Source organism: Prosopis cineraria, unplaced genomic scaffold, assembly GCF_029017545.1.
Source record: "Prosopis cineraria cultivar Desert tree isolate PC_DT_omini unplaced genomic scaffold, ASM2901754v1 PC10, whole genome shotgun sequence".
Taxonomy (NCBI): domain Eukaryota; kingdom Viridiplantae; phylum Streptophyta; class Magnoliopsida; order Fabales; family Fabaceae; genus Prosopis; species Prosopis cineraria.
The window spans coordinates 2,954,963-3,026,542 of record NW_026555341.1 but is presented as its reverse complement, the minus strand read 5'-3'; the positions used below and the strand labels follow the sequence as shown (position 1 = coordinate 3,026,542).

Below are 71,580 nucleotides of genomic sequence, written 5' to 3'. Positions count from 1 at the left end.
CTTTCTTATCCATATAAACAAGCCATCCATACCTCTTAACCCCATATTCTTTTGCTATCATTTCCAATCCTTCATCATTGCTATCATCACTATTGAAGTCCTCTTCATCTTCCTCATCTTCATCTTCAGCATTATCATCATCATCTGAAATTTGGGATTCTTCTTTTCCATTCCCATCATAAGAAAATCCCACCTGCGAGTAAGAACCTTTGCTAGCAGCAGGCTGTGACAAGTGAGACCTACAATTGTGCAATAAATAAAAGGACCATCAGATGAATCTTCAAGAGATGACCCCATAAAACATCATAAGAAGTTGAAGAACATAGCTCTCAACATACACTAAAATCAACTATTTGCTACACCAGTAATATCTATATATTTATGACCTAAAGCAACAAAAATTATACAGCTTAATTCAAACAATACTTCAGAGGGGAAAACAGAATATAACTTAACATTGTAAATGGAAAAATCAACTGAAATCTCAAACAAACTGAAACATTGATGGCTTCGACCAACGTTGCTGCACTGCACCCTAAAGAATTAAGCATCACAATGGTATATGTCCACAGCTATATTTAAAAGAGATGACTCCAAATCCTTGTCCAGAATTACTGATTTCAATCAGTTTGAGGAGAATGGAACGCACACTATCTTAAAAATTATGAGAGTTAAAAAATTAATCTTCTCCAGAATAACAAGGCAGTGTTAAATAAATAGTCCGTGCAGACTAAATGCATTTTTCTGATAAAGAAACAAAATACTGCCAGCAGGCATTGCTCGATTTCAAATTTCCAAGAAGTAGACTTAAACCTAAGAAATGTTTGCCCATGCCTACCAATAGCACTACCGCCTCTCCACCAACAAATAATCGGATACATGCAGAACACATCTGCTAAATGTAGTCAGCATTGAAATAACTTAAAAGTCATACAAATTTTGAATTCTTGATATGCTAAATTTATTCACAATTAATTCCACCCAACAAGTAAAAAGTATTGGTCCCGTCAGGTATACCATTATTTATATGGCCTTATGAAAAGTAAGATAACAACAAAGAAATCTCATCTAACCTATCTGATGCAAATGGAGCTGCTGCTTTGGCCTCCATCTCTTGATTTACATGTAGCAAAGCCTCCTCATCAATAACTGTTAATGTAAAAGCTTTGTTTGTTAAATCAACTTCCAATTATATGGTGCAGCAGTCATATTGACTTCGAAACTAAAGAAACTTCTGTCTTGCATTGCTTTATCATTAATTCACAAAGTGTGAGTAATAAGAAAAAGGATGGAGGAATGAAAGAGGTAAATGAATAGTCAAAGCTTTTCAGACTCAAAACACTTTTTGTCAAGAAATAAAAAAGTACCGACATCCTCTATGCCGATGCTTTATTAAATCCCGATAACGCTCAAAATTAACAAACTCTTCTAATTCTTCTTCTTCTTCTGACTTTTCCTGCACACGCCTAGATCCAGTATCCCGAATGAAATCAAGGAGAGCACGGCCATCAAATCTGATCAAACAAAGGAATGCAGTCAGTTCTACAATATCAATTAAAAAGTTACAAAATACAAATCTTACTGCTCCAACAATCGAGGATAGTAGAGAAAACCTTGCACCTGTCAATCAAAATATCCTGTTTCCCATTCCATGGAATCCTGAGACAGAAATTATTCATTAGCTATTCATAAATAAATTACATGTTTCACAGACCATGACAGGGCAAGCACTAATCAGTACTCGTTATAGTATAACAATCAACCGCCCCCCCCCCCAAAAAAAACAAAAACAAAAAGAACCTAAAAAAGGCAGGAAAAAATTGGGCCTTGGAACATTCTGAAACCAATATTGTAGCCCCACGCGTTCAACCCTAAGCCATAAGTAATCATAAACATGCTATTATTCTTTCTCAGATAATTGCTGTTTCAACAACCAAAAATTAATTCCATGTTTGCAGGACCACTTCTAAATTTCAACACTTAAACTATATAACTTCAAGACAACGAAGCTTTCCCTTCCCAAACAATCTAAAATCATAATCCATAACTCTAATTTAGCTTCCGTGCAAGACTAATTAGAAGACCATATGTATTAACAGATGATACTCAAGCCATGATCCTGAACAAACATCCATTCTAGTTCCAAAGCGTCCGCATTTGATCCCACCAAGGAACATGTTAAAGAAAATGAACGTATTGATATGTAGAAACTGACAGGCCCTGCTGATCCTGGATGGCTTGGTAGAGGCCATCGTCTCGATAGGTCCGGCAACGAATGCCAATGGCTTGGATTGATTGCTGAGGATCACCACGCCTCTTGGCCAAATAAACAGCTCGCCTCTGAGCTCTCTTTCGAGCCGCGTCCATCATGTCGTGGACCTTCCTCTCCGACCTTCTCGCCTCATGCCACATCTTCTCTCTTCAGTCCGATCGATTCCGTCGATCTTGTTTATCACAGAAACCCTAATTCCGTTCGATTTTGCCTACCGATTCCAGCACGGTGGAGGACAGCTACATATCAGATGACAGTGATGACACGCAAGTGTTCTTTCGCAAACGCCGTTTCGTGACACCCTTCTACTTTCACCTCTAGGCTTCAGCGTTGGACCCGGATCTTGCTGAACACACTTAAGGCCCAATAAATAATTACTTATCTCTTTCTTAAATTTCTAAGAAAATCTGTACTACTAGTCTACTAGTATTAATTTAAAACATTTAAGTACAACTGAGCATAGCTAAGCAAGTAAAATTTCGACACACAATACATATGCATATAATTGTTTAGTTGGAATAGATCCTGTGAAAGATATAGTATTTTCATTATTAAAAGTCTAGCGAAGAACATGGAATTGTGTTGAAACCTATTTTGCCCCTGATTCTCTTCAAATAAAAACTAAGTTATAGTTAAAATTTTAAGGATAAATTAGCTTACTAGCCGAAAAAATTTTATACTCCAAAAATATGGACTAAATTTTTAAAAATTTAGGAGTATGGTCGGTTCCTATTGATATACAAGAGATTTATTATTAAAAATTATAAAAATTATAAAAAGTTTATCATTGTTATACAATGATGTATCATTGATAAATATAATAAACTGATTATAATGCAAATATATAATAAATGTTAGGCGATTGTTTGGTTTAGTCTTATAACATGAGTTATATATGCAAAAGTTTCAAAATTTAATTTAATATAGTTTATAAAAAATAATATGAAATATAAAAAATCTAATAAGATATGCTATAATTAAGCATTTGGACGGTTGGACAGTTAATTCTCCTAAAATTTCACACAACATTTGAAATTCACATAAACCATTATGCTCATACCCCCACCCAAAATGCAACCACATCTGCCTGACACAGTAAATAGCTTTTTTGGCCAGAAAAAAACATTGGTATTTAAGTAAGCAAAGGCTTAAGAGGCCCGTCCCAAACAAAAGTATCCTCAACTTGTAATGTGTTGGATGAGTTTGGCAAGATGCATAAAGCCCTAACATTGAGGTGTGTTTGGTTGGAGGGGGGCCCCTCCCCTCCCCTTGTTTGGTAAGATGGAGGAAAGGGGAGATTTTTTAAAATTTTCCTTCCCCTCCCTTCCCCTTAAACCAAACAAGGCCTGAAGAGTGAGCTTGGTAAAATGCGCTTTTACTATCCTAACCAAAAGAAAAATGGTTTGCTTTGTAGAAAATAATAATAATAATAAAGATAAATAGTTTGGTTTGATGATGTCTTTCACGTGTCGGCACCACAAACTTGGCTTCCACTATAATATTTTTGTTATCTTGAAACAATTTAAAAGTGTTGCTACATGCTTGAAAAATGTTGCCTAAAAGTATAGGCAACAATTTCAAGTGTTCCCAACTTCAATGTTGCCTATTATTTTAAGTAATGATTTTCTTATCTTTGACCACACCATTTGAAAAACTGTTGCCTAAAATTATCAAAATAGGCAACCATTTTTGGGAGATTTGTTGCAACAGTTTTGAAATGTTGCTTATTATGTAAAATAGGAAAAATTTAAAAATTGTTGCAAAATAGTTAAAAAGTCAAACATTTTCTTCCCTACCTAAGATTCGAACCTTAAACCTTAAAAAAAAAAGAGTGACTTTAACCACTTTTCTAAGTTGACTTTTTGATATTGTGATGCAAAATATATATATATATATATATATTATTAAATTAATTTTTTAATTTATCCAAATAATAAATTGAAAAATTAAGAGAATAAATAAATAAAAATTTATATAAAAATTATACAAATAAATCAAAAATAAATTTTTATGTATAGAAAAATAACATGTAACAATTTTTAAATGTTGTCAAAAAAAATCTATAGGCAACATTTACATTTTTATCGCCCATTAGAATGGGGAATAGTTTTGAAATGTTGCCATTAAAAAACTTTTATAGGCATTCAAAATTTATTTCAACACTTGAAAACTGTTGTCTATTTTACTTTAAGGAATATTTTTCAAATGTTGCCAAATACGTGTTGCTTAAAGTAAGGAATCAATAGCAACATACAAAAACTATTGCTTATGGTCATATTAGGCAACACTTTTAGAACTATTGCAGATAAAATTATTTCTTAAAGTAAAAAATGTTGCAGTGTCTCTAATATTGACAACTTGTAAGAAGGTCATGCCTCCATTTTTCCTTATTATCCTTCGCCATACATGGTTAATTCACCACTATTAGCATATTGAATTAAAGTAGCTATGATTAAAGGGTTGGTTATAGTTGTTATTATATGTTACATAGACACGGCCATGCATGCCACCCTCGTAATTATTGATCAATAGAGACCATTTGAACTCATTATTCATTTTGCTGCTGATCTCTTGATCCATGACAGACCAAAAATTTTTCAAAAGCTAGAGTTGGTTTGTCAAGTTGCTTCCTTGTATATATGCAAGCTTTAGCCATGCTTAATGCTTTACACAAATTAACATCGTACTTGCTACACTAAGTGACATCGTATTAGCGTTAAGAGCTTGCATTTGTAATCGATCAACTAGAGATCAAGCCAAAAAGCCATCCAATATGTTAGGTTTTGTGTTGATAGCTAGGTTTGAAATTCCTAATACAGGGGATACAGACAGCTTCTTCAAAATTTGCACATGTTTTTTTTAATTGTGTGTGAGAGTGAGAGAGAGAGTGCAAATATGTACATGGGATGTGTGTGTGTTTGGGGGGTATGTATATACTAACATGTATTGTGGACATATATAATAAAGGCTTATACGGCCTTTCATATGAACATTACAATTTTTTTAGGAAAAATTATGATTGCGGGAGGAGAAACCACATACGAGTCAATCATCAAGAATAAGACATTATTGAACACATCATGGGTCGATTTGGAAGCGTATGTTTTAGTTGGTATTTGAAAGGCGCATGCAACAAGAGCATTAATGATTTGTTTGGGGATTCATTCGGCCTTAACGAATCAGATTGATCGGGCATAGCTCATGACATTTTGGGATACACCTAACTCCTTCCTTTGTTATTCCAAAATCATATGGTTTGTGATCCTTTATATATATATATATATATATTCCCAGTTGCTCTGGCCACTCAAGCAATCCCCCTTTTTAAATTACTTAGTGAAGATACACATATAAGGGTAGCTAACCACCCAAATACAGGGGCTAGCATGGTGGACAATTGCAAGGATAAGGATTGGTTAAGACCATCACTTGCATTTTATTAATTGGCATGCTTCTAGAAACTATTCAGATGTACTTGACTAGAGGACATTTTCGATGTTAATCAATTGTAGGAGGTTAATAGATAATTGAACAAGGAAAACAAGGCATAGGCTGATAACATTTGTGAATGCTTGATTCATCTTCGAGAGCATCACTTTTGCATATTCCTTCCACATGTTCTTGTCTATAACTAATCATCACCCGTTCAATAAAAGGCACATAGTAGTTTTATGTGTGTATATATTTATATATTATAAACACGTATGCTGAATCTCCAATATTGTTCTAAGATTAAAGTCAACTTTGTTAACAACTTGTTAAATTAGTTACTTGTGATACATGTTAATTTTTCTAAAATAGCATTCATTTTTTAGTGCTCACAAGTTTCTTTCCATTAAAAACAGTTATATTTGAGGCATAGCTGGATATTAAGTGTAGTCATCTCTCTCAACATAGATTTAAATATTAGTTTATAATATTGCAAGTGTTAGATTTAAATATTAGTTTGTAATGTTGTAAGTGATTAATCTCTTTCGCTAAACTCAACCTTGTTAATAAAATACAATTCCCTTCAATTAAAGGCATTCATGAGATAGGACGAGACCCAGACACCTTGGTCTCGTGTCCTATCCTGAAAAAAGATTAAGACTAAATTTTTATCATTTATCTCATCTCATCCTGAAAGTCATCCTGTCCCGTCAAGAACCAGGACGAGACTGGGACAAGACCAAAATGTCCCGCTATCCTAATAAATCAGATGATGTCAGAGAAAAATTTAGATAATAACATTTATTAAAATTTTGAATCATATAATTTATTAAGTTTAAAATCAAAACAACATAACTACATAAATCACAACAATTTAAGGTCAATTGTTGAATTATATTAATCATAACTGTACATTATAATAGTAATTACAAGTGATCCCTAACTATAAGAGTAACAACAACAAGCAAGCAAAGCATAACATCAAATCATTGTTCTTCTAGTTTAGTAATAGTCCCGTGTCCCATCCTATTTCAAAATCCTTTCCTGTCTCATCTCGTCTCGCAAAGTCCTATCCCGATTGTTTTCTGACCAGGATATTATGATAATATTAGGCCAATTGGGATGAATACGAGCTGAACACCCTTACTTTCGATATATCATTTCCATTAAAAACTATCTTTATTTAATATATGCTGAGGTAATTTGGGAGAAAATAATAAATATAAGAACTTAAAGAAATTGAAATCTTACAATTAAAATCAAAACAAATTTCTCACAGTTAACTTCTATATTTAAAATCAAATAAGTTCAGCTTTAAAAAAAAAGATTAAAGAAGATTCAATTCAAGTTCTTTTTTTAAGTTAAATTAGGAAGAGAAGGTAAGGTCCAACCATTCTCTTGAAAATGGTATTTGAAACTTTTGAAGCTCTCACTGATTTCATTAAAAAGCAATACAAGGATGGATTTTTTTTTTGTTAGCGTAATCAAGGGGTTAGATAATTTGAATCTTCATTCAAATAAAACCACATTAAAAAAATAAAGAGATAAATAAAACGGACGGGTTAGGTTGTTCGCATTTGAAAGCAAGCATCGTCACTGATGTTATTGATTTAATTTACAATCAAACATTGAAGTTAGGCTTTTTAATTCAGAATGAACCATAAAGCACGACACAATGAGTCCATAGAAAAAAATAAACATTCTTGTGATTAAGCATATACTAAGTTTTCCTAATCACATTTTTCAATATTTCTTCTAAGTAAAATAATGAAATAGAGATATTTTGTTTCCATTTTTTTAAGGAGGCAAGGAATGAACATCATATGGGAATTAATTACATGGGCGTGGGTAGAGGTAGAGAAGTGAAAATATAGATAATAATGAGGTAGATGAATGAAAAAGAAGAAGAAGGTATGGGAAGGGCCCATAGAGTGAAGAGCTCTATATCCATATAAAAGGTAAGAGGCATCCATAAAAAAAGCACCATATCCCAACCTTAATAAGCCATAGAGTTCTTTAACCTACCATGTGAGGTCTCTTAACCTCTGCACACACCTTATCCTCAGGGGCTATGCTTGGGCTCTTCATCCTTCTCGGTGCCCATGCCTCTCTATAAGCAGAAATCCTAGTCCCCTAATGCCCTTATGTGATGAGGCTTGGCTTTAGCGCAAAGGCCACTGGAAGAACCCCTTCTCCAAGAGCATCATCAATGAGAACGCATAAACTCAAGGCTTGCATTGAATTTAACTTTAGATTCCATTCCTCACTCGAACTTGATGCCAATAAGTGTTTGTCTGATGCTTTCCCCGCTCTCAGCCTCTATTGTGCCATCAACAAGATCTATAACTCTTTTTTTCCTAAGTCCTCCGACTACTGCTCTACTCCTTTTCCCGTCGCTAGTCCCCTTCCACTAATCCCATCTTCTCCCATGGTGTTCTTACTTCATTTTGCCTTGCTTTTCTTCCTCTGTGTTATTATTATGGATGATGTTACTCTTCTTTTGTCTAATTATTAATTCTAGTGATGCTGATTCATGTATTGTTTTTCAGTGAATGAAGGTGATAATCCCCAGGCGATGAAGATGAGGTTAAGATAGTGGGCTTAAGTTATTGCTTGTGCAGTGAGTCAGAATCCACAGGGAGACTGATGCCGATCGATGCTCTTGAATCATGATCATGAATAGGTGATCATTGGGAACCTCCCCAGCTTGTTTGATAATAAATCCTTACCCACTAGGAAACTTTATATCTATATTATGTTATTCTGTATTTTTAAAAGAAAAGGTCAAATCACCTGCAATAAATAGAATTGTATTGAATATTTAGTCGGCAACACAGGGCTACCCGCCATTTCCACAAAACTTCTTTCATCTTTAGAAAGAAAGATCACGTTTCCACAATACTTCAGATGCGATCTAGCCTATTTATTAAATAAGCTATCTTTAATTAAAATTATTTAGTTAAATAGGTTAAGATTATTTTTTAAAATCTTAGCCTACAAGTCTAACAGACTAAATTTTTTACACATGTATATTATATAATATATCACACACGTGTTAATTTCACCATTTAATTTTTAATTAGTTTATTCTTTTGTATTTCTAATCATGTTTTCAATCATATTGTACTTGTTCATCGTGAACAATAAGTTACTAGGCGCAGTAGAGATGCTAAGTTTCAAATAATAACAAAAAGTCCCCAAGTTCTCTTATTACAGTTTACCCAAATATAAAAGATACACAAGAGTTGAAATAACAAGTGTTTGATTAATGCTAAAGGAAGATTACACAATGGTAAAGATTATAAGGCTAAAAGCTACAAGTAAAAGCCAAGAGCTATAAGCATAAAGGATTTCAATGTTTGGATATGTGTTGTTTTTTTCTCTTCTCTGTGATCTGCTCCTCCTTTTATAATGACTTAATCGAGGTAGTTACTCCCATGGAATATGGAACTCATTCCCAAATATCAGGAATTCACCATGCACGATCCACAAGATTTATGGCATGGTTTGCTCGCAAGAGTTCTGTTGTTTAATTGCTAGTCCATGTCTCTAGGATACTCATAGATAATAGTCATGCCTTTGTGAGATTCAAGGCCTATTGAGGTTATGGTTTTGTATATCGCAACGGTCTAAGCAGTGGTTTCGAGACTTAAGGGATTTCAAGGACTCGTGCTTATCTAACCAAGTTATTCCATAATGATTTGGACTAGCCCTATTGTTGGATCGCTTATTAGACCTGACTCTTCAGTTATTCAACCCATTTCACATTATGGCCCTTGCAAGCAACATTTCAATTTTAACCCAAACAATACTAATATATTGATTTTAATGTTATTACTTTATTATCATATTATAGTTGGCAAATTATTTTAATTATTATATATTATAATTGATAAATCATATTATATATTTATACTAATAACCCTGGAATATATTTGAGACGTTTAAAACTAAAATGTGAGCTTATTTAAAATGTTTACTTTTAAGTAGACTTTGAAATAAACTTTTAAGTCAGACTAGACTTTAAAGAGACTCGGCCTTGAGTCATGAAAAGGATCTTATATAAATTTTAGGTCAAATTTAGACATTTGACTTATTACATAGGCTTAAGCCTACTTGGCCAAAGCTTATTTTAACCTAATACATTTTTACCCTACTCACAGTAAATTATTATATAATATATAATGTGATACTTCCTCTGGCTCCATTTATAAAAAAATTTTAAAAGATATATGTGATCTCATTTATAAGTCATGGTTATAAAAGAAAAAAAATAACATAATATTATTTTTTAAATTTATTATATAGGAATACATTTAAATTTTTATATATTTTTATTTTTTATATTTTTTATATTAATATTGATAAAATGAATAAAAATGAGTTATAAAGAGGATGGGAGGGATATTCTAAGGGTGGCCTGCAATATTATCTTTATAATAGAAATTTTGGCGTCAAAAAAACATGTCAGAGGATGTTATATTGCAGCTTGATTTATCGACCGCCATGAAATACTGTGTTGTCATTGCGTGAATCATGAGTTGGCCGACCGAAAATGTCATTCCATGGATCTTGTCATCCAGATAAGATAAGGGATAGATTTAGGTGGGTCCCATCACCTTGTTACGAAAATTCTTCTAGAATTACTTTGTTTTCATTTGTAAATTATTGTAAAACCAATATTAGGCCCCACTATCATGTTCATTTGTATCTTGGCCCTTCCACAATCCATCCCCTGGCTGGCATAACAACCTAATAGGAGAAATGAATTAATTTCTGCAAATTCAACCTTGGAAAATGCATTCATTGAAAAATAAAATTTGGAAGCGGATAAAAAATAATAATAATAATACATGCCTAGGTGAAAACGAACTGAATTGCACAAAAAATGATTTATTTTGTTTTTACATAAAATATTATATTGATTGATGATTTTTACAGTGAGTAAAGCTATTCATCAAATTATCTCTTTTATTATATATATGTTTCATTTATGATGTATAACGAATTAATTAATAATTAATAAATCATGTATAACATTATACAAAATTAATCATTAATTAATTGACAAGAAAATTGGAAACATCCTGCTGAGTTGTAAGTTGGGAGTGACAATAATTGAGTGCATCAATTGGTGCATAATAATCCCTTTATACAGAAGATTCACAGGACTAGCTTAGCCTCCTTTCAATTAAAAAAAATTGAGTTTGTCAATTAAAATGCAACAAATAAAATTTATCCCATACAAATTGTGTTATTGCATTGGGCAAAAATAAGAACAATACTTTCAATTCACAAAGAGACAAGATATACGTAGTATATATACTATAAAAAATGATAAAGTCATTATTATTGATTTTTTTTGTTAACAAAATTGTTCATATGCAAATGGGGCATTGGACGTGGCCTCGAAGGAGAAAGCAGATAAAAAGGATAGTATTTAAATATTTTTTATTAAAAAAAATCCAAACTAAATTTGAAGGGTAGAAGAAAGTGAAACCTCTTGGATCCTCAATAAATCTTAGTTGAGACCTAAAGGTTGAGGCAATGGAAGATAGGAGAAACTCTCAAACATGAAATTTCAATTTCTATTCTCCCTTTGAAAAGAGGACTTTCAATGTTTTGTATAGTTGACAAGTGGTAAGTAATGTGTGAGATGAGTGAGCTGTGGACTATAGTTGAGCAATCAATTTGGTTAGTTTTGATTTGCTTTTACGATTATCCTCTCAACACCTTGCTAATAGGGCCAAGGCTTGTGTGGGCTTCACTAGACCTTCTTTTTTTTAGGGGGGGCCAAGGAACAAGAGCTCTATTTAATAAACAACTATCTAAGAAAAACAAAACAAGAAAAGCAAGGAAAGAAAGAACCTGAACAAAAAAAGTCCAAGCAAGACAGAATAAAAAACCAGAAATAAAATCCTAGCTATATCAAGGTCTTAATCCAAGAGAGAGACCAGAGGGGATGAAAGCTTGGTTGCCCAATGTAAAGAATACATCCCTATAGCTGTAGCTTGAAAAATTTATGATGCAGTTTGGTAGAAACTTCTTAGGATCCACTGAAAGCCACAGAAGCTTAGTGTTTGCCCAAGATGCAAAAAGGGATCCACAATGGTTGAGTAAAGGCAAGGAGTACTACTTAAAACAACATCAACTACAAGGAAGGAAATAGACATTATTAGTAAGAGAAACACAATAAACCAAAGCAAAAGAAGTCTAAACCTCTGGAGATTCAACACAGCAATAAATCTAACAAACCAAACACCTGGTAGAACCCATCTCTTATCCTCAATCATCATTGAAGGAATTCTTTTAATGAATATAGAGGAGCAATCAAACTAAGCAAACTCTTGAATGATAGAATCAATGACAGTCACAAACTGACTCCCAACTATAAGAGAAAAGTTATTTGAATCACCCCTGATTCCACCAATCCCAATTCAAAGTCACAGGATGAGACTAATCCAAATTCATAGAAATATATCAAAAGATTATACCACATTAGAACATTCAAAACAAGAATGCTAATAGGTATAGAGAATAGGTAATCTGTCCATTACCAAATCCTCATCATCTACCTCACCTTAAATTTGAATTTTCAACCATAACTTTCACTAAAATTTTTGGGAAATCTAAATGCATCAAGCACATCCATATCAATTTATCCTTCATGACCCTAAATTTCAACACAAATCTAAGCCCATTCACCTTTAAATCACTCAACAATGCCACAAAATTAAGAGGTATCCATCTCAAATCATCTACCCTACTTAAAAAATTTAAAACAAAGATCCAGAAGTAAATTAAGTTTTGCAAATACCTAAAACTTAGCCATAACAGGTGATTTTTCCACTCAACTTCAATGATTAGCTTTGTTAACAACATATCGTCCTTTTCCCTCGGAAGAACTGCCATAAATCTAGGGCTAAAAGTATAAAAAATACCTCCTATAATTACCATCTCTACTACTTGAACTAGTATCATAACCTTACCACTACTGCTCCTTTCTGCCGACCTCTACTCAATCATACCTCTGTACTACAGGCTTCCAACTCACACACAATCACTTAGTATACACACAAAAAGAAATTCTACCTAAAGGAATAAAGCAAAGAACCATGCAAAGAAGAGGGATGCACTCACCAAACAGTGAAAAGGGTCCAAAAAACCCTGCTTTCTCAAAAGAGAGAAAAGCTCTCAATGAAGGAGAGAGTATTTTCGGCAGGTTTCATGTCTTAATTATGAGAATTTACTAGGCCTTCTATAATGCTCCATATATCTTATACTGGAAAGAGTCACTTTCTCGTGTGTGGATTGTAAGCTTTATGATGAGATGTTGAAAACTTGTATAGTGATATGCTGTATCTGCAAATGCCAATGCTATCATTATTACTGTGTCTTGCAAACCAAAGTTCAACCACAACAACAAAACTTGAAACAAGTGATGTGGATTGTTAATCATAAGTTAAACAAGACAAAATAATTTAGTTATAAAGCAAACTTATAGAAATTACATATGCATGACCTTATATTCAAAAAAATTTGAATACTGTAAGGCTTGAATAAAGGTATCTTTTTATGGTGTATATTTCTTAATTGTCCACAAGTTCTTTTTTTTAAAAAAATGACCCTATGTATATAAGGTGAATTGAAGTTCTTTTGTTCTTGACTTACTTATTGCTAGACGTGTTGGCCTAATTGAGTCTTTTTTTTCCCTTAGGTTTTGACATAAGCCTTTCGAAAGTCTATCTTAACATGAAAATTTATTAATAAGTAAGTGTTTCAATATGCTACAAGACTTTATATCTTTAAGGTTTAAACAGGCCCACGTTTAATTAACATGCTGAAATCTATATCACCATACTTGCTTCACAACACTTGAAAGAAAAATAATAATTATAAATTACATTATTATGTTTGTAGATATACATCGATGGCAAGTGTAATAAGTTTACGTGCTAAGCTTAAAAGATTGGCTAGTCATAGATTGATCCTGACTTGTTTGGTAAATAAATCATGTTAAGTAGTTAAAGCCAAAATCAAGTTAGGTTACGTGAGCCACGTTCATTGATTATTGGCCTATTGTCACCCCCATTATGATATTAGAATAAATAGAAAGTTTTAAAATTATAAAGCATTTTTAATTAAATTTTACCCTCACGTGGTAGTTACTTGTTACTATTATTGTTATTGACTGTTTTTACCTTTTTTTCCCCTAGCAATTGTTACTACATTGTCAGGTGAGTAGAAGTAGGATGTATTAGTGCATGTTCAGTTTATATTTTCATTTTTTATTTTTAAAAACTATCTTGTAATATAATTTTAAAATTATTTTTTAAAACAAAAACAAAATAAAAATTTGTTTGGTTATATCAATTAAAGACAGTTTTAAAATTAAGAAATAGAGCTAAAATGATGATTGTAGGCAATTAATGGTGGCGACTAATGATAAAAATTAGTTAAAATAATTATAATTTTTAATAATTAAATGTAATGTACTTTAAAAATAAAAAAATGAAATGAAAATAACTTGAAGTTGTTTTTAAAAACAAAAAATAGAAACAATTTTAGATACATTTGAATGAAAAATACTTGTCCAAATAAGTTTTAAAATTTTTCTATTTAAAAAATTTTTTTAAAAAATAGAAAATAAATAAGCCCTTTATATCCCAAAATTCATATAAAAGAAAACGAGCTGTGTTGGCGAGATTTAGTGTGTGTTTGGATTAAAAATTTGCAACTAAAGTTAGAATCAATTGAGATTAAGAAAAAAACTCTATGATTATAACATGATTTATGTTTGGATGCTTTTTTTCACAAGTCAATTGGATAAATTAAAATTTATTTAGATGATTTGATTCAAAAGTGAGACAAAAAAAAGACATGAATTTTATGATATATATATATATATATATATTATAGATATTTGTGATTTATTTAATATTTTTAGAAAAAATATTTAACTCTAACTTGATAAATTAAAAATCTTAATTTTAAAGAGGTGGAATGAAATGATAAATTATGTTTATAACTATTGAAAAAACAATCAATAATTAAAGTATTTTTTTAGAAAGCGAAAAATATTTTTTTCATGGTCAAAAATCTATTTTTTATGAATAAAAAAATTAAGAAAGACATATTAAAAAAATCCTCCCTTATCTCACACTAGAAATATTAAAATCATGTCTACAATGTTCCTAAAAGAAATTATATATGCAAATAAAAAAATTAGCTTGGCACTCGATTGGTAAAACAAAACAACATGGAGCACATGTTTGACGAGCAATAACAAGAACAGTGGACGACGGCAAGGAAGAGTTTCTTATCGAAGACCTTGTTGCATAAATTAGTGATAGTGGTGCAACAACAAAAAAAAAGGAAAGGGAGTCAGAAAAACATATTAGAGTCGATGACGGAGGGAGGGAGGGTGGGAGACGAAGGGAGGGAGAAAGCAAAACCAAATAAGGAGAGAGAGAGCACTAGGATGAGGGAGAGCTCGTGTGTTAAGGAGAGAGGATAAAGGTAATTTGGATATTCACGACAAAATTTCATCTAATGCAACCAGCCTAATCAGACAACGCGTCAAAATGCTTCTCTGGGTAACTTCTGCCCCAACACTCGTTAATGTCCCGACACTCATTCAATGTTTTTTTAATCCAAACATGTTTTTTTTTAACTAGATTTTGACATCCCAACCAAGGTTTGAAACACTTAAACTTCAATTAGAATGTTTATCCAAACACACGCTTAGTGGGGATGTTAGAAATCTCAAACATCTCGCCCGTTGAAAAAACAACTGTGAATGATATTGATGTGGTCTTCAACTTGATATTTTTTAAAAAAATATTTACAATTATGATGATATCTGTAAGGTTTTTTTAAATTGGGTTGAATGTGTCAAAGCCCAGTTATAGTGTGAACAGTACTAACTTGACTTGCTAGTTTTCAGAGAGTGAAGCCTGCTGATCTTGAATTGATTTTTGCGTTGGTGTGGTTTGTTTGATATTGGAGGAAGAAAAATGGAATTAATTAAGGCAAAAGTAGTTGCCATTGATAGTGCCACATAATTTGTACAATTAATAGAACACATACTTCCATGTCACTCGCTTCGCCTACGCCGGCCCCTAACAAAAGCCGATAGTATTCTAATACGGGAAAATTTCACTGCAACTCCCTTGATCAAATTCATTGGCATTCAAACTCTCTAAAATTTTGAAATATGAAATCAATCCCTACAGGTCCCACTTGTGCTAAATTAAAATTAATTTTTTTTAAAATGACAAAAATAAATCTAGTCCCCCATATCAATTGTTTATTTTTAATACAGTACTCATACATTTTTTTATACAACTTATTCATGCACCTAACTTTACTTGTTTATATTTATAATGATAATATATTGTTAATGAGAATTGTAAATTTTTTTAAGTTGGTTATTTATTTTTTATATATTAATTGTTTATTTTTCTTACGTTAATTGTTTTTATTTAAAGGAATTAGGGTTATTTGTGCCATTTTTTTTAAAAAAATAATTTTAATTTAGACCAAGTGGAACATAAGTACTAACTTGATGTTTTAAAATTTTTGAGGAGTTTCAGTTCGTAAGTTTCGTAAGAGGAAATGCAATGAAATTTTCCCGTTTATTAGAACGTGCTATTTTCATCCTCAAATTTATATCAGCATGCCACAGCTAGCCCACAGAGTCGCGGATAGACCGGCTCAACCCCGCGACTTTAAAAAAAAAAAAAAATCTGGGAAACTGCAGTGTTAACTGTGACTTATCTTTACACACACACACAGAAAATCCTAGAGAAAGTCGTCCTGTATATTTAACTCATGAACAGTGTTTTAATATTTATGGTCATTGATTTGCTCTAGTCTCCATAGATCGTGTTGCTTTCCAACTCCAGCTGATAACCATCTCATTTTATAAGATATTTTTTGGAGTGAGTTGTTGTCCCATGATATAAAACATTTTAGAAAAAAAATTAATGATTCAGCAATGAAGTGTATTCTAAAATTATCTGCATTATTTGATTTCTTAAATATGCTTCATTTTTTCTTTTTTATTGAACAAAGAGTATTTTTTAAAAAATATTTTAAAGATTTTTTAAACTGTATTCAATTGATTTCAATAACAGCCAAAAAGTTCTATTAAAAATATTTTATAAAATAAGACAAAGGAGTGTTCGAATATCTAATGTTTTTGAACATAGGATAAATTGTCACTTGCTATTTTATTTTTTATAAATAAAATTATGCATTTCAATAAACATTTATCATAATTTTTTTAAATCACTTCTCATAAAATCTTACTATTTGTTTGTGAGATGAAACATTAATATAGACTTACTTTCTCCGTCCTTGTGTATAGAGTCTTTTCTAACAGTTTATCTTATCTTTAAATATAAGAGGTGTCATTAAATTTTTAAATAATTAAATAGTTTTGCCTTCATTTTAAAAAGAAGAGAAAAAAAAAGAGATATTAATTATGTGTTTTGCCTTTGCTCACTACCAAGCCACCATCATTATGATTTTGATTGACATTATCAAGGATAAAATTAAAAGTTACTGTGACTTAATGAGATTTCAGCTAGGTAATAATTTTTTATTGGTATATGTGACATAGTTAAAAAGCACTTTATATATAAAGATCGAGAAAGTATTTAATTAAGTACAAGAGTATTTTAATTCATTTTTTTAGTTCCAGATATAATATTTTAATTAATTTTTTAAATTATATGAATTGATTATTATTTTTCTTTTGTTTAGAAATAGATTAAATAATTATCTACATTTAGAGGATTTATACCTAATAGGAGTTGATCTTGAGGGAAGGGGGTTAATAATTAGGGAAAATTTTAGTTAATGACTATTATAAAGAGTTAATTTTAGGTGGGTTTGAAATTTTTTTAAAGTTTCAGTTCAATCCTAAAAAGAAAAGCCAAAAGAATTTTGACGGTAAAAAATTTAAAATACTTTTCAGTTGTTATGCAGAATTATTAGTTGTTAATTTTTTTATTGCACTTGTAAATTTATCAATATTACTTGTAAATCACACCTATTTATCAAACAATTAATAACATTAGTTATTAATTTACTAACATCAGTTGTAAATTACAAGACCTATTAGTAATTTATAATTAATATTAGTAAATTAATAAGTGAAGTTAATAATTTAACAACTAATGTTATTACTTGTAATTGAAAAACCAATGCTAAGTTTTATACAATTATTAATATGTCAACTTGTGTAATTCAAAACTCATATTTACAAACTAACAAGTAGAATAAGAAAATTAAATAGTGATTGTGCATAATAAAATAAGGGTATTTTGCACTTTTGACTATCAATTTTTTTTTAACTTTTTTCTTCCATACTAAATTGAACTTTTAAAATATTTTTAGACTCACTTAAAATTAAGTTTAATTTTTAACTGAAATTCTTCTTAATAATTATTTACGGTCAGACACTCCCATAAAGTAGCTGTTGAAATTATTGTAGCATCAGCACGCTGCGCGGCTACGCTCCTGATATTTTCAAAACAAGATGCTTCCCTGACCTTGTGTTTAAGATGTTTTTAATTAAATTTTATGTATTAATAAAAATTCATTATTTAATTGAAATCATAATAATTTTTTAATTTTACCTATAATAATATCAATTATTATTATGATGGTAGTGGATAAAACATTAATTTCTTTATTTTTTAAATAATAATAAAATTATCTAATTACTTGAGAATATCATGATATTTTTATATTTAAGAGCAAAATAATATTCTAAAAGCGCTTAATGTATAATATATTGGGACTGAGGGAGTAAGAGTGCATTTGGAGGGTTTATAATTGAATGAAAATGAATAGTTATTAATGAAATTGAATGGAGTGGAATGGAGCAGAGCGAAATAGAATAAGATTGTTCATTATTTAGGAGTTTTATGATAAGAAGGGATGGTTTTACATATTGTTTAAGATTTATTGTAAAATGGATAGAACGAAATGGATTAAATTTTTTTTTTCAATACTACTCATATAAATAAATTTTTTAAAAATAATTCTCATTAAATAATTATAATATTTGTCCAACAAAAAAATTAAAATTAACAATCATCCAAAATATCAAGGAATTAATAACAAAATGAGAAAGTAAGTAACAGAGCTACTTAAACAAACATACTTACTGTATAAGAGAAAAACGCAGCAAAGTTGTAGATTTGAGAGGTGAGAGAGAGAGAGAGATATGGCAAGGAGGTAAGATTGGCAATTGTTGTTTATTTGAACTCTTAAAAAATTACATTTAATTCTAAATTAGCTTTATGAAGGATATGTTTTAAATAATAATAATATCTTTTCAAAGAAAACTTTTTTATCTATTTTTTAAAAATATTTTCAAACCAATTGGGTCTTGTGCCTGATTGCATATCAGGTTGGGCACCAGGTAAGGGTGATGCCCAGTCTAACCCTACTCACATGCAACATTAGCAAAAAGAGAGAGAGACAATTTGAGAATAAATATAATAGATGAGTTTGTTTTTAAAATAGAAGGTTGTGAGTAATTTTATAAATAAAATAATTATATTATGTTACTCCATCTTTAACTCTCAATTCAGAAGATAAAAAAAATTGACATATGGATGAAAATAAAAGTCTTATTTTGCCATTCCATCCCTCTTTAAATAAACTCACAAACAATGATGTAAGTCTTTTAATCATCCCACTTCGCCTAAAAAAAAAAATATCTCTTAATCATGGTGTAAGTATACGGTATACATACATATTATGTGCGTGTAATTCCCGCCTAACACGTTATCCGAATAATCTATCTATATTAGAATAAAGCATTGGATTCGCTCCACTCGACTTTTCAGGGCAGTAGTCAGATACCTTGTTGTTCGGACACTAGCTTCGCCTAATTATATGTCGTCGGGAGCCACTGGAGGACAATAAATTAATTACCTGTTTTTCCAAACCCGTTATTGTAGCTGTTAATTTGAGTTTAGGTAATTTTGTTCATACTTACTTGTCGCGTTTAAATTCAATCACGAACTATCTTTAGGTTACAAATTCACCGGGAATATATATATATATATATATATATATCATAGTATGATGATACACGTGTGTGTAAAGAAACTCAGGTTCTGTACTTTTTTTTGAATGTTTTAAGTTCTTGTACTCTTATTTTTTATATTTTAAATTTCTTTAAAGTCCTTACATTTTATTCATTTACGGACCTAAAACATTCAAAAAAAATATAGAACTTAAAACATAAAAAAAAAGAATAACGACCTATAACAAAATGCGAACAAAGTGCAGAAATTAAAAGTTATATTTTTTCAATATATACATATAGGAAAACATAATTTATTGGTCTGTATAAGTTTATCAGATTTTATCTTTAATGCTTGTAATTTGTTTTAAATCCTTATAGTCCTTATAATTTAAGATCATTAGGGACCTAAAAAACAAACATCACCCAATTTTGTTAAAATCTTAGAAATTGAAAATACTGAAAAAAAAACACTACAAAGATTAAAGCAAACTCGATAAAATTATAATGACCTATGATCATATTTTTTATATTATTTACACTCAAATTGTGAATTTGGAGACCCGAGCTCAATTCTACTTAATCAACATTAAAATAATTAAAAATAAATATTTATAAAGTTTTAGTCACTAAATCAAGACTAGGTCCAGGCCATTATTTTTACATTTCACCCATGATGCTTGAATTTTGAAAGTAAAAAAAGTGATCATGATAGAAAAATTGCTTGCTAAATTTAAGAAAAGTAACGATCATGGATCACGGGCATCAAGCCAAAATTATCTATAAATAGAGGAATACTATTTCATCAAAGGGAATCATCATCAACAACAAACTACTAGTTAAATTTTTAAACTCTGAGTCTGCTATTTTGTTTTTCTTTTTATCATGCAACTGTAGTTTTTATTTTTTTATTGTATGGTCGGTATAGCTCTCCATCTCTTTTTTTAATTAATATATCTCTGTTTTCTTGTGTGTGCATTAATTTTTTTCATTTTATATTTTTATATCCAGGTAAATTGTGTTGAGAGAGCTCAATTTTCCCTCATTTAATTAGAAGTTTGATTTTTTTTTTCATTTTAAGATCTCACATCTTTGACATACCTTAGGATACCTTCTCTTTTCTTTTGTTTTTTTTTTTGGCCGAACACGCGCCCATATGCAACCAGCAACTGCAGAATCAGTGTGCGTATGTGCATTTTACAACTATAAAATTACTGCATTTTTTTTTTTCAAATCAAATGCTTGCTCTCGGGCATTATCCAACAGATAATGTCAAGCGTTAACCCAGAATCGTGATATTCAGATCATATGTCACGCGTCACCAGCAACTATTAGTGGAACGTTAGTCAGCGGCTGTCAGATAAGTACAGCTAACTGGAAAACAGTGCTCCATGTGTTTTAGAAAAATTACAAGAAAATTTACCGATACTTGTTGCAGATGACACATGTCTATTTACAGCAATCACGTTTAAGTCATGGTCCGATAATAAATATAGAAAACTTTGCCAGCAAAGATTTCGACATTACATCGTCAAGTTATTAGGGAATTGCCCTTTCAGTCAGAACTAATTGCTGTGTGGAGAATTATTGATACTTTTTTTCCTAAAAACAAGTCACTCTTGTGAAAATTGATAGTTATGAATTTATAATATACTGTGTCCAAAACCTTGTTGTTTCTTTAAACTAGAATCAAAACATCATTATGTTATGTGCAATCAAACATCATTCTCCTTAAAATTACATGTAAGATTTATAAACATTGCATCACAGATGAAAACTCTGTACAAGCATTTCTCTAATACTAGGCGAAATAGAGAAAAATATCAATTGGCAAACCAGAGGCGTTATGCACGACTCCAGTGAGTCATGAGCGCATAGGAGCGTGGAATTCCAAATTGAAAACGACGCGTATATAAACGAGAGACGTCCATGTCGTTTTTCATTTGGCACGGGGCCCTTCACTGCGTACCGGCGGCTAGTCTCACGTACTTGCAAAGCTTCTTCACTCATCATCTTGAAGATATGAAGTAGCCCAACGTAGTTTTATGATCTTTAACTATGCTCCCCCCAAGAAACTGATACGCAATCCAAGAACAATCAATCTGTCGGGGAACAAAAAAAGAACAACGGGAAAGCGCATGGGACCTCCGAATTTTCTGAAATAATCAGAATTTTGGAGGCTTAATTAAAGCTACATAGGGCACACCATGATTGTATTTTTAATATAATATAAATATAAACACCCGTGCAATGCTTGGAGTGTATATTATGAAAGAAATGCGAACATGGAGGTCCATTTTGGCTTTGAAGTGGCCTCACTTTATATGATAATTGGACGGCCGTGAGGGTCAGAAAGGAAAGGCGCAAGAAAAGATTTAGGAAACTAGGCAGGGAAAGGAGGGAGAGAAGCTAACAACAACAAGAATAATAGGAGAATAAGAAATAGGCAGCGGGGAATGGCGATGAACAGAAGCAATTGAGAAATGGCAAGTGCTAGGTGGGATGGAAGAAAAATCCACCTTACCCACTTCCCCAAGCTTCTTACTCTCTCTCATCCCCCTTCATTGAAAATGTTAACGCGCCTCGCTCCAAGCCCACGCGTCCGCATGTAATAAAAAATTAGAGTTCACTTCTCTCCATTTTTTCTTTCTCCATCACGCGTCCGCATATGATAAAAAATCAGACTTTACTTCTTTTCATTTTTTCTTTCTCCATTTCCTGTTCACCTTTTATCTCAACCGTTAAATTTATTTTTAAACAATTGAGATTTGATATTTCATACAATTAAACATCAAATCTCAACCATTCAAAAATAAATTCAATGATTGAGATGGAAATGGAGAAAAAATAAGAAAAAAAAATGGAGAGAAGCTAAGTCCTACAAAATCTATATAGATAAATTAAAATCTATATAATGGCTTTCATAATTTTTTAAAAAGTGAATTAAATATATTCATCAAGATAATTATTATTTATGTTAAAATATAAAACATCGCTCAAATAAATCTTAAGGTTGGATGGGCTGAATAACTGAAGCATTAGGCCCAATATAAATAAAAAGACCGGCCTCAAAGCTCGATAAAAGCCATAATGAATAAACATGTCAAAATTTCGTTAGCTGCAAATATTGGACAGTTGACACGAAAAGACGCAATCTCAAATAATGTTGAAATTTATAGACTTCACATCCAAGTATCTCGATGAAATGGGCTAATTACTAAAATAGAGAATATGGAATAAAGACCGTGCTATGAATTTCGCGAGATTCTTAATTTTTTAGCAGAATGTGTTAGGTCTTGATAGAAAGGCTACCACCACTCTGACACTGTAAACAAGAAGACGAAGACACAAAAGAAAGTAGTTAACATTCAACCAAAGGCTCCCATTTTATACTTTTTAGCCTTTAAGTTTATCAGTTAATTTTTAATTTGGACTTGTAGTTTCTCATATTTCAATAAAATCAAACAGTTGTTTTATCAAAGTCTTGTATCTTTTTACATTCGAGCAAACTGTGATAAAAAAGCTCGAGATCATTTTATTATCAATTAAGATTTCGTGTCTCTGGCACATTTAGTATTTATTATTCACGCATGAACAATTATAAATTAAAAAATTTTAATTTAAATTATGAATAAAATTTTTAATTTAAATTTCAAACGTGACTATGAAATCATAACTTGATTATTACTCATTTTTCAAAAAAATTATAGAAAAAATAGTTGTTCTTAATTAAATCAGACGAGGCACACCTGTAGAGTTAGGAAATGGGCAGGCTTGGCCCTTAAGGATTCAAGCCCGTAAGCCCAATTTTTTTAAAATACCTCATTTTTAAAGCCAGATCCTTATATAAAGGGTTCAAAGCTAGGCCCGTAAGTCCTTATTATTATTATTTATATTTTTTAAAATGTTTAAAAATTAAAATTTTTAATTATAATATTTCATATATTTTTAAAATAAAATTATAATTGTTACAAATTAAAAATAAATAATAAATATTTTAATTTTAAAGTATAAATATACATTCTAAAGTTTAAATTCAATTTAAAAATTAAAAATATTTTATTTTTAAGGAAAAAATAAAAAAGTCTAAAAGATTGCATGAGTCCGTATTTTCAAGATTAGACTTAAAAGTTTAATTTTCTTAATTTTTTTAAATTTAAATTTTTATATAAATGAATTTAAATGGATAAATTTTTAAGTTTGATTTTTATTCCTAACACTCTACATCAATCCTTTTTTTTTATATATAAAATAGTATAGAAGTCCCGCCCTCTTGATTAGGAAAAACCAAATAAATTAGGCGCCCCTTTCCACGTAGAAATGTAATAGAAGCTTCGTCGAATAAAGCGTGTGATTTTCTTTGAAAGAGTCTCGTATTCTTTCCATCTCTGCCATGGCTTTTGAAAATTAAACTAAAGTTGGGGGGCCAGGCCAGTGGGGGCCAATTCGAATTGCGTGGGTTGCGTATGGAGAATTGGAGATGATCGTGCTTCTCCAAATTTCTAGAACCCACGACACGCTCTCTTCCTCGGGGGGTGGTACGGACATTCTATATTAGAAGAAGAGGGTGGCGCCCAGCACCACTTACTACAGCACCAGGGTTGTTTCTGTTTCAGTTATGCAAGAGTCCGGTCATGATACTTGTGACCCAATCTGAACAACGCCTGATCCTTTTGGATCCATGGATTCCGATCGTCGCCCACTTCAATCTCGTTTCTTCTTTTCTGGCTTTTATTGCTGGGGCTGGGAGTTCTTGACCGCTCTTCTTCTTTTTAGTTGTTCCTCCCAAGGGAAGGCATACTAGCAGCGCATACATATACTGGATCTCTCTCTCTCTCTCTGCGTGGCTGCCTTTTCTTTCTTTGTTTTATTTCATTATCAAGTTAATTAAGAGTAGATAATAGACGTGGGTGAAGTGAAGGGAGAGGCGACAGATCGGGAGAAATGTCGTCGCAGAGAACGGTGCCGACGCCGTTTCTGACGAAGACGTACCAGTTGGTGGATGATCCGGCCACCGACGACGTCGTATCATGGGGTGAAAGTGGGAACACGTTCGTGGTGTGGAAGCATGCGGATTTTGCCAAGGATTTGCTTCCCAACTACTTCAAGCACAACAACTTTTCAAGCTTCGTGCGCCAGCTGAATACCTATGTATGTTCCCCGGCCCTTTTTCTCCGGTGTCTCCTCATTTTTCAGTTCGTCGCTTATTTACTCTTTGATATAGCCTTTTGATTTTCCGGCTTGAAATCTCTTGCTCTGCGTTTGAGTTTCCAATTAACTTTCTCGACAAACACAAGATCCATCAGTGATGAGAGATTAATGTTATCTTAATTTATTCAGAGACGGGAATAAAATTGATGAGTTTCGGAGTTAGGAATCCATGGTGTCATCTTAAAACCAAAAGCGATATCCACGTGCCTTCAAAATGCATGCCATGTTGGTTTAACTTGAGAAATGATTTGGTGAAATTAATAAATTGGGTTCTCTCTCCTCCGGGCAGTGGGTATGCGCCTTCGGCTTTCCTGGCACCGGAAATAGGAAAATATTGCATATGCATTATGCCGGTCAAAGAGAGAGAGGGCAAGAGTACATAGGATTTGATGGCAAGCAATGTCATGGCATTCGGGTTAGGTGGCCTATCAGTGCAAAATTATTTTATCTTTCCAGACAGAAGCCTAAATGTGCGTTACGTCAAAAAAAATTTTCCCTGACGATTTTCTCCCAGAATCTTAACTTTCCGTAAAAGATGTTTACAAAAGCGTAAATAGAGTAATGATTAATGAACATACAACGTAATTAGCAGCATATTGTGAAATCTTGAATATCTTTTGCCAACAGAATAACGCTTACTACTTGATAGTATCTCAAATTAAATGAATTTTTATAATTGAAACAAACCAAATTATCTAACTTGTGAATGAAAATCCATCTATTCACATATCGTTGCCTTCGAGAGACGGGAAACTCGATTAATTAATAGATAGCTAGATGCCCGGACGTTAACGGTAGTTGTGCCGTCTGTTTGCCCACTGTGCATTGAACACGGTGAACTGGCACATGTAGGGCCGCATCGTCTGGACATTTACGGCTCAGGTTTCATGCCCGAGTGACGAGAAATTTCAATTACCGTTCATTATTGGCAGCTAATTATAAACTGGGGTGCTTTCCAGGGATTCCGGAAGATCGTTCCTGACAAATGGGAATTCGCCAACGAATATTTCAAACGAGGACAGAAGGAACTGTTGGCGGAGATCAAACGTCGGAAACCCGTGATCCAATCGGCGCCCGCCACTTCCAACTCCGGCGGGGACGACATGGGATCGACCTCGACCTCGTCTCCAGATTCGAAGAATCTGGGGACCGTGGAGAGTTCTCAAATGGCGAATTTATCGGGGGAGAACGAGAAATTGAGGAAGGATAACGAGATACTGAGCTGGGAGCTGGCGCAGGCGAAGAAGCAGTGCGAGGAGCTGATAAGTTTTCTGAAGGAGCACGTGAAGATGGGGCCGGATCAGATCCATCGGATCATGCGGCAAGGAAGTAGTGGGTCCAGTCGCAAACACGGAGACGAAGATGACGACGAAAACGCGGTAGGTGAAGGGGAGGGGTCTGGTGGGGAAAGCTTGAAACTCTTTGGAGTTAGGTTGGACGTTAGCAGAAGCAGCGCCTCCAACCCCAAGAGAGGCCGCGAAGACCAGATGGCTTGCAGTGGCTCTATTTCTAATAAGCAGCTCAAGACTGTTGACTTTGTTTCCCCCGTGATGATGGAGAGCAGCAAGAGGTCTGCAACTGATGAATCACCTCTCTGCTCTGCTCCTCAACTCAAGTTCTCTTTCTTTCTGTCGACAATATCACAGAATTAACACCGAGTTTAGTGGGTGTTGCCAAGAAGGTCACAGGCTTCACCCTCAACTGCTGCATAATTTCAATTTCTACCTGGTTTAATTTGTTCACCTCTAAATTTTGAGGTGATATGATTAATATCCCCTGCCGTAGATGCCAAGGCATTTAAAATAATCTGTCAAGGATTTACGATTGTCAATTTGAATAATCTGTCAAGGATTTACGATTGCCAGATAGTGCAGTAGAAATGGAGGTCACAGGGGGTCTCTCATTCGCTATGGTACTTGAGTGGTAAAGGCTTGCGTGTAGATAATAATGTATGAATTTAGTATATTCTGATGTGTTCTCAATACGAGAGGAGATAGCATCTTAAACCCATTAAGTACATATTTTAACCACAGCAATCTTTGAAAGTCGCGACACGCCCTACGCCCTTAGCTGAACAGACCATCCACGCCAAAGGCCGCTACTATTTCTCACCAATCTCCACACTATGGCCTTTTTGTCTATTTTTCGTACCAAGTCCAGAACTAAAAGAACCGTATCTTGGATGAAGATTTGAATGTTGAAAGAAGAGTTGTGATATCACAATCGGAGCCATGTAGCACCACTAACGTCAAAACTGACAAGCTCATACTCTGATGTTGGTTCTAAATTAATACTATAGCACCTCAACCACTTCCTTCCAAGTAATAAGAATGACCGAGGTTCGTTTTGGTTTTTGGAATTCCAAATCGCTGAACTATTTGCAAGGGGCCGTAAATATGATACTCTTTTCATTTTAATATATAAGATATTTTTTAAAAGTTTATTTTTTTTAAATATAAGAGGTGACAATAATTTTTTGAATAATTAAATAATTTTACTCTTGTTTTGAAAAATAAAATAAATCATTAAACGTATGCTTTCCTACCATCATTATGACATTAATTATGATTTATTAGAGATAAAATTAAAAAATTATTATATTTTTATATGAGTTTAATTAAATAATAAAATTTTATTGATACCTAAAATTTAATTAAAAATATCTTATATATAACAATGTAAAGAGCATGAACATTGCTTTTTGGGCTGATTATTATTATCACACCCGTTCCTTTTGGTCTTTTAGGCCTGCTGTCTGGCTCCCTCACCCATAACAAGTGATAACTAATTAATGCAAAGTACTCATCAACATGCTCAATTAAACCAGCCAGCAACAACGAAACTCATTATTGAATCAGCGAGCCGCAATTAAAATATTGTACAATATATTAATAATTATGTACTATTAATTTGTATTAAAATTGAACACATCTCGCGCATCACAAAAGGTGTATAATTAAAATTGCTGAAATGTTATGCATTTATGCTGTGCTCTCCATGAATTTCTCAAGTTAAGCCACCGTGAATGAATAAATTACTTATTTTGTACATTTACTAGAATAATGTTTATAATAATGCTAATTTTGGCTCTCTTATTTTCAAAAGGAAAAAATTGTTGGTTTGACTCTTCTTTAATTGATATCAATAACTGGTATTAATTATAATCAATAGGTAGAGGGAAATTTTCTTAGGTTCAAAAAATCATACTCCTTCCATTAAAAAATGTAAAACATTTTTTAAGTAATGGATGTTAAAAAATATAAAATATTTTTAATCTTTTGAGGTGTAATTATTACTTTTTTTTAAGTGTCCTTATTGATAAATGACTTTATATTTATTGTAGGTGTTTAATAGAGGTAAATATAAAAAGATAGGATTAGTTGAAAATTAGGTAACTACTTTATTGGAGGTAAAATTTAGTTAAAAATGCTTTATATTTTTGAAATAGAGGGAGTATCTAATTGAAAGGTGGTATTTCAAATCAAATTAAATATAGCATCTATTATAATAATTAACAAATTCATTGCATCACTGTAGATTTTTATACGTATAAACTTTTTGAAGGTAATGAGTATATATAAATATCATTTGATGAATGTCATAAATACATTTTAAATAGAAATGAAATATTTGAATCCATCTTAATTATGATTAAAGGATAAAAACTTTATTATTAACGAGTCATCAATTTAGTATCATGTTAAATCCGACACGCGAGTATGTGCGTGTGATTGGCAACTAAAAAATTTGACACATTGTAAGTGGAGTTAATCAAAAAAATTGAAATTGATAAGCTGCCTCTCAGAGCTTAAGGCAAAATGAAGTTTTGCTTCAAGTAATTGATTACGAAAAAATGAAAGTATTTGGGTTTTTTTTTAACCAAAACCATGATTTAGATCTAAATAATTGATTCTAATCAATATCTAAACATGAACAAAAGCTATTGGAAATCAATTACATTCTAGTATCACATGCAATTATATAACTGTGAACATATTATTTTTCCTCCTTAAATTTAAATTCTAATTTTGAATTTAAATCTATTCATTATGAAGCTAATTCAATTTGCAAAATTCTTGAATAATCAATCCATGACGAATGTATTATTTGATTTTAATTACGTCAAAATGATTGGAACTAAATTGCCTTAACTTGGATTGCAAATAATTATTGGTATATGAATATATTATTTTTCCATTTTCTGTCTTTTTTATTTTTAATTCCTTTTCATTAAAGTTTTAAACACATTTTCAATTATGTCAATTTTTTTAAATAAATTTCAATAATATTATACCTAAAATTAAATTTTAATTAATTTAAATTTAATGATTAAATTGAAAATATCTATTAAAAATATTATATTAATTTTTTTGTAAATAAATTGCAAATATTCTGGTAAATTTTAATCATTTATTTAATGACTAGCTTCAAATTGATTTGTCCATCTTTATGTGTTGAATTTTTTCAAGAAATTAAATTTCATTGTTGCAAACTATGTTGCAAATTTATTGTCATTAGGTAAATGATTGCAGTTTATGCAAGAAAATCACATTCCAAATTTGTAAAAAAATGATATTACAATAAGACTAGCAGTACCATCATTTGATTTCAACTTAAATATGTCGCGGTTGATTTCTCCTTCGAATGAATTTAAGACTTTTATCTCATTTTTGTATGATTGTGATATTTATATATCTATCTCATTATTTGGCTCATCTTCTAGCTTCTACTACTTATAAAGATGTGTACCTATTAGGTGGTCGCTAACTATAATGACTTTCGCCGTTATCAATACATAATCGCAACACAAGAGACCAAAAGAATAGTTAAGAAAGAACTGAAGGGGACAAAAAGCATGAACCCTGGCTTTTGGCAGATTTTCAAGATTTCTTTTTAAAACACTTTAACAAAGGGATACTGCATGACTCATTAAAGAAACACAATAGTATACTCCCTCGTTCTATTTCTAAGTTATTTCTATCAATCTCATCAATATTAATGTAAAAAAAATATAAGAAATAAAAGTGTGTAAAATTTTAAATGTATCATATATAAGATTCAAAAGTGATGTCATGTTATTTTCTCTCTCTCGTGAAGGACAATTTTAAAAATACATTTCAAATATGACCTAAAAAGATGTATCATAACTTATAAATAAGACTAAATAAACTCTCTAAAAGGCGCATTATAATAGAATTGAAGGGACTACATGTCTGCAATCTTGTGCTACATGCACACACACACATAAAAATTATAAAACACATCAAAAACATAATATCAAAGGAAAACATAATTGTTATTATATTTCTATTATAATCATACATAGTTATTTACTGTTTAGAATTATATTTATTATTATCTTAATGTTATATTTTTTTAACAGATTATAAATAACATGATTCAATCCAATGTATATAAAATTTTCTCTTGTTTGGTGTCTATTAATACGTACAACATCAATATATTTTCCTTTTAGATGACACTTGTAAAAATCAAAGCTTCTATATTTTATTAATCAAAAAATAAGTTCATCACCTAAAAAATTCTAAACTCATCAAAATTATCTCACTCATCAAATTTAAAAATGAATCATAAAGATATTAAAAATAAAAAATTTATCTAATAATTTTTAATTAAATTTAGTTTTTAGAAAGTCTTCAAATTTTTACTTTAAAATATCGACTCATAAAAATAAAAAAAATAATTAAGAAATACTATTTAGTTTCCCCGCACGAAGCGCATCTGATTTTTTGGGAAAGCAGGCGCTCCGATCATCTTGTCTAGGTCGTTCTCTTTCTTCGAAGTCTACAACGGGGAAACTTTTAGTCGAGGATGGTAAGTGTCCCTCCTCCTCTCTGGTGAGTTAACACCTTTTGAATTCAGGCGGCTTCCGTCCTGCTTAATGAAATTTGGTTGAACCCGTGGCTTGTCCTGAAAATGATGTTTTTACCCTTTTTTGGGGGGTAAACTGTCTGTTCTTTAGTTGCTAGATAATCTAATCTGTCCGTTGCGAAGATGATTGATTGGAGATAAGCCTAGCAGGGTTGGTATTAAAACTTATTCATTATCAATTTATTAATTCTATAAGCATTTGTGAAATGGGAATGTTTAAACAAAATATAGTTGTTGAGAAGGTTAAACAAGGGAAATTAAGTGTGGTGGAAAAAAAAAAAAAGACCGATCAAATGGGAGTTTTAACGATGTTCTTCATCCCACTGACCCTTTGCAATGCAATTGCGGGGCGAACTAATTGGCCTTGCATCAATTCTTAAAAATAAAATTAAAGAATAGCAGGTTTAAAGATGGTGGCATCTCTAACATCATAGGGGAATGTTACCGAAGTATGACGTCCTCAGGGACCTGTGTAAGAAGATGCCTCTTTGGCCGAGGCATATTTGATTAAGGAAAGAGAATCAATTTTGAGTAATCATTATTTATTTGCTAACTAAATGGAATTCTGTATCAGGGCCCAATATATAGAGGGGAATCTAAGAGATTTCAGAAACCTAGAGGACGCCATTGGGTTGAACCAACAGAAGAAGCAGGAGATTAGGAAGCATTTGATCTATTTGACACGGATGGCTCAGGTTTGTATGCTTCGAATATCAAAATTGAGTTTCTTTTGATTTTCGAATATTTTTTATGACATTTTTTGATGATTTTTAGGGACCATTGATGCCAAGGAACTGCAGGTTGCCATGAGGTATGATTCTTATTCAAGACTCTAAAGCGTTGTCATCACAACCAGCCGTGTAATGCCCATAACATACATCTTATTTTGACAGGGCCCTTGGTTTTGTGATGACAGAAGAGGTAATCTATATCCACTACATTCATTGAACTCCGTGTGTGGTGTTTGTTAATTATGATGGGATGGTGCATTCAATGATTTGCTCGTTACGAGGCTGTGGCCAAGGGAATGAGTTTTTGGCCTTTGTAATGAGGAAAAGAGGCATCTATGTCCTTCTCTATCATTCCTGTGATGCCTATCTCACCCTGCTCTCTTTCATACTTTTGGCATTGTCAGCTGTTCCACTTAATCAGAGCTATGGTCTCCCAAATTGTTGCTTATGAATATGATGTAATCTAGTTTTATGATGTCTATGGTAATATGATTGGTGGTGGTGTGTGTTTTGCCTGAATGGTGTCAATGGTTTGTGTATATCTTTTTTTAGTATTTTTGGATCTTGGATGGCGTTCTTCTTCTTCTTCTTCTTCTTCTTTTAAGAATTTTGTGTGCATCTCTAAGTTGATCCCTGTGTCATTCCAGCAAAATCAAATGATAGCAGATGTGGACAAGGATGGCAGTGGAGCAATTGAATATGAAGAGTTCGAGTACATGATGACAGCCAAAATTGGAGAAAGGGACACGAGGGAAGAGCTCATGAAAGCTTTCCAGATTATTGATAAAGATGGAAATGTGAAGTTCTTTGCTTTGTACGCATGATCTCTATGGATTTTTCTCCTCCTCCTCCACTTTTTTGACCCCTCATTTAGTGTCCATGCAGGGGAAGATATCTACAGCAGACATTCAGAACATTGCACAAGAGCTAGGTGAAAGTTTTACTACTAGAGATATTCAGGATATGATTGAGGAAGCAGACCTTGATCGTAAGTTTTCCATATCATATATATAATAACATGATTAAAATTTCAAATTATAGAAGGTCAACTATCCTCATCCAACTGCACATGTGTTTTCATTGGCGAATAAGACTGAGATATAATATTGATGATTTATGTAATATAAATAGGCGATGCAATTTTCTTAGATTAGTGACGTTAATGTGTCATTTCATTGCTCAAGTTGGTCTTTGCGGTTAAATGGGTCATTCTTTTGGCCTGGGTGTTAAATAGGTCTTATTAACAAATGCCTTCGTGTTGCTCTGATTGTTTCTGCGTTGAAAATAAATGCATATATTTTCATGATTTATCGTGTGTACGTGCTGGGTTCTGCTTTACCATTACTGCTTTTTTTTTTTTTAAGCGAAATATTTGGGAGACACCCTGGTGAGTAGTGGCAAAGTATGGCGGAAGTGTTCATAATATGATCAAGGAACAACAATAATCGTAATCTTAAAGCTAATGGTTATCATTGCACCAGTGATTTCCTGGCCTTCTCGATGTTTGTCAGGATTGTTTCTTTTGATTGGCTTCCTTTCCTTCTTTTGTATTTTTCTTTCTTTCTTTCCTTTCTTTTTTAAAATATTTAAATGGTAAAGTTATTGTATATGTTTTTCCGATCATTTTAATACTCTCTTTGTATGTCAGTGATACGAGGTATTTTGGGTTAAAATGTGCAGGCGATGGGGAGGTGAGTGAAGAGGAGTTCATCAGGATGATGAAGAGAACTAGCTATGGTTACTAATAATATCCAAGCGGCCTGCCGCGTAAAAGTTGTAAAATTATTATATCAGTAATTAAAGCTTAGAACAATAGATAATCAATATCGAACAGAAGCCGCAAAATGTTGGAGACCATTGTGATCGTATTTTACCTGTGAATAAGAATAAGTAACGATGGCCCCCTCTATTTTTAGCTTTTCAGCAAATACTACCATTGTACAAGTTATCACCTAGTCATCGTGATGCAACTGAAGATTGAATGTACTTGTTTATGTAATGAATTTACTATATGGTTCTGTATCTGCAAGTCCAGGGATTAGATGGATTCAACCAACTTGATTTTGAGTTCTTAACTGATTCTGAGGGTATTTAAAACGGACTCAAATGGAAAGGACCAAATCAAATTGAAAGGAACGACCATCAATGAAGTCTACTTTGATTTTTATGATATAGAAATCCATTGATTTGGCTCATCTTTCAGTTTTGAGCTTTAAAAATCGAACCTAAACTTGATAAAAAAAAATAGTACCTATTTATAAAATATTTATCTAATCCCAACAATTATTAGCGTTTTAGTTTTTAGAAGTACAAGCAGAATTTCCCTTAACCCAACATCTTTTTTTTTTTTAAATAATTTCAAACATATATATGTCTCTTTTGTTCCAGGACAAGTTAAAATTAAATATATATCAATTTTTTTTGGATAATAAATAGTTGGTATAGTTTAAGTGGAAGTCATAATAACTTGAGAGATGAATCTTATATTTTGAATACATATATAAATATAAGGATTAATATTAAATAGCATAATATTTGGATGTTCAAACTTGAGATATTTGCATGTTTGCTATTTGTTATTAGGTAATAAGTTTTCTTCATGAAAATTCAAATAGTGCATATAATATAATCATGTAGATGATCACAATCATTATTTTTATTTTTTATTGTCGGAAATCATAAATTAATTTGAATTATATATATATTGGGCGGCACGGGGAAACTAATGAGATTATGAAGATACACATAAGGACAACAAAATGAAGAGATGAGATGAAAAGGTTGATATATTATGAATATACCTTTTTATCCTTGATTCATTTGAGACCAAGCAAGAAAATAAAAAAATAAAATAAAAATAAAATAAAAAAAAATGAATATGTATGTATAAGATATGAGATTAATCAAGAACCTTCCATAAATATGATTAAAATGAAGCATGAGGTAAATAAGGATTCCATAAATAAAAGAGCTACTGATCCATACATCAATTCAAAAGAAATCTAAGATAATACGAATACAATACATTATGAAGATAAAAAAATTAAAAAAAATTAAATAAATGTATTGAAGCATGATTCAGACCTCAAGCAAATTGAAAATAAAATCGAACCAAATCAATTTTTACAAAAACCAATTACTCTATCCGTTCAAAAGTGTAAGGCATTTTAGTCGAATCTCACCCTCCGATAAAGTAATTACCTACTTCAAACTAATTCTATCTTTCCATATTTATTCCTATTAAACACTCAACAATAAATATAAAGTCAGCATTAATAGTGGCACTAAAAAAAAAAGATAATGATTATGCTTTAAAAGAATAAAAATGTTTTATATTTTTTAACATTTAATTCTTCAAAAAATGTTTTTATTTTTAAATGATAGGTGTGTTTGATTCGGTTTGGTTTCAATGGACTACTAGTTGGTCCAATTTGTCTCTAGAATTGTTCCCAACAAATTATTAGAATTGTTCTTTTTAGAATTGTGTATGCAACGAAGAAAGATGGATATTTTTTTGATATTTTAAAAATTATAAACCATCAATTTAAACAGATATAACAAATTGTTATACACTAGTGTTTTATTCGTTTTTCCCTGGCTGATTGGCTGCTACAATCCTTCTATTATTTTTAACTTAAATGCTTATTTCGTTTTCTTTTTCAATTTTTTAAAAAAACTTCAATCATAATTTTTGATGTTATTTATAAATTATTTTTATCAACTCCTCAATCAATACAATAATAAAAATATAAAAAAATAAAATTTAATAAAATTATAAACATAATACTCAAAAAGTAAATAAATTATATAATATTATTTTTTATTTCTTTCTCTCTTACTTTTAAAAAATAATTTAAATATTTTATTTTATTATCAATCTCATAATTTATGAAGTGATTCGCTTTATTTCTTCAAATGGTGATTAATAAAATGGACGGGGGGCACTATACACGGCCTGTGCCGTCTCCGTGGATGAATCGATAAATAAATTGAATTTCAGTTTCTTACAATTACGGAATTGCCATAAGATAATCCTACTTCTCTTGTTAATTTTGCAATTCGTTGTGTGACAATTGTTTTGGACATAGATCGCGCGATAAGGACGTCGGCACATTGTTTCGCCGGATCGTCTGCTTGGAGACGATGGCCATGGACGCTGTTGAAGCTCCGGTTCCACCCCTTCAGAATAGCCATTCCAGGTTCCATCGATTCTCCTACTTTGCCCTCTCTTGTGCTTCCTTGTTTCTTCTGCTCTGGTCAATTATTGCAATTATAGGTTTCTCCTACAATTATCCTGAAAACTAAAGCTTTCTTTTTCCTTTCAGCCAGTCGCGCCATTTTTATCTTGCAGTAGATAGGCTACAGTTCAAGATGGTTTCTCTCCTTATCTCCTCCCCGTCATTTTAGTTTCGTAAAACCATACAAGTTTTCCCCTTTCAATTGAAAACACTACGTATAAGACAATAGAACGATCTTTCAGGAAACTTTGAAGGATTTGCTGGGTTTGGTGGGCCGGCGTCCACGCCTGCCCATTGTAGTCTGTTGCAGTACTCGCGATGAGCTTGACTCTGTCTGCTCCACCTTTTCCAGCCTCCCCTTTATATCTTTGTCAGTCTTGGTAATGTTTATTTATTTTTATTTTTTTGTTGAGATTTTATTTGGGGAATTCATCATTACAATATTCTCCGCCTCCACTTCGGTTGGTGGTGACAAATATTGGTTTTTTTTTTTTAAATGTTGATGAAAAAACAATAGCAGTTCATATATTGTTGGAGTAATCACGGCTTCAGTCTCCCTTGTTTTCGTGGCATATAATTGGCACCTTCTTATTGCTGTTGTTCCTGGTTATTGTGTTACCCTTGATAATAGTGTTAAACGACCGTTCCTGGAATTTTCTCAGCCGTACGTTGGATTTCATTTTGGGTGTCAGCTTACTGTATTCGCTTTCTTACTGGTTATATCTGCAGTGCAGTATCCAATTTCCTAGTTTGCACAATATAATTATGGACTAAGTGGACTAGTTTCATTTTTGCAACAAGATTATCCCTCAAGTATTTTAATAAATATGAAGTCCTTTATTTGTAAAATGCGTTTATTTGATGATGAAAACTGAGTTGTTGGTGTGAACTGAAGTTTAACTTAATTGTTGTTTAGCTTTCTTTATCTATGTTTCAGATGATTATTAGTATGCTTTATGAATATCATTTGTTTGCTGGGACTTGTGTTTTCAACTGACCAATATTTTCTTTGAGGTTTTTTGAGGCACCATTCTGCATGCCTTGTTGACCCTTTGGGCTACAGTTCTTGTTTGCAGATGCTAGATTTTTGGATCATTATGTTACTGAACGCTATTATATTTGCCCATCCATTGCTTTATGATCCTTTTCTTTTACTTGCGCATGTCAGTATAGTGACCTTGCTGAAGCAGAACGTGCTCTTATCTTAGAGAAATTTCAGCAAGTGACTGCAAGGTGGAACCAGGTATACCATGTTGGAACAGAAAATGAGGATGAGGATGGGAAAGATGAGCAAAGGTCTCATATGATAGTTGTAACCGATGCATGTCTTCCTGTCCTTGCTTCTGGGGAATCTCCAGTATCTGGCCATCTTCTGATTAACTATGAACTGCCAACAAAGAAGGTTTGGTCCTTTTTCTGAAGAGTAGTAGTCTGTCTTTTTCCATCATTGCTGCATGCCATCTTTTGCATCGTGAAAGAACGTGGCTTGTGTGCATTGGAAGTCATTTCTATGAGTATTTACATCACATTGTTTTTTTCTCCAATGGATTCTGCGTTTATTTTCTCTTAAAATTTTTGTGCTTCCTGCAGGAAACATATATGAGGCGCATGGCAACTTGTTTGGCAGCTGGTCCTTTGAAACGCCAAATTCTTTAGTTTTTGTTAAGTGTAGTGGTAGTTTGGACTTCTGTAGGTTGCTAAAATTGCTCAAAAATGTGCAGATGGAGTTGTCATCAATATGGTCGTTGGTGGTGAAGTGGTAACTCTCAAAAGCATTGAAGAAAGCAGTGGTATTGGCATACAAGAGATGCCCATGCAGGTATGTGTAGTAAGTCTTGGTTGACTAGCTTGAGTTCATCAAGACGAGTTGACATTCCTACATGTGGATAAACCTTTACGGCTCTACCAAATTGGCCATTTTATTTTAATTGTTAAATTGGGAAACCTGAAAGTTGAAAACCAACTAAGAAGATAGTGTTTTATTTTTTACGTTTAGTCCTATGTTTTCTAGTCTTTTAAGACTTGGTTTTCTAGTTGGCCTTATACGCAGAAATGCTAAACATGTTGCAGATTCTTGATATTTTGTGAGCATTGTCTTTGCAGGAAACTGCTGAGGTATGAACTTTGCGCTCCTTTTAAAAACTTAGTTTTTGGAAGCTTTTGTGAGTTGTTGGTAATGCATGAGGTCATCAATATGGTCGTTGGTGGTGAAGTGGTAACTCTCAAAAGCATTGAAGAAAGCAGTGGTATTGGCATACAAGAGATGCCCATGCAGGTATGTGTAGTAAATCTTGGTTGACTAGCTTGAGTTCATCAAGACGAGTTGACATTCCTACATGTGGATAAACCTTTACGGCTCTACCAAATTGGCCATTTTATTTTAATTGTTAAATTGGGGAAACCTGAAAGTTGAAAACCAACTAAGAAGATAGTGTTTTATTTTTTACGTTTAGTCCTATGTTTTCTAGTTTTTTAAGACTTGGTTTTCTAGTTGGCCTTATACGCAGAAATGCTAAACATGTTGCAGATTCTTGATATTTTGTGAGCATTTGTCTTTAGCATTGCGAGAAGACAGCTGACGGTATGATACTTTTTGCTCCACTGGAAGGTTTAAAAACTTAAGCGCTATCTTTGGAAGCTTTTGTGAGTTGTTGGTAATGCATGAAGGATACGATCATCAACTTGTACAATATTTTTATACTATTTCACAATAGCCTTTAATTGTGGGTATCTGTATTTCTTGGTTGCTGAATATTTTTTCCCAAGAACAAGAGTAAATTTTGCCCAAGAACAAGAGTAAATTTGGACCACTATTCACATATCTTATCCTAATTTTAGGATAATTAGATTAGAGAATAGTTATGGATCTTTGTTTGATATGGAGTCTAATGTGAATCACATATTTCACCATGCATGGACAATGCAGCTTTTTTTAATAGATAAGTATAGATTTTATATTTTATTGTGGATATGTAAATTTTTAACAAGAAAAGGAGAATATTAATTACATGGTTCTTTCCATTACATGGCAACTTTTTATTTATCGGTACCTTCTTTTTTTTCGGCAACACGGAATGTGAATGCGCTGCATCATCTGGTAATACATATGAGTATGATTGTACAAAGGAGTGACGGACAGGATTTTAGTCCAATTCAAAGTCTGGTCTTTTTTATGAAAAAAATTGAGGTAGGCAATTTGTAGTTTGGTTGATCTTAATATAACTTGAAGCTAAACAGGATCGAATTGGTTTAATAGTATTAGGAAATGGTTTTGATTTTATCCAGTATCTTAATTTGTTTTTTTCCTTTTTCATTTATGAAAAGCACAGTAATTTATTTTAACATAATAAACTCATTTAATATAATAAAATTATTTATTGTTATATAAAATTTATTATGGCAACAACAATTATAAATCTACAACAATAATAAAAAATATTTCAATTACAAAACCAAATGGTTCAAATTAAACAACCTTTAATAGCATTAAATAATTTTCAATATATTTAAAGTTCATTATATCAAGTAAATAATAAATTTCACTAATAAATGGAGAAGATTGAAATTGGTCAATGTTGGAGGTTTGCCCAATATTTATGGCTCTACTAGTATAAAGTACAAAAAATTACTAATTATTTTGAAATAACTTATTGTAATAATAATTAATAAGTTAATTATAATTATATTAAATAAATTTATAGGATTATATCAAACCAAGTGATTCATATACTTGGTCTCTTGTCTAGTCCAGCTTGAAGGAAGAGTCTGGCCTTTTTAGTCCTGAAATATTAGTTTTTATTTGGATCGAATTGAATTGGATTGTCTCAAATTGGACAGACCAGACAAGACTAAAGAACTTCTGCATAGCCTTATAGATGAGCTTCACCTACCCTTATTTTGAGAAAGAATGACATTTAAGGTTTTCTTAAAAAATTTAATATAACAATGGCTTATTAATTTTGCATGTGATATTATTTTGGAAAAATAAATATATATTTTTATTAGAAGTTGAATTTTAGCTTGTATTTTTTTTTGTTAGAGTTTTCTTAAAAATTTAACTAGTTAAAGTTTAACTTTTAATAATAATATATATGTTTTTATATGATAATATTTGATACAATATTGATAGGCTTTTATTGCAATAATTTTCTTGAGATGATTTTAAATGTTATTCTCCTTTTTAAAAAAAATTAACGGGAGATAAAATGATACAAAAATAATCAATTTTTCATTGAAAAATCTAACATTTTGAAAAAAAGCCAAAACTCCTAAGAGCAATCATTTTGAAAAAGATAAAATAACAATTCCTTCGAAAATATAGTATCAACTTCAAGTTGACATAACTGTTAGATTTTCAGTAAAATAACAATCCAGAAATTATTCGCCAATACAAGTGTTAATACCTGTAAATGAAAATATATATATTTTTAAAACAGAAGAGCGATGAAGACCCAGAAAGAAGGGTTTGGGTTTTGTCCAAGTGAAATAGTCATGCCTTGTTATCAGGCGCTGTAAACATAAGCAAGTCTAGCTTCTGTGGATATGAACGAAAACAAAAACGGAAAAACCAGAGAAAAAGAGAGAAGATGATGTGCGTGCCTGCGCGAGAGTGTGAATGTGTGTGTGATAGAGAGAGAGAGAGATGGCTTATTGAAATGAAACTATTCTATTCCAAGAAAGTGACGGAAATTAGGTTCATGGAGCAACTTGGGTGGATAAACGTTCTAGATTTGTGTTAGTTAATTACGGCAGAACCACTGGATTCTGATTCTGATATACTAAGGCACTTCCGACAGCCTAAAGAGAGGTCATGTTTTGCCCTTGGCAAGGGATAAAATGAAAGCGATCCAAGTGAGGTTACGTCTTGGTGGTGGTGGTGAATACACGGCTTGCCCAAGGGGAGTAAGGTGGAGAGAGATATCCTTCTTCACACTCACACCATCCCGCTTTTAATTTTATGTGCCTATCCCGCTCAAACCTTCTTCAACATATATCCCTTCCATCATCTTGATTCCTGGATAACAAATTGTTCTCAACGCGTGATCAGATTCCACAGGATGAGATATAGATAACAACTACGTAATCAGATTCCATCACCTTTCCTTAAAATATCATTATAGGAGCGGCTACGGGAACCCAAGAGCTTTTTATAAATAAAGCCATCTGATCTCACTGATCCAAGTACCAGCCATCTTCAACACAACAATTAAAGAGACGATGTCGAACATGAGTTTCCTCAAATTTCAACATGGTTCTCATGGAAGTCGTCATCTTCCCCACGAAAAACACACCCACCATAAACAGCAGCTTCAAGACAGCATCAAGCCGACAGACTCGGGACTCTTCTTCGTCGGGATGGAGCGTGCAGCCAAAGTCAGAGGAGCTAAGATGGGTGTTTGCTAAATATGACACCAACAAAGACGGCAAGATATCCCAGGAAGAGTACAAGGCTGCCATGAAGGCAATAAACAAGAGTATCTCCAACGAAGAGGCAGAGAAATCATTTCAGATGATGGACTCTGACGGAGATGGTTTCATCGACTTTAAGGAGTTCCTGGAGATGTACAGTGGAGGAGGGAAAGTGAAAGAGAGCGAGTTGAGGAGTGCATTTCAGGTATTTGATTTGGACGGTGACGGGAAGATCAGTGCAGAGGAGCTGTGTCGAGTTCTGAAAAGGCTGGGAGAGTCCAGCAGCATGAGCGCCTGCATACAAATGGTGAAGGGCGTGGATGGAGATGGTGATGGTTATATAGACTTTGAGGAGTTCACCACATGATGACTAGCGGCAGAAAACTCATCTAACTCTGTCTGGAAGATCATCGCACGTCTTGTTAAATTTGCGTGTTCCACTTTTTTATTTTGTCTTGGTTGGGCTTTCGTTTACCTAGATGTCTGACACGTACTGTGTTTATAAAACTCAAAATAAAAATCTACACCGTTGCCCAGTTGAATAACAATAACAGTCTCACAAAACACAAGTCAGCTCACGGACAAAACAAAAGCAACAACAAAACCACCCAAGTGAACTGATTAAACTAACTAAGGGTGGTAAGTCAAACAAATTAGAATCAATAGACAAATTATAAGCCTACTTAATAAGATAGTCAATTATCCTATTTCTTGTACACAAAGCTAAAATTTAGAGATCAATGTCTACACAAAGTCATCTCGTAGAGTGAATGATATTTTGAACGGAAAGGCAGCTATCCTTTTGCTAGAAAGAACAAATATGTTTAGGTTGTGTTTGGATGGGTGGATTTAAGTTAGAAATTGGATTTACAATCTCAAATTTAAAATCTCACATTTGCAATTTATAAATTCTAATTCTTTATTTGGATGATATAAAAAATTTAAATTTTAAATTTTATATTTAAATTTAAAAGAAACTTGAAAGACTGATTAAAGTTGACATTTAAATGGCCAACTTTCACCGAGGCCAGACCAACGGCATGATGAGATTGGACAATCGACTTCCACCAAGATAGGATCGACGATGACATAGGATCGACAACTGACTTCCATGGGGACCGAACATTTGGAAACCACGGGACAGGACGACCACCTTCCCTCGAGACTGAATTGACGATGACCATGGGGACAGGAGGACTACCTTTCACTTGGACCAAATTGACGGAACCAGAAGGTCACCTTCCACCTAGACCGGACCGATGGTGACCATGGGAATTGGATGGGTGCCTTTCACCTGGATCGAACGACTAGTTCCATAGGGATTGGATCGACGATGATGATTGGGATCGAATGACTAACTTTCACGAGACTATATAGACAATGACCATTAGGACTGATCGACAACATCTAATGGACTAGACCAGTAGCAACGACGATGGAAGTCAGCCGTCTTGTCCCAGTGGTTGCCCTTGATTTGATCCTAAGGGAAGGAGTTGTCCTGTTCTCGTGGTCGTTATTGGTTCGGTCTCAATCATTGCTATCGATCCAATTCTATAGAACTTGGCCATTCGATTCCCATGATCGTCATTGGCCCGGTCCTGATGGAAGGTGGAAGTTTGGTCCCATGGTCGTCGTAAATCTAGTCCCAATAGAAGTCAGCCTTCTTGTCTCGATTATCACCGTAAGTCCAATTTTGGTGGAAGTCAGGTAGTTGGTCCTAGTCATATTGGTGGCTGTTTCCATCAATTTTGATAGTCTGTCCAATTACGTTGGTAGGTCAATCAAGCTTTTTCATAAATTTGGGTTAAATTATAAAAGAGATTGAGTTATGATTAAAATAATAGAGGTTTGGAAAGAATTTTAAATTACAAAGAAATTAATATAAAATTGAGATTTGAGCCAAATCTAAATTCATACATTTTTAATTATTCAAATGATAAATTTGGCTCAAATTTAATTCAAATCTAAATTTATATATATATCCAAATATAACGTTAATGTCATCTAAAGTGAAACAAGACATAGATACTAGTACAAGGGAGTGGATCTGAGTCCTAATTTTTTTTTTTTAATCCACTCGAACACCCTCTATGCTATTTATTACTTGAATCTTATGCCCGGTTTGAACTCACTATCTTACCTATTTGAAGGTGTCTTGATGCCACTATACCAATAGATGACTTGCGATTTGAGATCGAGTTGCATTACATTGCTGATGTGCAGTCGGAGCGTTCATTTCGGAATCAGCAAGGACAAAAAAAGGCATCCCCCGTCATAGTCGGCGTTGTTATTTATTCTATCCTGCCTTGCCCACGGAAACAATCATGCACATAGCTTCTGATGATGTTGGCGAACTGCTTAGGGATAGGGAATTAATTAATTAATTAATAATAAAAAATGAGTTTGACTAAACGAAAAACAAACAAGCAATTTCATAGTACCAGAATAGTAATCCGCACGCTGATTCTACGTGTTCTCAAGTTAGTTTCATTTCTTTCAATATGTCGGTCGGGGAAACATCAACGAGCGACAGTGCTTTAATCAAGGACAAATAACACTTTTCTCTCCTGAACAGTGATCAACTTCATTGATGGCAATTACGAGTCCAATTTGCATTTATCAACCCTTCCGCTTCTCTTCAGATTGTGACTGAACAGTGAACAGTAAACGGCCAAGTCGAAGCCACCCAGTTGAACTTTTATCTTCCCTCGAATTATTTAGTCCCAATCGAACTCACTCACTCTGGCAGCAGCAGCATCGGCCAAATTAGAGAATCAACTAGTTCCTTCGTACTTTCCTTTGATTTGACATTGGCAAAGGGGCTCATCTGGCCTATTGGGGGAAAAAGCAGAGGCAAAATGGGAATTAGCGAGGCCTAAATTAGTCGTCTCACGGCCACTAAAATCGAAGTTGATGCTAACAAGAGGGGAGACCAAAACGTCAGGCCAATCCCAATCAACCTTGTACTCTTTAAGAATTTACTGTGTGACTGGTCCATGTTCAAAGGCTTTCCCATGAACCCCCCCCCCCGGCGTGTAATAACTAATTAGCCTAGGCCTCTTCAAGCAGCTTCACCACGCGATTGACGCCCATGTCCCTTTGGCTGCAATTCAAATTTTTTTCGTCAATCGTACCCTCTGACCTCGAGTCCTTTCCTGCATGCATGTTGTCAACAGCAAGTACCTCACTTCTAACCCTGCTCCTAACTGAGACTCTCTCTCCATCCCAAAACCAAGATGCCAGCCTTTAATATAGATTCTCACGAGGTAAATAAATGAATCACGGTGCATTAATTTGCAAACATTAAGTCGATAACTAACAATATTGAGGCTGCGGGATTCTTCTTGTGTTTCTTTTCTGCCTAATTGCCTGCGTTTGGCAGGACAAGAGTTGGTACAAAACTAGTAGTTTAATTTGCGCCTTCCGGGGAAATTTACGTGGAGGTTACAAACATATGTGCGATGGTGAAAAGCGAAGCTGTTAAATATAGTGATATGGAGAAGTATGTGCAGGAATCTGCGCGAGGCCACGTGATTCCTTCAGGGACGCATTATCGAGGCGCGAGTGCACGAGTGGCTCGGAACAAGGGACTAGGAAACAGATTCAAAAAGCTTCATTATAGACGGTAAATGTGAGCACTCCATTTTCGATATAGACAGCATGGAACCCTTGAACTTAACTTAAACCCCATTAATGGCTCCAACTAGCAAATTTATTTATCCATGTTCTCGACTTACGAGTTTAGGTGGCCTGTTTAGGACCTTCTGTCCGCTGGAAATCCTCTTGTCCTGAAATTTCTTATTTCGGGCAACATGTCAAGAGCTCTTAATGAAATGGGTCACGTGGCCACTTTGATCCGTCAGCATCGCCAGCTCATTCCCCTGCTTGGTTCACTTTGGAGTCAAAAGATTGGTCAATGAAGCGTGCTAGCTTCCACACCATCCCTCTCTGTAACTCTGCCACTGTGCCTCTGTCTCACTGTGGTTTGAGTTTGAGCCTTCTTTAACGTTCAAACTCTGCTCAATCTCATTTATAGCATTTTCACTCACTGACCCCAACACCCCATCCCCTTCAATTGTCACCGCTGCCGCTTTGTCTTCATCAAATGGTAAGCTTCACTAATTTTCCAACCGTCATAAAAAGAATATATTTGTAGTTGTGTAATTTCCATTGACCAGTGACCACCACCACCTCTACCATCAAAACAAATACTAAAAGCAAAATTTGGATAATAGTATACGTTTTATTATTGTGCATAGGATTTTGAGGTGACCTTGTTCTCAGAATCTTCCCAAAACTTCAAGTTACCAGTAAATTAACATTAAAATGAAAAAACAAGGGATTTGACCCAAAAAGACAGAGCTTTGCAATTGCTTGCTACCCTCCATGTAAAAGAGAAAGAACCCAATAAAAAAAAAAAGAAGAAGAAGAAGGAAGAAGGAAGGATCACCAACTTCGTGGGTTCGCTAACTTACAACCAAGGGAGAACGGAGGAACTGACAGACGGTATATTTTGAAGATTGGTCGTCATTGAATGCCAAATTAACAATTATTACAAGTAATGACAAAACATCGTGTCATCAGGCTCCTCCACGAAATTGACATTTTATTTTAGGGGCGGAAAAAAAATAAAAAATAAAAGAACCCACGATCCTCCCAGATCCCTTCTTGGATATAAATAATAGCCTCTATCTACTGAGGTGTGGAGGAGGTCCCGACTAGAATTTATTGGACCTTTATTTGTCTGTTTTGTTTAAATTTCAATTTCAATATGCTGCTTTGATGTCTCATGGCATGCTTAGACATGTATAACAACTCAGAGAACAACGGTCATCCCTGCACGCCAATGAGCCCAAGAATCTCCTTCTCGAGCGATTTTGTGGATGTTCAGCAAGCTCTTAAGCAAGAAAGACTCTCTAGAGACGCTCCGGCATCCTCAGACTTCGAGTTTTCTGTCACAAACTATTCCATGATGAGCGCCGACGAGCTTTTCTGTAAAGGCAGGATGCTGCCCTTCAAGGATGACCGCAACAACCAGATGCAGAGGACCACCACTACTCTCAGGGAGGAGCTCCTTCACGATGATGAATACGAAGATTCGTCGCAGAGGCCACCTAAGGGATCATCCTCGAGAAGGAAGGGATTTATGGGTCTTAGAAAAAGTCATTTTGGCTCCAAGAAAGCTGATAAAAGTGAAGGTTCTTCGGACATAGGAGTTGAAGGAAGAAGGTCTCGATTAGTGAATGAATCTGGTCGAGTTAATATGACTTCCCAGCAGGTAATGGAGTCACTTTGTTTTGGTTTAGATTTTCTTTCCTCCTTGAAGTCTTAGATTACCAGGTGTTTTCTTACTCTTGAGCTTGTGTCGTTTGACTTTTGTATTGTTACAGGATTTGTTGAATGATGGAAGCTCGAGTTCCTGATATGATAGAAGCGTGGTTGAAGGTGTTTCTTAGAGGGATGGACCAAATTTTTAGTTTTTCTTTTTCTTTCTTCGGTTGCAAGTGAGTATTCACAGGAAGGGAAAAAGTGAAGGTCATTTCTTTATTTCGTTCTCTGGTATTTTTTCCCCCGCTAGCGGGTTGAGACAAATTGAGCCGACGATTTGTGTTAGGATTTTGCTTTCAACTTCGATTCATCTTTGCTGAATTCGTCCTAGGAGTTGGATTTTGGCTGTTTGTTGTACAAATTATTTTGCAGTTGAAGGTACTTCATTCTGGTGACGATAAAATCCACTAAAGTATAGTTTTACTTCTCCGTAACTTTATACATTATTTTAATTTAATCCTTTAATTTTATAAATTATATTTTTAATTTTTTAATAACATCTTTAATTTTAAATGGTTATTTTTAATATCATCTATTATTATTTTAAAAAAATTAAATTTAATAAGTCAACATTTAATAATATTTTTATTAATATTTAAAAATTTAATTTAATTTTTTTTGATAAAATTAACCGTGTTAAAATTAAAAAAATGAAACTACATTTCATAATATTAAGGAATCGAAATAAAACGTGTAAAGTTAAAATTAAAAATATAATTTAACAAGATAAAAATAAGTTTTATTTTAAATGTTTTTGTAGCATTCTTTTAACATGAAAAGACATAATTTTTTATCTTTATAATTCATTTAGTTTTGCTTTTAATTCATGTAATTTTTTTAATTTTTTTAATTTTTATAATTTTAAAAAGATTGAATAACTTTTATTTTTCAAGTCTTTATAGCTTTCATTTTTTTAGTAGCTTTAGTTTTTATAGAGACTGAAAATATTAAAAAAATTACAAAAATTAAAAGCAAAACTTAATAAAATTATAATAACAAAAAAATTATGTTTTTCATTTTAATAACCAGTAAAATGCTAGGATGAAGATAAAAATGCAGAATGGACGCCTGGTGCGAGACGCACATCTGAAGGAAGCTTAATTATTTCAAAAATATAATAATAGTAATTGCTTATTAGTTGATAAATCAACGGTCAAACTTGGAGTTAGTAGCAGCAGTCTTTCTAGATTTTCCTGCCATAATTTTTTTTTGGGTAGAATTTCCTGCCATAATTTAAGCACCCGAAATCTACTTCCATTTCCTTTAAGATCTGAAGAACATAAATCTTAAATTTTACAGTTATAAGTATATTCCACGACTTGCAGTTGTCTTCAATCTTGATGCAGGCATGGGAAAATCAAACGCTCCTAATATTTTTAGCGTCATATACTCGACAAGTTGGTTATAACTCTGCAAATAAGTAAACAACTCTCAAATACAAACATCAAGTGTTTTTCAGAGATTGTCCGGAAAGCTCTTCAAGAGCATAACTCTATAGGGGGATTAGAAGAAGTCCTGTATGCTCTGGGGATCCGAATTAGAGATAGAAATAAGGATGATGATGAGGATGGAATGTTTGACATCAAATTCATGTCAATTTTAAGAAATGAAGCTGGGGTTATACTTACAAACCCAAGAAAAAAGTACATATAAATGACATTCCTTTCATCTCAAATTATAAAATATCTTTAAATAAAATCTCACATATTAATAAAACTCATTGAATATATTTTACAACCTTACTTTTTCAATATAAAAATATAAATTTTTAAAAATATTTTTTCTTTAATACTTTATTAATAAAAAAATATTAAAAAAAATATATGATAAGGATAATATTAAAAAAGTATAATCAATGAAACCTTACTTCTGTCAAAGTGTTTTATATTTAGAGATATTAAATTTTTTTAAAAATATTTTATAATTTGAGATGAAGGATTATAATATAAATATTTTACTACATGGCAAAGATTGACGTTGTTTACCAAGGAAGGATTAGTGACCTCATTGTTAAAACTAGTGATGGAAGCGCCCACCTTTGTACCTCAAACTCTCAATATAAGAACCAAAACCATCACAAGCTTCTTTCAATTCTTCCAGCTTTGTTTCAATGTTCATTATCTCGTTATCTGCTCGACTGAATTCAGCTGTGGACTCCGAATGCCTTGAAGTCTCGGAGGCATCTTGTGTTTCATATGCCAAGTTTACAAGCCTGCATAACCGGTGTCTTAAAAATTCCACATTCATCCCCAAAAACTCAAAGGCTAGCAACTCTTTATCCCATTTAGCAAATTCAGTGGGTGAGATATGTAGCGAGCTAGATCTCAGGGCATCAGCAATGTTGACAACTTCAGATACGATGCCGACAAGAAGGTTATAGTTGATGCCCTTGATGAGATTATCGTGTAGAAAGGCCTGCTGGCTATGGCAGAGTTTGTAGTACTTATTTCTAACCTCATGGGGGAGCTCAGAATCTATTGGAATTCCATCAACTATGATACTGAAATTTTCAAAACCCCTTACATCCTTGAATTTAACCTCCCTTCCAAAGCTCTCCAGTACTTCTGAACCAGCTTCATCACTTTCATATTCACAGTGTTCTGCACGCTGCCTAACCTTGGGGGAAATCCTCGACGCATTAGTCTTCTTTTTCTTCTGGACAACCGGAGGTGGTAAATCAGATTTTTGTTGTTTCCTCTTAGGGCTATTACTCGGAAGAGCATCCTTATTTGCATTATCTTCATATTAGATTATTCACAAGCAAAAACAGAGAATTGTTAGTATACTACCATGAAAGCATACATTTTTATGTTCATGATTATCACACGAGTCTAGAAGCATAGATCTAAGGCTTGCCTCTTGCTTTTTGCTTGGTATGATCGTCCAGATTGGGAAGGGAAACCGCCCCATCCAGTTCACTCAAGCCATTTGCTCTTACTATATAAACCTAGAAAATAGGCATAAAGAAAAATGGCATGAGTTCCAAAAAAGATGAGCATAGAGACCAGAGATAAATTATGACTCCTCTCTCCCAGAATTGTTTTTGCATCAAAGAGAATAAAAGACGAAAAAAAAAAATATACAAGCAAGAAATAGGGTCAATGAATTTCAAATCACATATATCGCAGCAACTTAGAGAAACAAAAACATCTAGGACCCATAGAAACTACCAAGTGACATTGACCTCCGGCATTTAGTTGTTATTAGCATCTCATATTGACGAGAGGTGATTAATCCTTATACGTCAAATGTCCATGATTCACACAGAGAACTTACAACAGAATAGGTGGTCATAAGTGCCACCCTTCTTGCTTTGCAATCTAATCCCCATGTTGCCATTGAAATATAAAATCCATAAGCTCACAGTACAAGCATCAAAAGAGCAAGAAAAAAGAAATCCAAAGAATGTACCTTAAATTTAGACGGTTCAACTAATTGGAAGACCAAAACATCTCCCTCCTGCAATTTGTGGGCAGCAGAAAACTGCCTCCAACCAGCGCTTAAACCTGTCTTGCAAGCAATGTATTTCAATTGGTATCCTTTACCAGATTCATCTTCCAAAGTAACTGTAGTGTCATTATCTGGTAAGTGTCTCTTACAGAAGAACGCAGGGAGCCCCTAGCAGATACAGAAGACATCGCTCTAAAAATACAATGCAATGGGGGTTTCCACAGTGAGAGTAGTTTTCATTCCAGTCTCTTGAAATGCTTACCATCCAAAAACAACCAGCAACGTGTGATCTGACCAATGACTTCACAAAGCTAGGGAATCTCGGATCTAACTTTGATTGGATCATCTCTGCTCGAAACACAGCAGACGACCTGGCCTCTCCTGCTGATAATGTCTTGTCTGATGCCACCTTAGTGGAGCTTCAATCAAGGATATGTAGCAATGTTCAATAAGCAGCTGAGAAGATAAGATGAAGAACAGAATAAATTATGTTATACAAGGTGATCGACCAACCTTGCAAGCTGCTGTGCCTGATCGGATGCACCCTGTAACAGCATTTGTTAGAATCTTCAGTCAATTAGACTATAATTCACAAGGATGATCCATGTAATTTAGGCCCAAAAAATGCTATTTAATTCATGTACTTGACTTTTTTTTTTTAATTAACATATACTTAATTTTTCAAAGCAGTTCGTGCAGATAACTTCATAAAAAAAAAAAAGGATCATCCTAATGTTAAGAAAAAGATTAAAAACATGCCAAAGAATTCAGCTAGAACAGCAATGAGGAAGGCCAAATAATACGTGTCAGAGCTACGATTTAGATATGTGTACATGTACATGGGTTCATTTTTCAAAATTTTGGCACGTACAATATGGATAACTTGTGAACAATTTTTTATATTTGATTTTTATTGTCGTCATTATATCAAACATGAATGTATCACCTCCTAACCGTTGACCATAAAAACTTAACATGGTTATGCAAGATGACGTTCCTAGGTGACTAATTATGCTTCCAGCCATGAGCCGAAAAGGAAGACTGAAAAGGGATTTTAAAAATGGGACTCACTTGACTCGGTATAGAATCCGAATGTTTTTTCTGAATGCCCAAGAGCTTATATTGATTCCGTACCATCCTGTTCCGTTTGTGCTGCCGACAATGCAACGTAAGGATCAAGCAATCAATATTAAATTGGAAAAAACAGACCTAATTAGAGATAAGCCTTTTTCATGTTCGCTTGATCTAGACATTCTCTTGCAAGTGAATTTATGAGAAGTCTTGGAAAAGGAAAAGCATAGCAAAATTAACCCCCAATTGAAATGGAAGCGCTGCAACGAAATATTGCCTTCTAATCCCTAAAATCTCCACCGAGCAAAATACTGATTAAGATTTAAGGCAAACAATGAATAGTACCATGCATTTTGGTTACTTAATCATGGGAATAAACAGAGGGAAGAGAGAAAACCGTGGTTGAATGAGGGGTGCGTTTGGGAGATTTTGACCAATTTGCCAGGGTTAAGTCGTCTTCGTCGTCCGTATTTTTACCGTGCCACGGCGAGCAACGGCTTTTCCGGCAGCCGTAGAAGAACGAGGGTGGCCCGGCACCTCCTTCTTAGGCGACCGATCCTCTAATGCTCGGTTCTTTCCATGACCCACCACCATCGCAACGCAATTCCAACACGAATTGCAGCCTTGCCTGCAACGGATTATCGGCCTTCCATTGCCATCACCAAATCCCAATTTCTGTTACAGACGATGACGGACAGAGAGGAGGCCGAGAAGGGCCTCCAATTTTAATCGTACCACCATTACAATCTTCTCGTTCTTTTTTATTTTTTTTTTTTTTTCGGTTAACAAGCAGGAAAATAGATACCATGTCATCTTTGTAACTGTACTTCCATAGATGTAATTTTTTAAAAAAATATTTAAGTTTAGCATTAGGAAAAATTTATCATATTTCTATTAAATGAAAAATCATGACTAAATTTAATCCTTGAATCACAGAGCTCTTTTCGCCCCCTTGATTTGCCGTGGCTTTTGGGTTTGGGTGGGAAAGCGCCAGGGCTTCAACTGGCAATGATAGTAAAAGAAAAGAGTATTGGGGAAAGGAGAGCAGGGCACGAGAGAGACAAAGGAATGGTAACAACTAACAAGAATGCTGGAAGGGAGACAGCTAGGCCCTTAGGGGACGATTAAATTTAAGTAAGTTTAATTAATTAAAAAATTGAGTTCATAAAAGAGTTGATTGTTCCGACGAAAAGCTCAAACATTAACGGTCTTTTATGAATGCAATTGTTGCCATCATCATCTTCCTGAAGTTGTGATCCTGCCCGGCACTCATTTCCTTGCACATTTTTATTATATGATGTAGCTTCCACCATCTCACCTCTTCAATTCAATTTTTTCTTTGCAAGAAACCGCTGCCCATTATCTAGTGCATCTATTGAAATTTGGGAGGATGATAGTTAAATTTAAAAAAAAAATAATAATAACGACAGTTAAGTTTTGACAATTTTTTTTTAAATTAGTTGCAAATTTAAACATTTTAATTATAAATATAATATTTAAATTTAAATTTTAAATATAACAATTAGTTTACAATTCAAATTTATATTTATAATTATTTGAATTGATACTTATAATTTATTTTATAAAAAAAATTGTCACAAATTTAACTATCATTAATTTATCTTTTTGAGATTTTATTATTGTTGTGCCTTGAGATTGTTTTACCCTCATCTCATAAGTGACCATGTTAAACAATCAATGTGTCTTACTTTTTTAAAAAAAGTAAAACTCAAACATATTTATTAATTTTTACTGTATTCCATGATCCATTTGATTTATTTGTTTTCTATAAAAAGGCACGGACAATGAACTAAAAAAAAAAATGAAAAAGTGAAGTTCAGTGGGCGAAATAGAAACACGAAAGTAAACGGAAAGAGTCAAAATGATAGGATAAGAACGCGAAATTTTTTTTTCTTTAAAAAAGAAAAATTGGTCCATTGCTGATAGTCATTAGTATTTTATTTTGTATCACAAATCAACTTGGATTGATTATGGAGAGGAACGATGAGGTATTCAACTCATTCTGAAAATTGTGATAAAATAGATTTGAAGCATTCAGCCGTTATCACGAACATAATTAGAGCAATACGTCCTTAATATTATTATTTTTCGCCAACCCATGTCATGCTAAAAATAACGACAGGGACTAAGGATTTTTTGGCACCCTAAAAGGTTGAGGAGGGTGTGGGCCCCTGGTCGTGACGTTGGAATGGATTCCATTTCCGTAATTTTTTAAAATCCAGAAGCTTTTGTATCTCCACAATTTATGTATGGACATTCAATGAATCCTTCCCACATCCAGCCAGGCCTAGACTAAACATGTCGTGGCAAATGTTTAGTTAGTTACTGGTTGTCTCCTTGAACACTGACGCTTCCCACGATGTTTTTTAGCTCCAGAACCAAAGCCATGAATGAAGTGGCTCGGGGGCTGCGCCGAATATAAATAATCTGCTCAAGTTCAAAATCACACGCATCATCCTGACTTGACAAAAATCAAATGATAGTCGATCCTGCTTTTCAATGTTGGCCGTCCACGTCTCTTCCCCTGAGTTTACTAAAAAAAAAAAAATGAATTTCTAGACGACAAAAGTAGGGATATTGAGGGGACGGGACGAAATTGAGACATTTATATCCTCTATCACATCTCAAAAACTGATCAGCACTAAATTTTTATTCCGTCTCATTTTAAAAGTCACCTGTTGAGAATTAAGATAAGATTGAGGTGAAATCGGAACATTTTATCATCCCCAATAAATCGAACAATATAAAAAAATATTTAAATAATAATATTTATTAATTAAAATTTTAAATCACATAATTGTTAAATTTAAAATTAAAACAATACTAATATATAAATCATAATAATTATTAAATTATATCAATTATAATAACAAGTGTATAACTTAAAATTAAATATACATGAGATATAACATATTATGATATCAATTATAAGTAATTTTTAATCTATAAGAGTAATAATAACAGACAAACTCAGCACAACATCAAATCCTCATTTTTCTCCTTTAATTAAAATATATTAAACTAGTGACCTTTTAAAAAGTAAAACAAAAAAATACAGTATAAATAAAAATTATTAAATAAGTGAATGTAAAAATAAATTATATTAATATAATTAATATATTATAAAAAATATATTATTATATATTGCTTATTTTATATTATTAAAATTATCAATATAAAAAAATTTAATTTTAAATAAGAATATATATCGCATTAAAATTATAATTAATATAAATATAAATTATATTAATATAATTAATATATTTAATACATATATTTTTAAAAAATTATATTTATATATATTTGTATAATATTTGAGATTGGATCGAACATCACAAGGATAATTTTGTGTCCCGTTCTGAACCTCTTGCCCTCCTAATATGACCTGAATAGAGTCCGGCCAATCAAGACGGATGGAAGTTAAACATTTCTAGACGCAAGTATCAAGACACGGTCTTTATGAGCGTGTGGCTTGTAAATGAGGAGCGCAAGAAGAATAAACAAAACAGTGCTTACTGTCACATCTTGATGTGAATGACCCTCCAACCTGGGGATCCTCCCTCCTCTAATGCCAGCTTTGTCGGCCATCTCTTCCAAAAAAAAAAAAAAAATTTGTCTTCCAGAATGCCTCAGTGCATGGTCTAGGCATTAAAGAAACGCCAGCGCGACCCCACATACTACTCCAGTTTGTGATTAACTGCGCCCGATGTAACTTGTAAATTCAAAAGAATTAAAAGCAATGATGGTTGAATTTTCACGCGCAAGTTCTTTGATGGACATGATTTTATTTGTCATCTTAAATAGTTTTGATGGAAATGGAGAACTGAAACTCATCAGACCTAATATCTCATGTCGTAAAAATAATATCAAGTCGTGCTCATGTCAGCGAAACACACACACACACACACACACACACATTTATGTCGTGACTTGTGAGCATGGCCATGCACCGGCAAGGGAGGACTCCAAGACTTTCCACTACCAATGCTTTCTTAGGTCATGTTTGGTATAAAAAATTTTTGCAGATGAAAATGAAATTGGATGAGTATTCCATACACAAACATGTTTGATATAATTAAATTTTTATTCTCAAGAATTTTCAGTAAATTAGTCAAAATCCGATTTCATCATGATGCCTAAAGAATCTGATTCCATTCTGCCTGTTTATCGCCTTATCATCACTTTGGTTACCACTATCTTTGATCTCCACCTCTCACCTTAGTTTATGATCTTTGCCTCCGTCAATACCATCTCCCCTCCCCATGACTTTCGGCTACACAGATCACCATGTTATCGTCTCCATTGTTAGACATTGTTTTCAAATCCTGTCGCTTATATTCATCTTCAATCTCTTGATGATCGCTTGTTCATTCTCCTCCACCCACATCTTCATCACTGTTCATCTTCTTCCTCAGTAGCATCCACTTTGCAAGACTTCATTTTGTACCGATTTGTTTCTCTTTTTTAGGACTCGGCATTGTTTAGTTTGTTTCTCTTCCTCACCATCTTACATTTATTTTGTTTGTAAATTGTGGGTATTTGGCTGAAAGTAATGAAACAGCCAATAGCAGCGATGATGAGGGGTGTAATGATGGGATGCATTTGCAGAGGTTTTTTTTCTATTTCTTTTTATTTTTTAATAGCAAAGGGTGAAATGGATATTTTAATTTTTTTTATTTTAAATAAATATATTTATTAAAATCATATCAAAATTCCATCTTCATATTAAATATATTTTTAAAATTTTATTTTATTTTAATTTTAATTTTAATTTTATTAAAAATTCTTCCATGAGATGAGACCTTAGACTCATACTACGTAATAAGGCTGCAGTCGCCTGTTGGATTGTGTTGCAGACTTGTAGTGCCACGATTGCCGTTAAAACCGTTGTTTTTTTTTTCTCGCCTTTTCTTCTTCCTTTTTCAAATCTTTTGGAGGTCATACTCATAGCCTCATAGGATAGGGGTTGGAGTTGCGAGACTGGTCAATGAAAAGAATACCTCCTATTTTTTGTTCCTTCTTCGCGCTCTCTCTCTCCCCCACCCCCCTATGTCAATGATACTTTTTCAGTTTTTTTTGGCCCCGAATATCTTCATGATTTATTTTCGCTGAGTTTCCGTTTTCCTTCTCTTCTTTTCCTACCTTCTTGCAGCGCACGCCCCCTCCTCTGTCCTCAAAACTCTTTTTCTTAGATATTTTCCTTCTCTTTCCGATTTTCTTTTTACCCAAATTTATTTAGTAGAATTGTCTTGGAAACTTCGTTCAGATTCTAGTTTGGCGGTGGTAACGTCTTTATGATTCGTTCGCATGGACTTCCCTGCGGCTTTGAATGCTTGGATGAAGATTGCCTACGTTGTGTTTGCATTCTGCTCTGCTTTTGTTTGCGGTGCTATAAAAGGTCCCCTCTTTCAGCCTTTTTTCCCCTTTCGTTCATGATTCAGTGTCTGTTGTTGAATCCCGAATGCTTACGATTATCCTTTTTTTTTTTTATCTTCATTGAATTCTGCAGGCTTGCTTGTGGGTCCTGTTGCTGCTCTGTTGTTAATTATAGGGAATGTAAGCGTAATTTTGGGGTTGTTCCCTGCACATGTGGCCTGGACTGTTTACACCCTTCTAAAGTACTTTCTTCACCCCCTTTCCGAATTCTTTTTCTCTTCGTGATTATGAGTTTCAGTCTTCTACCTCTTGCGCTTATGGGTTTATGTTTGCAGGATTAATATTGTTGATGCCGCTATGAAAGTTGCTGTTTTGTTTGCTTTGCCTGCGTTGTTTGGTTTATGGTTGGGTCTGGGCATAGCCGGAAGCGTTCTCGTTGGGGTAGGATATGGCTTTTTCACCCCATGGGTTTCTACTTTTGAGGCCTTCCGCCATGATGACGAGTCCAAGAAGTTTCTGCACTCTTTTGTGGTGATGCTCTTATAAGATCTCGTTTTCTCAAAACTTGTCTACTTTTTTGCGCTCATTTTATTTACTCGTACTGGATTTAGGACGGTACCTGGGGAACTATCGAAGGGAGTTGCACCGTTGTTAGAGATTTTGCAGATATATGTTACCATTCATACTCAGGTTACTTGAAGGAATTGCGTGAGTTGCCTGCTTCTGACGAGCTTCAAAGGCTGAGGTGAAGGTCTTGACATTAACTATGTGAACCACTCCTTCAGTTAACAAGGCAGAAAAACTGTATTCATGTGCTTCACTAGGTTGCTCTGCAATGATGCAAAATATTAGGGTGATTATGACAGATGGGAATTTCTATTTTTTGGTTGTAGGCTAATTCATGTTCCTGCCTGTATCATCGTGGGAATAATGGGGCTAATTGTTGAGATTCCTCTTTTTACTGCAATTGCCATTGTAAAGAGTCCATACATGTTGTTCAAAGGCTGGTTCCGACTGATTCAGGATTTAATTACTAGAGAAGGCCCATTTCTTGAAACTGCTTGTATCCCAATAGCTGGATTGACAATACTGATGTGGCCGCTCGCTGTCATTGCTAGCATTTTGTTGGCTATTTTCTCCAGCTTTTTTATCGGACTTTATGCATCTGTCATCGTGTTTCAGGTCTGATCTCTCTTTTTTTCCCCCCATTCCAGAAGCTAGGCGATTTTTTCTTCACTTAATCACTGAACTAACTTTGAAACTTCCTTTTGGGTGAAGGAAAGATCCTTTCGAAGAGCTGTAGCCTATGTGATTGCAATGGTCGCTGAGTTTGATGAGTATACAAACGACTGGCTCTATCTTCGCGAGGGAACTATATTTCCAAAGTAATCATTCTCTCAACTAGTTTATTCTTGCATTTTCTAGTGCCTGGCTATTTGTTCCACTAAAATCAACAATTAATTTGCTCTCAGCCAGGCCCCGGTACCGAAAGAAAAGGGTTGCGCACTCGTCAGAATTTTCTGTGAAAGGTAATAGTGTAGCCGGAGGCATGTCAGTTTCCACTACGGATTCACCTGCAATGTTTATGCCAAGCTTAACTCCTTCAAGATCAGTAAGAGAGACTATTCATGAAGTGAAAATGGTTCAGGTATTTCAGGTTTCACCCTCGCACTTCCATTTTATGGTTCAGGGCACCCATGGTCATTGTTCGGTCTAGAATATTAGCCAAGTCAACTGCTGGAAAATTGTTTTCCTAATTTTACCACTTCAGTTGAATTGTTTCGGCGGCAAAATTTCCATGTCAAATGATAACCCTTTACAACAATGCTAATCCATTAATATCAGGGTCGGAAAAAAGCTGCCCTATACTCTGCTATTTACTAGTTGGTGACCTACACATTTGTGTTGTTTTCCCGTTTTGAAATAAATCTAGAATCAATAAAATCATGATTGGATTGCTCTAGTAGCTTGCAAGCAAGTCAAATGATTAGACGTTTTCCAAACCATGTTTGCTCTTCGGACATGCTAGCTAGCTTCTAGTGATAGTCCGGTTTAGCAAAATCTGAGGAATTTTGGAAAAACTTTTCAGTGCAATTGTAAAAAAGCATGCGTATTCTCATTGACAGGATCTAGGTAGCTTTCTTCTTTGCAGTATCGTGAAGGAGGCCTTGTAGAGATCCTGAAGACCTTTTTTATCATAACTGGATGTTGTTCCTCTGGCTTGAGCTTTGATGATTTAAATTAAAAAATTTCGTCTGCTCTGTTTAATGTTGACAGATCTGGGACAACATGATGAGGTCCTGTGAGATGAGAGGCAAGGAATTACTGGATGCAAATGTACTGACACATGCTGACCTTTACGAGTGGTTGAAGGGAAAGAACAGCGATGAAGCTGCCATAGTTGGAGTTGGCTTGCCATGTTATTCATTTCTACAAACTATTGTGTCCTCCATCAAGTCCAACTCAACTGGGTTACTGCTAATTGATGGTCTCGAGATAACTCATTTGAACAGACCCAAGGACAAACTATTGGATTGGTTCTTCAATCCTATAATGGTTCTAAAGGAACAGATTAGCGTCATAAAATTGGAGGAGGGGGAAGTTAGATACTTGGAGAAAGTAGTTCTGTTTGGCAGCAATGCACAACGCATGGAAGCTTGGGATAACGGTAGTTTAGTGCTTCGGGATCCTCTTAGAGCTGCTCAAGTCCAGGGAATTAGTAGAAGGTACGTTGTTGTTTTTAGCTTTCAAGTTACAGGAACAATCTCTGCACTATTATCTTTTTTTTTTTTTTTTGGGGACTAATGGATAAATGCCTTAATACATTGTTAGGATGATTGGAATGATAAAGAGTGTATCGAAGTTTCCAACTTACAGGAGGAGATTTCACCAAATCGTGAAGGCTTTGATCTCTCATTATGAGGATCATGACATATCTTTACGATCTGGCATGTTTATAGTATCGAATGCTTCAGCTGAAAATGTTTAGAACATCGTAGCATTGTTTCTTTCTTCCCTCCATTATTGGGAATGGACTGCTGTGTATATTCCTTTATTAGGTTTGTGAAATGCTGTAGAGAATGACTAGGGGGATTCAAGCCACTCTCTTTTTCTTCTTTTGGTCAAAGCTGGGATATATTCTCTCTTGTACTTTTTAGTGGTGAATTGCTAAATCGAAACCAAGCACGCCCGTGGCTTTCAAAAGTACAAACATGTGGAGGCTAGAATGAAACGCGACGTACCAAGAATTAGGTATGCCAGTGGAAAAAGCAATCCGTGTCACGTGGCTGGATGACACGACAGGAAAGAAACGCATTTAAGCGAGTCACTTGGGTTTGGGCCTAAAACTAGGTTTTGAGTCCGTCCAATCAACGGATCGCACGCCCCATGACGATGCTATATTCCTTGACAGCAACACGATGGCCCATAATAGCTTGGTCGTCGTCTTTCTCCCAATACTTTGATAAATTTAGTCTGTTCTATAAATAGTTAATTAATTCACAATACGTATAATTTATGACTTATAAACAATCAGGAATTTTCTATTACGAGTGTGTATTGATAACAACCCTATTAGTAACTGGAAGTGCGAAAATGGAGGTTGGCTGCTAGACCTGGACGTCAACTTTGAACAACCAACATCACGATGACCTTCCTCCAATTTTGTAAATGTATGCTAGCTCTATATTACCCCTGTATATCATCTTAAAAAATTAAATAAGCGGCCAGATATCTTTGTCTTCAGTAAATGTGGTGTCGGTATGTCCTGTGCAACGTCATCCGCACATGGCATTGACATGTATAATTGATGTTAGGTAATTCTGCGAGATTTTTATTGTTGCCTACGTGTATAGTTCGTGCGACCTCAATAAATAGCTGCACTGTAGACTGATTCCTGTCCAGCTGTTTCTTTGTTCCCCTAGTTGATCATTATTTGTTGAATCTGGCAACAAATAGAAAACGGTTGATTTGTTGAATGAAAGTGATGAATATGTGGATTAGCTAATAAATAGGGAAAATTTCCGTCTATTCCCTTTAACCAAATATAATAACAAAAAGAGAGCTTTTTAAAATTTGAAAGGGTAAGGAAATGAAATTAAAATATTGATAGAAATCACAAAATTAATCTCTCTTAAATTTGAAAAAAAAAACTTCTTCAATTAATTTCAAACATTCACAATTCACGAAAATGAAGCATTCAAAGATGGATCCGTGAGTGGAATATCGAACATTTTCCTGAGCTCACCAGATTTCTTGATATTACAGCCGGTATAGGGGACGGCGCGTGATGCCATTGTATGCTGTCGCTCCTTGAGTTGCTCAAGTAGGCCCAGGACGTAGAGCCCACCCCTAAGCTTATGCAAAGGCATTGGAGTTCCCGTTAGAGGGAGAGAAGCAGTAGTAAGAGACGTTCTCATTCGGTGCACCGAAAGCTCATCACTCAAAACACACAGTCTTGCTTAAGTGAGCATCCTGACCATTCCTGGCAGTATAGACACAAAGCAAAAATTGGGTGGGATCATATTTTCATTCTCCAAATTTTCCCACGAAAGTTCAGACCAGAGCAGAGCTGGAGATGGATGGCATAGACACAAAGCAAGAAGAAGGAAGAGAGTACATCGAAATAGGGCAAGAAGGAGGAAGAGGCTGTTTGGAAATAGAGGAGGAAAAACGAATAGAAAGATCAATGCAAGCTAGACAAGAGGAGGAAGGAAGAAGTGGATCACTCCAAGCTCAACAAGAGGAGGAAGGATGAAGACGTAGGTGGGTACAATGAAACCAATATGTTAGCTATCTGATATATATACACTCATTAATGAAATAGATAAAATAGATGATAAATATAACCTGAAATTGGTGCTGTTATACATACCCACCTACATAAAAAGCTGATAACTTCATAATAAAAAAACGAAGCTGAAACCAACATTAACGCTCACACATATAAAACCTTAAGGGTGTTAAATATATATATATATATATATAACCTGAAGACAGAGTGTGTGTAAAGGCTGAAGAGAGTTAAATTTATACATACACAAACCTGAAAGGAGTTAAATATATCACATTGATATTATAATTTTATATTTTATGAATGTTCTTTAAAAATTAAGGATTTGATATTATTTAAGTAAATAATGATTTTTTCTCCACAAGAACTTTACAATGGAGGATGACTTGAAACTCAAAATAGGAAGAGGGTTTGGAAGTTGGGAAGAGGCATGGGAATTTTGGCAAGAATATGCTAAAAACATTGAGTTTGAACTTAGAAAGTACACTGGTAATAGCAGAAAAGATAGTTCACTTATTATATATAGATATGTATGTTATAAGGAGGGTTGTCGAAAAGAACAAAGAAAGGAGACATATTCTTCCAAGTATTAGGCAAAAAAAAAAAGGACTAATTGTAAGGCAAGAATGATAGTATCTTTTGTTGATTAAAAGTATAAAATCACTAAATTTGGTAAAGCACATAATCACCCCTTACACACACCAACAAGAAGGCACTTCTTAGTATCTCAAAAAAATTTATCAAAAGTTGATGCTTATGGGATTGATATGGCAAGAAAGTATGGGCTCCAATGAAAAGCTGCTTTTGACTTAATGAGTACATATGCTGAAGGTAAATCAAATCTTGGTTATACGCGAGTAGATATGCAAAACTATTTGCAAAAACAAAGGCAAAGAAATATGAAGTATGGAGAGGTAATGTGTCTATTTGAATATTTTCAAAAACAACTTGCAGTTAATCTTGCATTTTACCACAAATATCAGATAGACATAGAAGAATAAATCACCATTGTGTTTTAGGCAGATACTGCAATGTTAATAGACTATATACTTCTTGATGAGGTTGTATCTCTAGACACAATATATTGCACAAATCGTGATCATCGACTTCTTGCAATCTTTTCTAACTTTAATCATTATAAAAGTGTTGTCATGTTTGGAGCGACATTATTGTATAATGAGACCACTGTGTCATTCAAGTAGCTATTAGAAAATTTCCTGGATGCTCACATGTAAAAGAAGCCTAAATTTGTGTTTACAAATCAAGATCAAGCTATGGCAAGAGCTTTAAGTGAAATTATTCTTGACACAAAGCATTGTTTGTGTACTTGGCATTTAAAGCAAAATGGCATCAAACACTTGGGAAACTTAATGAAAGATGGATCACACTTTTTGACTAACTTTTGTAAATTTCATAAGAAAGGTTTTAAAAAGCATGGAGCCAATTAATATCTTCTTATGATATCCATAAAAATATAAGGTTGATATCCATGTACAATATTAAGGATAAATGGGCTTGGTGCTATGTAAAGAATCATCGCACATTAAGTATGAGAAGTAAACAGCTTAGTAAAAGTGTGAATGCTAATGTGAAGGGATGTACAACACTGAATTTAGATATCAATGAATTCTTTACCACTTTTGACAAAGTTGTTGTAGAGAAGCAAGACAAGGAATTGGAACTTGAGTTTAATTCTTGACAATAAATACTAAGGATGGTTAATCAAAGGATGCCTATATTGTGCCAACTTGTGCTAACTTATACCTCTAGTACCTTTGACATGTTCCAAGCACAATAGGATCTCCAATTCTCTGTGATGTTGACTAATCGTGATGAGGAAGGACTTTCATATGTATACAATGCCCACATGATTGATGAAGAAAGAGAATGGAGAGTTGAGTTTAAACCTAATACACATGAAATTTATTGCACTTATCGAATGTTTGAGGCCATTGGAATATTGTGTTGCTATGCGTTGAAAGTATGTGAGTTAAAGGATGTGAGAATTATGCCCAAGCAATACATTATTAAGAGATGGACTGGAGAAGCAAGGAGTGATGTTGTATATGATGTTGGAGGGAGCAAGATATAAGTAGATCGTAAACTTAAAATCACGCAAAGATGTAGACAATTAATGCATAAAATGGGAAGACAAGTAAAAAAGGCAGTTACGAATGTTGAAAGTTTTGAGTGTGTTTATAGATGCATTGTTGAATTAGAAATGAAATTTTAGATAGTAATGAAGATGTTATTCCTAAATCGAGTAGATCACTAGTCCTAAATTCTAAAAATATGCCTAAAGGGTTCAAAAATAGTGAAGGAAGAAAAAGAAAGCGATGCTATAAACCTTAAGAGAAAAATTTTAATTATAAGAAGACGACTTATGAAAGACCAAGAGTTATTAAGTTTTTATTTAAATTACATCTAATACAAAATGAGGTTATTACTGATTTCATATTTATCTTGTGCAGGGCATTCAAGAGGCTCCATCCTGTAGGAAAAGAAGAAAAAATTCAAAAAATAAATTTATAAAGACACAAGCTATGACAATTTCAACAGAACCTGTACAAACTCAAGAATCAACATTTTCATACTTAACACCTCCAACTCAATATGTTTTCCACTATCTGTATCCCAAACATTATCATTTACAAGCTTATTGATGGTAAATATTAACAAATAAGTCATTACCAATAATTATATATAATTCTTATATCATCAACTCATAACTATTAACATTTGGAATGCACAAACCTGAAGAAAATGGAATCCCATCTCTGAAAGCCATAGAGATTATAGCAAGTTATTCATGAGGTATTCAATAGAAGAGTAGATAGACACAATTTGCATAAAAATAATCTTTTATTTATTTCAAAATTTGTGTACATTTTCTAGTTATATACATAGATTGTCTCATTACATTACATAAACCTAACTAGTTATAATTTCTTCTTCATATAGGATATTAAAATAGATACATTGCTGGCTACTTTTTTTTATTTACTAGAATTGCACAATTTTCTTGGATTTTTTTGGTATACCCCTATCTCTTCTCTTAAAGCATATGACTTCATAGTATAGTTGTTTTGGTTGGATGGTACTTGCTTTGCTTTATCAGATAACAAACACCTGCCCTTGCCACCATTTAATAACAAATCAATCTTTATCCATTGTTGGACAGTTTTTAACTTTCCTCTTATTTTTGTTTGTCAATATACTATTCTATATGTCCATTATATTATAAGATAACTTATTTCTGAATATATCTTCTATTGTTGAAGGTAAATCAATTTGGTTGAGTCCAGACCCATTCCTTAATTATTTTTGCAAATGAAATATTTATTGAGGCTGAAAACTAAGTTCAGCCTGCATATCATTCCGATATGCAAGTACAAACTACTATCAACACTGTCTTAATATTAAGGGAATAGAAAAGAAATACTTGGACGCCAAAAAAGGGGTGTGACAATTCATCAAAAGGCATGTGAGCATGTCATTGTGTAAATGATATACTAATTTAGTTTAAGCAAAGAGTTTAGTCATTTTAGTAATAGAAGCAAGTTTAGTAAAATTGAGAACTAATTAACCGATTCATAAAACTTGATTTTGTTTGAAGTATTATTTGATTCCATTGAAAAAAAGACTTCAAATACCCATTGGACAAATGGATGGAAACTGAATAATATGACACGTACTTTATCTCCAAATTGATTCCATTCTATTGAAAGAAGTGAGATGCAAAGTGCAGATGCAGCAAGTAAAGGGGTAGAGTAGGAATAGCAATGCTAATGGCTGGGGTTCTTCAGTGATAGAAGTATTTGATTGAAATGGAGTTGTTTTTGAACAAGACACTAGCTCAGCACATCTTGTGTTGATGCTTAGTTATGGTAATGTGGAGGAAAAAGTAACAAATTTTCAAATACTTAGTCTTATTTTTTAATGCAGAACAATAATAATATTAAATAAGGAAATAAAAAGATTATAAGGCATAATAGTTTGGTTTTATACAGCCTGGCGAGAAGGAAAAAGAAAAGAAAGCATTTGCATGACAAATAAAGTAAAAGACTTTTTCAAAAAGTAGAAGAAAAAGACCAATGTCTTGAAGAACAACATCTCTATCTGATTGTGCTTTTCCAAATGTCCTATCATATACTTAGTCTTATTGATAGAGACTTAGATATAACTTCAATTTATTATATTTCAATTTATTATAGTTGTTTCATTAAATTGCATGAGTAAACCCTGTTAATTTTGATTGTAAAGAATGCATAAATAACTATACTATAATCTTAAGTTGATTTTCAGAGACAAATTTTGATGCTGAGTCTCTTACAAAATCCAATATAATCTCTATCTTGCATTCTTAATATAACAAGGGATAGCCTATAGAGAGACTCTATTTAAACATGCATTCTTGATCCTAAACATAAATTAACCACTTGTTTAGTATTTTTGAGCAATGAAATTAAAGCTTATTATGAAAGCAAGGGTTGTTCCAAAAAATAATCGAAGTTAGAAGACACTCAAGAAGGTCTCACACCACACCAACATTTAAAATTTTCAACCAATGGAAAACAATGTGAAAGATCATAGTCTAATAAATTGCAATGACTTGGTCTAAAATTTGCCACTAGCTTCTAAAAGCACTTTCTCACTTGCTAATTGGTAGCCTAAAAGAAAAAATTAACACGTTGATAGATTATTATACCCAAAACAAACAAAGAGAAGGGCATGCTTTTTGAATATATAATTATATATACAAAATCTTCCATTCCAATGAGCTGTTATTTAAATAGGGAGCATGCTTTATATATACAAACCTATTCAGATTCCATGACTCATAAATTTTAGACTAGCAAAACCCTAACCTTTAACAATGGTTAGATTTCCTCGCTCTTCAAAATTCACAAATAGCGAAGGGTTGCCATCTGGTCGATGCTTTTGTAGGTCTTTGATGTGCTGACTCTTTTGATTTGGGGAAGAAGATGAATAATAGCTTTGGTCTGATACTTTCAATTTGGAGAGGAAGAGGAATAACTAATTAAAAAAACTAAATATCAAATTAAAAAGAATGGTTGAGATTATTTAAGACCAACGACACAAATCTACTCATTTACCTAAACTGTGTGTCCTAGGTGATGAGCTTTCAGTGCTCATCAGACTAATGAGCACCAAATGAAAACTCATAGTAAGAGTGGTAGAGTACAGAGCTTCCTCTACCCTCTCATTTGTGGTTTGTTTGGTGAGTGAAGAAGGTGGGTATGAGTGTGTGTGAAGAGCAATGTGTAAAATCTCCAAATACTTAATTTATTTATTTATAGACTATGAATAACTACATTATGGAGAATTTTGCAACTATTTTTATTATGATAATGGCATTAAGAATAAAATCAAGTGAAACTATTCCCACAAATAAATAACTCCTATAAAAAAATTAACTACTTTAATATGAAAATGAATAACTTTAATAAGTGAAATTTGTAACTATTTTTACCATGATAAAAGAAGCTAAAAATAAAATCAAGTGAAGCTATGTTCACAAACGACTCTTGTAGGAAAATTAATCACTTTGATATAGGAAATAAACAATTTTAATATGAAAATTATACAACTATTTTTACTATGATGATAACAGCACTAAGAATAAAATCAAATGAAGTTATAAACATAAACAACTCATAGGAAAATTAAACTCTTTAGTATTGAAGATGAAAAACTTCAATATGATAAATTTACAACTACTTTTACTATAATAATAGCACTAAGAATAAAATTAAGTGAATATATGCCCACAATTAATTTCTGTAGGAAAACTAATCACTTTAATATGGACAAAACAACTAGAATATGAGAAATTTGCAACTCTTTTTATAATGGTAATGGCACTAAGAATAAAATCAAGTAAAACTATGTGCACGTATAACTCTTATAAGAAAATTAACCCTTCAATGTGGGGAGTTTGCAACTATTTTTACCTTAAAAAAATATTAAGGATAAAATGGAGTGCAGTTATGCGTACAAACAACTTTTGTAGGAAAAATGACAACTTCAATATGGACAATGTAGAATTATAGTATGAGAAATTTGCAATTCTTTTTACCATGCTAACATCAATAAAAATAAAATTAAGTAAAAATATGTGCATAAACAACTTTGGTAGGAAAATTAATCACTTTAGTATGGAAAATGAATACTTGACCAAAAAAAGTATGAAAAATGAACAAATTCAATATGACAAATTTGCAACTATATTTACTATGATAACAACAGTTTGAATAAAAATAAGTAAAATTATGCACACCAACAATTCCTATAAGAAAATTAACCACTTCAATATAGAAATGAATAGTTTTACTGTGGATAATTTGCATGTGTCTTTTAACAACCTTAAGTCACTAGAGTCAATGAGATAATTTTAGTTTGCATTTTAATTTCATTTCACTACTTTGGTCTGCAGTGAAATCTTAGTCTTTAAAGGGTTTTTTTTTTTCATTATGTTTGGTCAAATGGACCAAACTAAAATTTTTCTTAATAAATAATTATTCTATTTTAAATTATAAGATATTTTTAGACAAAATATCACATACTAGTAAACTTTATTAAATGTACTTGACAACCTTACTTCCTCTATTTCTATGTATAAGATAATCTGTCACTTGTTATTTTATTTTTCACAAACAAAATCACTTATTTTAATAAGCATTTATTGCTCTTGGTTTAAATTACTCATCATAAACTCATAATTTTCATTTAGGAGAAATAATTCATGCAACCTTATTTTGATTAAATACAATAGTATTTTAGTGTAGTTTTTTATTTTCAAATACAATTAGCATAGTTAATCAATTTTTTAAACTGTATATATATAGTTATTTTCTCTTATATATAGAAATGGAGGAAGTATTTTTTTTAAAATGAAAATATAAACTTTTAAAAACACCATTCATTTAATTATATATTGAAAAGAGAGAGGGAAGGAAATTAAATAGAGAAAGAAAAGTGTAAATTAGAATTTGCATATTTAATGGGACCTTAATATTTTTAAAATATATTATATTTTGAGATGTCAAAAATATTTTAAAAATATTTTATAATTTAAAACAGAGGGAGGGAGTACAGGGTTTTTTATGGTTTGATTTTTTTTTTTGACATGCCTAAGTATTTGGGATCAGATATACTTTTTCCTGGTTTATTTTGTTAGCAAAATGCAATGCTTAAAATTGTAGTCGTGATATCTTTTAATTAGAAAATCACTCCAAGATTGCTTGTAAAGATTTTATTTATCAAGAAATCCTATAAAATACATAAAATATTCTCAAATCTCAAATCTTGTATAAATATAACTTGGCTAAGTTATCATTTTTCTTTGTCAAGTTGTAATTGTATAGGATTTAGGACTTGACAATAATTTATACATTTAATGATATTTTAAGGTAATTAAAATTTTTGTACGGAACTTCTCATTAATTTTCCCCTTTTGATTTGCACAACGCCTCCAAATTGTCTCCATTTACGCTCACGATGCACGTGGTAGACGTGAGCTGCCTAATTCTAGTTATTAATCAATGCGGCTGTTACAATTGAAGTCATCATATTTTTATACTACTCTCTAGATTTTAAAATAACACTTTTAAAAAAAATTAACGTCTCAAAATATAATTCACATGAGTAAAGATTTGATTATGCATTACTTGAGATTAAAAGGAGGGGCGCACACACACATATGAAATAGTAGAATCACTTAAAGTATGAAACAAATAATCATGTCAATGTAATAACATAAGCTTTCAAAATAAGTACTATATCCGTCCTATCCTTATTTCATTTTCAGATAAAATTAATTGTTTAATTACCTTATCTTTATTTTTAGTGAGATGATTAGAAATGGTTTATAATATGAATTTGATAATTTTGAGTGGAAATAGGATAGAGAGGGGGGTCAGCATTGGGCGGAAGCAAAGCAAGGATGAAACAAGAAGGGGTCTGGACTCAGAGGTGAAATGGAAGTAAGTGGGCACAAGATCCGAGAATAATGGCCCCCTTCTTGTTAAGAATACTTACCGTTAGGATAGGTTTTCCAGACTATGCACACAACATCCTAACAAGTAAAAATTGCTTTCTGTGTCTCGCGGGGTGAGGACTGTTTACGTGTTTGAGATCTTTCTGGCTATGGCATTACTGCCTTATTTGCACTGACTGACTCTCCCTTCTCCCTTCTCCATCCATTGTCCCGATTTCTAAGGTTTATTTAATGTCAGCATTTAGTTTGGACTCAAAACATAATGTTAGCCCATATGGCATTGTCTCCTATATCTATTTATATCTGCTTTGTAGATGCAGGACTCTGCCAGTATCCTCCTTTTTCTTTAACCTCACCCACTCTCCTCTGTTATGCCCACTCATGTCCTTTTGCCCCCGTAGATTAACATGAATCAACCCGTCACACATTTTTGAACACTCATGCCCCTGCTTGGCTACACCAATAAAGACACCAAGACAAAACCCAATAACGCATGGCGCTAAAATCTTCCCGAGCAATATTACTATTTTTCTGATGTGAAACCCCGTATTTGAGTACATGCACTGCACTCTTGTCCTTGTTCTGTTAATTACTTGTTAACAAAAGCGTAACATGGAGAGATGGACAAGCAATGTTGATCTGATTCAGTGACTGCCGAATATCTTCAGTGTCGTAAAGATAAATATATTCAAAACACTCATGATCATATTTTATTTTTTAATACATAGATAGCTTAAGTTCAAGCCTTCATTAACTAATTTATATATTTATATATTTTTCTTTTAACATGTTTTATCAAAATTAAAAAAAAATCTTAAACCTCATTAACTCTATCTTAAAATTTAATAAGTTTCTACTTATGCCGCCAATAAGAGCAAATTAAAAAAAATTATTTTTAATAATTTTTCTAAATAAAATAAGGTAAAAAGGTAAACATGAATGTAAAAAATAATGAACATATACAACAATAAATCTTATTCTACTAGGTGGGATAATAAAGTTTCATATAAATAGAATTAAAATTAACATTATCTCCTACCTTATAAATAGGACTAGGAGTGCTTTATTTTATTTACTACCATCGATTTCATATCCAATGATCCAATTGTGACTTTGGACTCCTCACTGATTAATGCTAGTCTTTTTGAGAAATTCTGCATCATTTATTTTGTTACATATGCAGCAAAGAATGAGGATACGGTTGGGGCCAACTCATAACTACAACAACAAACTATTCTCTTCAAATCATAATATGAGACATCTTTTAAAAAATTAAATAAATTTTATAATTTTTTACAACTATACCCTTACTTTATTTATTATTATTTTTTAAAAAATGATACATTAAATTTTTAATTATCATCATCAAAGTACTTATACAGGATATTTAATGAGAGTATAAGTGAAAAGTTATAAATTTTTTTAAGAAATTAATATTTTAACTAATTTTTTTTTTACAATCATGAATTAATTATCAATATTCTGTATTGGGAGCATACAGCAGTGTGTATTTATTTCTTGTCTTATTTACATCTTTCTCAAAATCACTGTGCAAATGGGAGATTGATGGAAATTATTGATTAAATATGATTACAGTGCTTGCTATAAGGCGACCGTCCCCTTCCTTACCACATCATGAAACGGAGACGCAGGCGAATCTCCCACCATGTGCTTCACTAAACCAACTTCCTAAATCTGGTTAAAAAAAAAAAAAAGCCCACTTTCTAAATATTATGCCACCTAGCCGGTGCTGACAAACACGTTATCCCACGCCAGATGCAATTCTCTCATTAAGTTTTTTTAAAATAAAAATAATCAACCAAAGTGACGGCCCAATCATGCAAGCGTTGTACTGTGTAGCCTGCCCATTTTTGCAGGACCACGCTCAACTCTTCTTTACTCCTTCCTGATCACCACATCCTCTTCCACGTTGATATTTTCTCTACATCGCATCGGATTGCTGATTAACCCTGGGATGGTTTATTAATGCGGATAAGATATAGATTTCAAAGGAATAGAATACATTTTAAGATTTTTTTGGCCATGTTATTATTTTCAATATTTGCCGGATGAGAGATGAATTTTCAGGGAACGAGGAAGATCGGTGAAACAAGCGAGAAAGAATGGTGGGAATAACAGCAAATCTTCTACTCTGGTACCCATTTTGTTTTACCTGTGCGTGAGAGAGTTGATTTGGTCACAACGCTGCAAACACTTCGTCACATTGGGGGATATAACACCCGCTTTAATTTCTTTCAAAGCCCTCAAACACGTGTCCGTAACTTAATTA

General features: G+C 33.2%; 7 protein-coding genes, 1 long non-coding RNA gene and 1 pseudogene across 9 annotated transcripts in view; 7 read left to right on the top strand and 2 right to left on the bottom strand.

Annotated features, from left to right (window-relative positions):
- Nucleotides 1–2,597, bottom strand: part of LOC129321655 (uncharacterized) — a 4,961-nt gene extending 2,364 nt beyond the window's left edge. Inside the window, exons 1-5 of the mRNA XM_054967508.1 lie at nt 2,216–2,597; nt 1,621–1,659; nt 1,372–1,514; nt 1,074–1,149; nt 1–239 (exon numbers count right to left, since the gene is read on the bottom strand). The exon at nt 1–239 is cut by the window's left edge and continues 53 nt beyond it. Of these exons, the coding sequence (XP_054823483.1) occupies nt 1–239; nt 1,074–1,149; nt 1,372–1,514; nt 1,621–1,659; nt 2,216–2,412 (694 nt within the window). The 5' untranslated portion in view covers nt 2,413–2,597. The remainder of the gene's footprint in view (nt 240–1,073; nt 1,150–1,371; nt 1,515–1,620; nt 1,660–2,215) is intronic.
- Nucleotides 2,598–24,169: 21,572 nt separating this feature from the next.
- Nucleotides 24,170–26,768, top strand: LOC129321649 (heat shock factor protein HSF24). Its single transcript, XM_054967502.1, has 2 exons — nt 24,170–24,902; nt 25,922–26,768. The coding sequence occupies exons 1-2, from the start codon at nt 24,696–24,698 to the stop codon at nt 26,612–26,614; spliced, it is 900 nt and encodes a 299-aa protein (XP_054823477.1). The 5' UTR covers nt 24,170–24,695; the 3' UTR covers nt 26,615–26,768.
- A 4,537-nt stretch (nt 26,769–31,305) lies between these two features.
- LOC129321980 (caltractin-like) lies at nt 31,306–33,607 on the top strand (annotated as a pseudogene).
- A 1,977-nt stretch (nt 33,608–35,584) lies between these two features.
- Nucleotides 35,585–37,911, top strand: LOC129322916 (ATP-dependent RNA helicase eIF4A). The gene is made up of 7 exons (XM_054969377.1): nt 35,585–35,784; nt 35,911–35,959; nt 36,066–36,203; nt 36,992–37,225; nt 37,414–37,453; nt 37,545–37,642; nt 37,894–37,911. The coding sequence occupies exons 1-7, from the start codon at nt 35,729–35,731 to the stop codon at nt 37,909–37,911; spliced, it is 633 nt and encodes a 210-aa protein (XP_054825352.1). The 5' UTR covers nt 35,585–35,728.
- A 97-nt stretch (nt 37,912–38,008) lies between these two features.
- LOC129321283 (uncharacterized) lies at nt 38,009–38,733 on the top strand. Its single transcript, XR_008595970.1, has 2 exons — nt 38,009–38,098; nt 38,351–38,733. It is a non-coding gene; the product is annotated as an uncharacterized LOC129321283 (long non-coding RNA).
- A 2,015-nt stretch (nt 38,734–40,748) lies between these two features.
- Nucleotides 40,749–41,801, top strand: LOC129323040 (probable calcium-binding protein CML32). Its single transcript, XM_054969579.1, is given in 3 exon segments — nt 40,749–41,105; nt 41,107–41,591; nt 41,594–41,801. Coding segments are annotated over 3 exon segments (582 nt in total). The 5' UTR covers nt 40,749–41,040; the 3' UTR covers nt 41,626–41,801.
- Nucleotides 41,802–45,943: 4,142 nt separating this feature from the next.
- Nucleotides 45,944–46,963, top strand: LOC129284652 (uncharacterized). Its single transcript, XM_054920180.1, has 2 exons — nt 45,944–46,510; nt 46,623–46,963. The coding sequence occupies exons 1-2, from the start codon at nt 46,022–46,024 to the stop codon at nt 46,653–46,655; spliced, it is 522 nt and encodes a 173-aa protein (XP_054776155.1). The 5' UTR covers nt 45,944–46,021; the 3' UTR covers nt 46,656–46,963.
- A 1,014-nt stretch (nt 46,964–47,977) lies between these two features.
- LOC129321791 (B3 domain-containing protein Os01g0234100-like) lies at nt 47,978–51,914 on the bottom strand. Of its 2 annotated transcripts, XM_054967683.1 has the most exons (8): nt 51,479–51,914; nt 51,082–51,162; nt 50,524–50,555; nt 50,273–50,429; nt 50,160–50,178; nt 49,972–50,066; nt 49,417–49,507; nt 47,978–49,298 (listed from the first exon to the last, which is right to left on the bottom strand). In XM_054967683.1, exons 2-8 carry the CDS (start codon nt 51,145–51,147, stop codon nt 48,577–48,579), a joined length of 1,182 nt encoding a protein of 393 aa, XP_054823658.1. In that variant the 5' UTR covers nt 51,148–51,162; nt 51,479–51,914; the 3' UTR covers nt 47,978–48,576. The 2 variants fall into 2 exon arrangements, with proteins under 2 accessions (XP_054823658.1, XP_054823657.1); XM_054967682.1 differs by having other exon boundaries at nt 49,972–50,178; nt 51,479–51,912.
- A 4,102-nt stretch (nt 51,915–56,016) lies between these two features.
- LOC129321219 (uncharacterized membrane protein At3g27390) lies at nt 56,017–59,580 on the top strand. The gene is made up of 9 exons (XM_054966914.1): nt 56,017–56,500; nt 56,612–56,720; nt 56,814–57,009; nt 57,090–57,223; nt 57,372–57,660; nt 57,757–57,863; nt 57,955–58,126; nt 58,756–59,204; nt 59,311–59,580. The coding sequence occupies exons 1-9, from the start codon at nt 56,410–56,412 to the stop codon at nt 59,465–59,467; spliced, it is 1,704 nt and encodes a 567-aa protein (XP_054822889.1). The 5' UTR covers nt 56,017–56,409; the 3' UTR covers nt 59,468–59,580.
- Nucleotides 59,581–71,580: the final 12,000 nt, after the last annotated feature.

Excerpts from the sequence above, each read along its gene's own strand:
- LOC129321219 (XM_054966914.1), top strand. The coding sequence starts at position 56,410 with ATGGACTTCCCTGCGGCTTTGAATGCTTGGATGAAGATTGCCTACGTT. Across the intron at positions 56,721-56,813 it reads ACTGTTTACACCCTTCTAAA|GATTAATATTGTTGATGCCG; the intron begins GTACTTTCTTCA and ends TTATGTTTGCAG. Across the intron at positions 57,661-57,756 it reads CATCTGTCATCGTGTTTCAG|GAAAGATCCTTTCGAAGAGC; the intron begins GTCTGATCTCTC and ends TTTTGGGTGAAG.
- LOC129321649 (XM_054967502.1), top strand. The coding sequence starts at position 24,696 with ATGTCGTCGCAGAGAACGGTGCCGACGCCGTTTCTGACGAAGACGTAC. Across the intron at positions 24,903-25,921 it reads TGCGCCAGCTGAATACCTAT|GGATTCCGGAAGATCGTTCC; the intron begins GTATGTTCCCCG and ends GGTGCTTTCCAG.
- LOC129321791 (XM_054967682.1), bottom strand. The coding sequence starts at position 51,147 with ATGGTACGGAATCAATATAAGCTCTTGGGCATTCAGAAAAAACATTCG. Across the intron at positions 50,430-50,523 it reads CAGGCACAGCAGCTTGCAAG|CTCCACTAAGGTGGCATCAG; the intron begins GTTGGTCGATCA and ends CCTTGATTGAAG. Across the intron at positions 49,508-49,971 it reads TTGAACCGTCTAAATTTAAG|GTTTATATAGTAAGAGCAAA; the intron begins GTACATTCTTTG and ends CCTATTTTCTAG.
- LOC129284652 (XM_054920180.1), top strand. The coding sequence starts at position 46,022 with ATGGCATGCTTAGACATGTATAACAACTCAGAGAACAACGGTCATCCC. Across the intron at positions 46,511-46,622 it reads TTAATATGACTTCCCAGCAG|GATTTGTTGAATGATGGAAG; the intron begins GTAATGGAGTCA and ends GTATTGTTACAG.
- LOC129322916 (XM_054969377.1), top strand. The coding sequence starts at position 35,729 with ATGGCCATGGACGCTGTTGAAGCTCCGGTTCCACCCCTTCAGAATAGC. Across the intron at positions 36,204-36,991 it reads TTATATCTTTGTCAGTCTTG|TATAGTGACCTTGCTGAAGC; the intron begins GTAATGTTTATT and ends TGCGCATGTCAG. Across the intron at positions 37,226-37,413 it reads ATGAACTGCCAACAAAGAAG|GAAACATATATGAGGCGCAT; the intron begins GTTTGGTCCTTT and ends TGCTTCCTGCAG.